The sequence below is a fragment of the Loxodonta africana genome, chromosome 15 (genome assembly GCF_030014295.1).
Source record: "Loxodonta africana isolate mLoxAfr1 chromosome 15, mLoxAfr1.hap2, whole genome shotgun sequence".
In the NCBI taxonomy this organism is placed as follows: domain Eukaryota; kingdom Metazoa; phylum Chordata; class Mammalia; order Proboscidea; family Elephantidae; genus Loxodonta; species Loxodonta africana.
In genome coordinates this window covers 64,167,185-64,239,273 of record NC_087356.1, presented here as the reverse complement: position 1 = coordinate 64,239,273, position 72,089 = coordinate 64,167,185, and the positions used below count along the sequence as shown (strand labels likewise).

General features: G+C 37.4%; 3 protein-coding genes and 1 pseudogene across 3 annotated transcripts; 3 read left to right on the top strand and 1 right to left on the bottom strand.

Moving 5' to 3' along the window:
- The first annotated feature begins 803 nt into the window (after positions 1-803).
- Positions 804-2,019, top strand: LOC100674570 (olfactory receptor 8D1-like). Its single transcript, XM_003422093.3, has one exon. The coding sequence runs from the start codon at positions 862-864 to the stop codon at positions 1,804-1,806; it is 945 nt and encodes a 314-aa protein (XP_003422141.3). The 5' UTR covers positions 804-861; the 3' UTR covers positions 1,807-2,019.
- Positions 2,020-26,450: 24,431 nt separating this feature from the next.
- Positions 26,451-27,556, top strand: LOC100674862 (olfactory receptor 8A1-like). Its single transcript, XM_023541209.2, has one exon. It carries the CDS (start codon positions 26,606-26,608, stop codon positions 27,554-27,556), a length of 951 nt encoding a protein of 316 aa, XP_023396977.2. The 5' UTR covers positions 26,451-26,605.
- A 24,189-nt stretch (positions 27,557-51,745) lies between these two features.
- Positions 51,746-53,834, bottom strand: LOC100663475 (olfactory receptor 8D2-like). The gene has a single exon (XM_003422070.3). The coding sequence runs from the start codon at positions 52,673-52,675 to the stop codon at positions 51,746-51,748; it is 930 nt and encodes a 309-aa protein (XP_003422118.1). The 5' UTR covers positions 52,676-53,834.
- A 1,378-nt stretch (positions 53,835-55,212) lies between these two features.
- Positions 55,213-55,311, top strand: LOC111748603 (U6 spliceosomal RNA; annotated as a pseudogene).
- Positions 55,312-72,089: the final 16,778 nt, after the last annotated feature.

The following is a 72,089-nucleotide window of genomic DNA, read 5'->3' as shown; positions in this document are numbered from 1 at the left end:
ATTTGTATTCTGATAAAACTATTGTTGACAAAAGTATATATGGCTATTGCATAAAGGGAACAAAAAACTAAACTGCAGGATAAAACTTTTTTGTTGCCAGTGGGGTGTGCAGTGGGTGGAGCAATAGGAAAAAGTCTCTTCTTCTTTTCCTTCCTATTTCATTGCTTTCCTAAGATGCAGCCACAATAGCTTCCAAACTCTTCCTAGAAAGAATAAATATAATAGAGTCCTTACTTATTTGCAACAAAGAACTCCAGGATTAATTTGAAGACCTGCTAATTTGGAACAGCATGGTCTCTGCACATCTCTGTAGACTAAGAAGTGTAACCCCAAGATATTCATTCCCTTATCAGTTATTCCTTGAGGAGTGCTTTGTATTCCGGGGTAACAACAACCCAAAATACACAAAAGACCCAACATTAACTCTAAAAGTAATTTCTTAACACTCAATAAAAACTTGATGTCCCCTGCTCTGAGGGTTGCAGATATAGACACAGCTCCATCAATAATTACTGAAAATGAGAAAATGAGCTCCTGTTTATTCTTGTCAACAATTAAACCTCTGAGAGCACATCATTACCAGCAGCTTTGTTCTACTGAGATATCTTTCAATCATTTAAAAGGTCACATTACATTTATTTTTTGTTTCTGTATAGCTTATGCAGGTGTTTGATTAAAAGTAATGCATTCCTAACATGAGTTATATAATTAATGATCTTATTATTGAACACCCTAAAACTATTTTAATTTATGAGTTTTTTTTTCTGTCACAACAATAATAAAATATTACTCACCACAGGCTAATAGCTTTATTACCTCCTGTGATTTTCTTTTCTGTAGTTTCACATTCCCTGTTTCCTGATGGAAATGGCTAAACAAAATGATTCTGCAGTGACTGAATTTGTCCTCGAGGGACTGACAGACAAACCAGAACTTCAGCTGCCTCTTTTCCTCCTGTTCCTAGGGATCTATGGGGTCACTGTCATGGGAAACTTGGGTATGATCCTAATCATCACTCTCAGTCCAAAGCTACAATCTCCCATGTACTTCTTTATTGGTAATTTGTCAGTCATAGATCTCTTTTATTCCTCAACTGTTACGCCCAAAATGCTGGGAAACTTTCTATGGGAGCAAAATGTTATTTCCCTCCCTGGATGTATGACGCAACTTTTTTTCTTTTGTGTTTTTGCTACTGCTGAATTCTATATGCTGACTGTCATGGCATATGATAGATACATAGCTATCTGTAGTCCACTGCTCTATAGTGCCGTCATGTCCCAAAAGGTCTGCAACATGCTGGTGACTGGAGTCTATATTGTGGCAACTTTTGGAGGTATGCCTCACACAATATTCATGATCAGACTTTCCTTCTGTGGAGACAATGTCATCCACCATTACCTCTGTGACATAATTCCTCTCCTAAAGCTCTCATGCTCCAGTACTTACATTAATGAGCTTCTGTTGATACTTGTAGGTGGATTCAATGTGTTAGCAACAACTGTGCCTATCATCATCTCTTATGCCTTTATACTCTCCAACATACTTCAAATACCCTCAGCTGAGGGCAAGTCCAAAGCCTTTGGTACCTGTGGTTCTCACCTTACAGTTGTTGGTTTTTTTTATGGATCTATCATATTCATGTATTTTAAGCCAGCATCTAGCAGCAACATGGTCCAGGAGAAGGTTGCCTCTGTGTTTTACAGCACAGTGATTCCTATGCTGAACCCTTTGATATACAGCTTGAGGAACAAGGGTGTAAGGAATGAGCTCAGCAAAGCCATGGGTATGAGGTATAGACCGCCCTAGGTTAGTAAATGGCATTGATTTGGTGATCTCCTCTTCAATGTTCTTTTTGTTGGTATAGAGGAATTCAACTGATTTTTGTATGTTTATCTTGTATCCCAATACTCTGCTGAACTCTTCTATTAGTTTCAGTAGTTTTCTGGAGGATTCCATAGGGTATTCTGTGTATAAAATCATGTCATCTGCAAATAGAGATACTTTTACTTCTTCCTTGTCAATCAGAATGCCCTTTATTTCTTTATCTAGCCTAATTGCTCTGGCTAGGACTTCCAGCACAATGTTGAAAAAGAGTGGTGATAAGGGGCATCCTTGTCTGGTTCCCAATCTCAGTGGGAATGTTTTCAGGCTCTCTCCATTTAGAATGATGTTGGCTGTTGGCTTTGTATAAATGTCCTTTATTATGTTGAGAAATTTTCCTTCTATTCCTATTTTGCTGAGAGTTTTTATCATGAATGAGTGTTGAACTTTGTCAAATGCCTTTTCTGCATGAGTTGATAAAATCATGTGATTCTTGTCTTTTGTTTTATTTATGGGGTGGATTACATTAATTGTTTTTCTAATGTTGAACCATCCCTGCATACCTGGTATGAATCCCACTTGGCCATGGTGAATTATTTTTTTGATATGTTGTTGAATTCTATTGGCTAGGATTTTGTTGAGGGTTTTTGCATCTACATTCATGAGGGATGTAGATCTATAATTTTCTTGTGGTGTCTTTACCTGGTTTTGGTATCAGGGATATGGTGGCTTCATAGAATGAATTTGGTAGGTCCATCCTTCTCTACGCTCTGAAATACCTTTAGTAGTAGTGGTGTTAACTCTTCTCTAAAACTTTGGTAGAACTCTGCAGTGACGCTGTCTGGGCCAGGGCTTTTTTTTTTTGTTTGGAGTTTTTTGATTATCTTTGCAATCTCTTCTTTCGTTATGGGTCTATTTAGTTGTTCTACCTCTGTTTGTGTTAGTTTAGGCAGGTAGTTTGTTTCTAGGAATTCATCCATTTCTTCTAGGGTTTCAAATTTGAGTATAGTTTTTCATAGTAATCTGATATGATTCTTTTAATTTCAGTTGGGTCTCTTGTAATATCGCCCATCTCATTTCTTGTTCGGGTTATTTGCTTCCTCTCCTGCTTTTGTTTTTCAGTTTGGCCAATGGTTTATCAATTTTGTTGAATTTTTCAAAAAACCAGCTTTTGGCCTTGTTAATTCTTTCAATTGTTTTTCTGTTTTCTATTTCATTTAGTTCAGCTCTAATTTTTATTATTTGTTTTCTTCTGGTGCCTGTGGATTTCTTTTGTTGCTCTCTTTCTATTTGTTCAAGTTGTAGGGATAGTTCTTTGATTTTGGCCCTTTTTTCTTTTTGGATGTGTGCATTTATTGATTTAAATTGGCCTCTGAGCACTGCTTTTGCTGTGTCCCAAAGGTTCTGATAGGAAGTGTTTTCATTCTCATTGGATTCTATGAATTTCTTTATTCCATCCTTAATGTCTTCTATAATCCAGTCTTCTTTGAGCAGGGTATTGTTCAGTTTCCAAGTATTTGATTTCTTTTCCCTACTTTTCCTGTTATTGATTTCCACTTTATGGCCTATGGTCAGAGAAGATGCTTTGTAATATTTCAGTGCTTTGGATTCTGCTAAGGCTTGCTTTATGACCTAATATGTGGTCTATTCTAGAGACTGCTCCATGTGCACTAGACAAGAAAGCATAGTTGGTTGCTGTTGGGTGGAGTGTTCTGTATATGTCTATGAGGTTAAGTTGGTTGATTGTGGCATTTAGATCTTCCATGTCTTTATTGAGCTTCTTTCTGGATGTCCTGTCCTTCACCGAAAGTGGTGTGTTGAATTCTCCTACTATTATTGTGGAGCTCTCTCACTTTTCAATGCTGATATCTTGCAGCCCTGTCATTGGGTGCATAAATATTTAATATCATTATATTTTCTTGGTGTATTGTCCCTTTAATCATTATATAGTGTCCTTCCTTATCCTTTCTGATGGTTTTAACTTTAAAGTCTATTTTGTGAGAAATTAATATTGCCACTCCTGCTCTTTTTTGATTGTTGTTTGCTTGATATATTTTTTTCCCTTCCTTTGAGTTTTGGTTTGTTTATGTCTCTAAGTCTAAGGTGTGTCTCTTGTAGGCAGCATATAAACAGATCTTGTTTTTTAATCCATTCTGCCACTCTCTGTCTCTTTATTGGTGGATTTAGTCCATTTACATTCAGAATAATTATGGATAGGTATGAATTTAGTGCTATCATTTTGATGTCTTTTTTTTGTGTGTTGACAGCTTCTTTTCCCCCCTTGATTTTATGTGCTGAGTAGATTTTCTTTATGTATTGTCCTTTCCTCATATTTGTTGTTGTTGATTTTGTTTCTGCTGAGCCTGTATTTTTCCCTTGTATTTTATTTTGATGAGTAGAATACTTTGTCTCCTTTGTGGTTACCTTATTATTTACCCTCATTTTTGTAAATTTATAACTAACTTTTATTTCTTTGTATCACCGTATCTTCCTCTCCATATAGAAGGTGTATGATTACATTTCTTAGTCCCTCTTTATTATTTTAATGTCTTCTTTTACATGATAACATTGCCATTACCCTGTGTTGGGTTTTTTTTTTTTTAATCCTGCTTTTTTTTTTTTTAATCTTGCCTTGTTGCTTTTTTTGTTGTTGTTGTTGGATTTCCCTGTCTGGGTTGACTTCTGGTTGCTCTGCTCAGTGTTCTAGTCTTGGATCGATACCTGATATTATTGATTTTCTAACCAAAGAACTCCCTTTAGTATTTCTTGTAGTTTTGGTTTGGTTTTTATGAATTCCCTCAACTCGTGTTTATCTGGAAATGACTTAGTTTCACCTTTATATTTAAGAGACAGTTTTGATGGATATATGATTCTTGGCAGGCAATTTTTTTCCTTCAATTTTTTAAATATGTCATCCCATTGCATTCTTGCCTGCATGGTTTCTGCCGAGTAGTCCAAGCTTATTCTTAATGGCTCTCCCGTGTAGATGACTTTTCTTTTATCCCTCGCTGCTCTTATAATTGTCTGCTTATCTTTGGTTTTGGCAAGTTTGATTATGTCTTGGTGACTTTCTTTTAAGATCTATCTTATGTAGAGTTTGATGAGCATCTTGAATAGATATCTTCTCATCTTTCACAATATCAGGGAAGTTTTCTGCCAACAAATCCTCAACAATTTTCTCTGTATTTTCTGTTATCCCTCCCTGTTCTGGTACTCCAATCACTCGTAGGTTATTTCTGTTGATAGAGTCCCTCATGATTCTTAAGTTTTCTTCATTTTTTTTTTAATCCTTTTATCTGATTTTTCTTCAAATATATTAGTACCAAGTGATTTATCTTCGAGTTCAGAAATTCTAGCTTCTACTTGCTCAATTCTGCTCCTCTGACTTTCTATTGAGTTATCTAATTCTGTAATTTTATTGTTAGTCTTCTGAATTTCTGATTGCTGTCTGTCTATGGATTTTTCCAGCTTATTTAACTTCTCATTATGTTCCTGAATAATCTTCCTGATTTCTTCAGTTGCTTTATCTGTGTGTTCCTTGGCTTGTTCTATGTATTGCCTCCTTTCCTTCCTGATGTCCTGAAGAGTTCTGTATATTAAAGTTTTGTATTCTACGTCTGGTAATTCCAGGAATGCACTTTCATCTAGAAGATCCCTGGATTCTCTGTTTTGAGAGCCTGTTGAGGTGATCATGATCTGTTTCTTTATGTGACTTGATACTGACTGTTGTCTCCCAGCCATCTATAAGTTATTGTATTAGTTTATGCTTGCTTACTGTGTTGTAGCTGCTTGCTTTGTTTTGTTTTGGTATACCCCTATGGGTTTCTTGAGTGAGCTAGCTTGATTATTTTCACCTTTGGAGCTCTGATGTCCTGTCCCCAGCTGGCTAGAGCTATTATCAGATATAGCAGTCTAGGAGTCCATTCAGTTTTCTTGTATGAATTCAGCTCAGATTTCCAGGTAGCTGATCATCAAGTGTGTGGTACAGGCTCTGTCCTACAGTCTTAGAGGGGCAGGGGTGATCAGCGTATATACTGGTATCTGATTGCAGCAAGGGGTCACGCTCTGAACAAGGCAGGGGGCTGAGAACCGACCCCCAAGTGTCTCTGAGGAAAACGCGTCTCTGTTCCCTAGAGCATGCTGGTGGGCGGGCTCTGCAGAGGGACCATGGGCACCCATGGATTTTGTTGTAAGGACTGGGAGGTACCAGTTTTCCCTGGGCCTCTGTCACAGGTGGCTGGGCGACCCAAGTGGATCCACCAGTCCTTAGGTCCCTTTTGTGGGTAGGTGAGGACCTTGTTTAATAGACAAAGTAATGTCAAACATCAAACACTCACCTTTCCACCACACAGCTGAAATGGTTGGAATTTGACAACTAGGGCCTGTTCTCCCAAAATAGGCCCACACAGGTCCATGCAGAAGGGAAAGTTGCTCAAGGTCCATGGACGGTTTATGCCTGGACAGGAGCCACTTCTTTCCTGACCTCCCCCAGTTAATGGAGCTAGCAAATTATCTTTTCCTCCCAGTTGGAAATTTTTTTCTTCCCCAAGGCCGGGAGGACGGCTCCAGATGCTCACCAGGGTCTATCTCAGGCCCAGGAATTCAGCCACTGAAGCTGGGTTGGGGGTCGGGGGGGCGTGCTAAAATATACGCAAGTACTTAGCTTTTGCCAAGAGCGCCTTTCTGCTCAGGTTCTGGAGGTGTGAGTGGGCTGTGGGGCTGGCTGCTTCTCCCTGAGGAAACTGTGGCAAAATGCCAGGACTAGCCCCCCGCCACTGCTGCCCCCGCCACAGCCACTCCAAGAATGGTGCCTGAGGGCTCCCCACAATTCAGGCCCGGCAACTCCTCTCTGTTTCTGAACAGTCTCTTCCTTCCCCTGCCCCTCAGTTCATTGTCTAGGCTTGCCTTTGATGCTCAGGGCTCCTAGCTTGTCACAAGTATACTCATTTCACTTGTTTTTTTTTGGGTCTTTGTTGTAAAGAGGGCTCGACGGAAGGGTCTGCCTATTCCGCCATCTTGGCTCTGCCTCCCTTGTTTCTAAGATTTTATTATTAGAAAAAATGTTGGTCAAAAAATCTCTGTGCTATATATATTTAGATGGAGATATGTCTTCTGAGTCATTCTCATAAGTGGGATTTCCATGTCAAAAGGCAAACATATGTGATATTGTCAAATACTGTCAATTTCCCCTCTCTATGGATTGTAACAATTTCCATTCCAACTAGATATAACATGAAGTCAAAAGTGTTTTACATTTTATCCAAGTACATAATGCGTTGTAAGGATGGGAAAGTTTTTGACGTATTCTGTAAATGAGTAAACACAGTACAGTTTCTCTCATTCAAATACATGATGTCAAAACACTATTTCCTCTAATTCAAAACCACTTTGTGTTACAAGCACAGAGAATATTCCCAGTATGTCCTGTGAAAGAGAAAACAATGTACAGTTTATTCGATTCAAGTACATGAAGTCAACAGAATTTTACGTGTTTTCATAGCTTCCTTTGTGTTATAAGAAATAGAAAGTCCCCAATACATTATGTGAATGAGAAACCATTATACAGTTTTTCTCATTCATGTAGATGAAGTCAAGGTAGTCTTACCTGTTATCCAAAGGCACTTTGTGTTCCAAACACGGGAATGTTCCTAATACATTCTATAACAGTATAGAGTATCTCCCCTTCCAGTATATGAAGTCAAAAGTATTTTTACGTACTGTCAAAGTACACTTTGTGTTTCAAGCACGGAAATATTCACAATATATGCTGTGAAAGAGAAAACAAAGTACGGTTTCTCCCATTCAAGTAGATGAAGTCAGTGCTGTTTTACCTGTTATCAAAGGACATGCTGTGTTCCAATCACAAGAATGTTACCAGTACATTCTGTGTGTGAGAAAACAATGCACAGTTTCTCTCATTCAAGTACATGAAGTTAACAGAATTTTATGTTTTCAAAGTACCCTTTGTGTTACAAGAAGGTAATTGTGTGAATGAGAATCCAACATAGAGTATCTGTCATTAAAGTAGAGGAAGTCAAAATAAGTTTTACCTATTATCAAAAAACACTTCATGTTATAAGCACATTAATATTTCCAACACATTCTGTGAATGAGAAAACAATGTACAGTTTCTCCCATTTAAGTACATGGAGTCAGCATAGTTTTACACGTTTTTAAAGTACCGTTTATGCCTACTCCCAAGAAAGGTGATCCAACCAAATGTAGAAATTATGGAACAATACCGTTAATATCACACACAAGCAAAATTTTGCTAAAGATCATTCAAAAGTGGCTGAAGCAGTGTTTCGACAGGTAACTGCCAGAAATTCAGGCTGGATTCAGAAGAGGATGTGGGACCAGGGATATCATTGCTGATGTCAGATGGATCCTGGCTGAAAGCAGAGAATACCAGAAGGATGTTTACCTGTGTTTATTGACTATGCAAAGGCATTCAACTGTGTGGATAGTAACAAATTATGGATAACATTGTGAAGAATGGGAATTCCAGAACACTTAATTGTGCTCATGGAGAACCTGTACATAGATCAAGAGGTAGTTGTTCAGACAGAACAAGGGGATATAAGTTGTTTAATATCAGGAAAGGTGTGGTCAGGGTTGTATCCTTTCACCATACCTATTCAATCTGTATGCTGAGCTAATAATATGAGAAGCTGGACAATATGAAGAAAACGGGGCATTAGGATTGGAGAAAGACTCATTGATAACCTGCGTTATGCAGATGACACAACCTTCCTTGCTGAAAGTGAAGAGGACCTGAAGCACTTACTAATGAAGATCAAAGACCACAGCCTTCAGTATGGATTTCACCTCAACATAAAGAAAACAAAAATCCTCACAACTGGACAAATAAGCAACATCATGATAAATGGAGGAAAGGTTGGAATTGTCAAGGATTTCATTTTACTTGGATCCATAATCAACACCCATGGAAGCAGCAGTCAAGAAATCAAAAGACGCATTGCATTGGGCAAAGATGTCACTTTGAAGACTAAGGTCTGCCTGACCCAAGCCATGGTATTTTCAATTGCATCATATGCATGTGAAAGTTGGACAATGAATAAGGAAGACCGAAGAAGAATTGACACCTTTGAATTGTGGTGGTGGCAAAGAATACTGAAGATACCATGGACTTCCAAAAGGATGAACAAATCTTTCTTGGAAGACGTACAACCAGAATGCTCCTTAGAAGCAAGGATGGCGAGACTGCATCTTACATACCTTGGACATGTTGTCAGGAGGGATCAGTCCCTGGAGAAGGATATCATGCTTGGTAAAGTACAGGGTCAGCAGAAAAGAGGAAGACCCTCATCAAGGTGGATTGACACAGTGGCTGCAACAATGGGCTCAAGCACAATTGTAAGGATGGTGCAGGACCGGGTAGAGTTTTGTTCCATTGTACATAAGGTCACTATGAGTCGGAATGGACTCGATGGCACCTAAAAACAACAACTTTATGTTAAGAGAACGTAAAAGTTTCTAATACATTGTGTGCATGAGAAAACAATATATAGTTTCTCTCATTCAAGATGATGAAGTCAAAATAGTTTTTTCTGTTATCAAACATCATTTTGTGTTACAAGAACAGAAATGTTTCCTATACATCCTGTGATTAAGAAAATAATGTACAGTTTCTCCCACTTCAATAAATGAAAACACCAGAGTTTTCACTGTTTTCAAAGCACACTTTCTGTTACATAGGCAGGAAAGTTCCCAAAAGATTTCATGATGGAGAAAATAATTCAGTTTCTCCCATTCAAGTACATAATGTCAAAAGTGTTTTATGATTTCAAAGTACACCTTGGGTTGTAAGAAGGTGAAAGTTCCCAATATATTGTGTCAATGAGAAACCAATATATATAGTTACTCTCATTCAAGTAGATGAAGGCAAAAGAGATATACCTGTTTGGAAAGAACACTTTGTGTTACAAATACAGGAATGCTCCCAATACGTTCTGTGAATGAGAAAAAAAATGTAGAGTTTCTCCCTTTTGAGAACATGAAGTCAACAGAGATTTACATGTTTTCAAAGTACATTTTGTGTTGCAAAAATGAGAAAATTTCCAATGTACAGTTTTTTCCAGTTCAAGTAGATGAAGTCAAAAGTTTTATGTTATCCAAAAACACTTTGTGTTACGAGCACAAGAAATTTCCCAATACATTCTTCAAATGGAAAACTCTACAGTTTCTATTATTCAAATAGATGAAGTCAAAACACTTTTACCAGTTACAACAAAACACTTTGTGTTTCGAGAACAAAAATGTTCCCAACTATATATAACAACGTACAGTTTCATTCAAGTAGACGAAGTGAAAAGAATTTGACTTGTTTACAAAAAAACACTTCTTATTTCAAGTACGGGAATGTTCTTAATACTTTCTGTTAAAGAGAAAACTATGTACAATTTCTCCCATTCAAGTACATGAAGTCAGAATTATTTTGCATATTCTCAAAATACTCTTTGTGTTACAAGAGCGGGAAAGTCCTCAATACATTGTGTGAAAGAGAAACCAATAAACTGTTACTCTCATTCAAGTAGAGGAAGTCAAAAGAGCTTTACTGTTTGCTAAAAAAAACACTATTTCAAGCATGAAAATGTTCTCAACACATTCTGCAAATGAGAAAACAATGTACAATTTCTCCCATTCAAGTAGAGAAAGTCAAAACAGTTTTACCTGTTATCTAAAAACTGTTTGTGTTACAGGCATGAGAACATTTCCAATACATTCTGCAAAAGAGTAAACTGTACAATTTCTCCCATTTAATAAATGAAGAGAAAAGAGTTTTACCTGTCATCAAAAAACATTGTGTGCAACAAGCATGTGAATATTCCCAGTACCTTCTGTTATTGAGAAAACAGTACAGTTTTTCTCATTCAAGTACACAAAATCAAGAGAGTTTTACATGTTTTCAAAGTTTACCCTGTGTTACAAGAATGAGAAAGTTACCGATATATTGTGGGAATGAGCAATAACATACAGTTTCTCTCAATTAAGTAGATACAGTCAAAAGGGTTTTACCAATTAGCAAAAATACATATTATATAAGAATGGAAAGGTGCTCAATATATTGTGTGAATGAGAAAACAATGTACAGTTTCTCCATTCAAATGCATGAAGTCTAAAGTGTTTTGACCCTATAGTGACCCTAAAGAACAGAGTAGAATTGCCCCTATACAGTTTCCAAGGAGCACCTGGTGTATTCAAATGGCAGACTTTTCAGTTAGCAGCTGTAGCTTTTAACCATAGCACCATCAGGGTTTCCATTTTATCATAAGAGTACATTTTTCATTGCAAGTATGGGAAAGGTGCCAATACATTGTGTCAATCAGTTTATAGTTTCTCTCATTCAAGTAGAAAAAGTCGAAGGAATTTTACCCGTTATCACAAAACACTTTGTGTTTCAAGCATGAGAATGCTCCCAATACAGGCTGTGAATAAGAAAACAATGTACATTTTCTTCCATTCAAGTAGATGAAGTCAAACATTTTTACCCATTACCCAAAAACACTTTGTGTTATAAGTACAAGAATGTTCCCTAGACATTGTGTGAATGAGGTAACAATTTAAAGTTTTTCTCAATCAAGTAGATGAAGTCAAAAGAGTTTTACCTGTTATCAAAAATCACTTTGTGTTACAAGCATGAGAATGTTTCCAACACATTTTGTGAATGATAAAACAATGTACATTTTTTCTTTTCATACACATAAAGTCAACGGGTTTTTACATGTCTTGGAAGTACTCTTTGTATTACCAGCGTACAGTTTTTCTCATTCAAATAGATGAAGTCAAACAGTTTTACCTGTTATCCAAAAATACACTGTGTTACAAGCATGAGACTGTTCCCATTGCATTCTGTGAATGAGAAACAAATATATGGTCTCTCATTCAAGTAGATTGTCAAGAGTTTTACTTTTTATCAAAAAACACTTTCTGTTACACGTACAGGAATGTTTCCAATATGTTCTGTGAATGGGAAAACAGTGTACAGTTTCCCCCATTCACGTACATGAAGTCAACAGAATTTAACATGTTTTCAAACTACACTTTGTTTTGCAAGAGCCAGAAACTTCCCAATACATTGTATGACTAAGAAACCAATACACAGATTCTCTCATTCAAGTAAATGAAGTCAAAATAGTTTTTACCTGTTATCAAAAAACACTTTGTAACCAGGCATTTCATGGGTTGACACCTACAATTAAGAACAATCAAGGAAGGGGCAGTGAGTGTCGAGTTTCCCCACCCCTTCTTTCTCTCATTCTTCTTGGACTTCTTAACTTTAGATTTGGGAGCGTCTCAGGGCAATGAAGCCCCTCGGCCTTGAGGATGGAAATCTATCTTAACCAGTCACTCTAATTCATTAATGCAACTTCTTTAAAAATACCTATTTGTAGAAACTGACATTTTTACAAATGACATAGCAAACTAGCCGATGTGACTCACTTATAGGCAAGAAAAATCTTTTTGATTTACAGTATTTTAGAATAGAGTTAACCCTAAATCTCTTTATTAACTAAAATATGATTAAGATAGTAAATGTTCTCATAGAAAAAAAATACAGTTTGTGATACTTGCCCAAGTATGATCCCCATACATTCTGTGAATAAGAAGACAATGTACAGTTCTTCTGAAGTATGTGAAGTCAAGAGAGTTTTACTTTTTTTCAAAGTATATTTTGTGTTACAAGGATAAGAAAATTCCCAATATACTGTAGGAATTAGAAACCAATATACAGTATTTCTAGGAAACCCTGGTGGCATAGCGGTTAAGTACTATGGCTGCTAACCAAGAGGTCAGCAGTTCAAATCTGCCAGGTGCTCCTTGGAAACTCTATGAGGGCAGTTCTACTCTGTCCTATAGGGTTTCTATGAGTCAGAATCGACTCAATGGCAGTGGGTTTTTTGTTTGTTTGTTTTATACAGTATCTCTCATTTGAATAGATAACATCAAAAGAGATTTACCTGTTTTCAAAAAACACTTTGTGTTATGAGGACGGGAATGTTTCCATTACATTCTTTGAATGTGAAAACAATGTACAGTTTTCCCCTTTCAAGTACATGAAGTAAACATAGTTTTACATGTTTTTAAGCTACATTTTGTTTTGCAAGAATGGGAAACTTTCTAACATATTATGTGAATTAGAGACCAATATACATTTTCTCTCATTAAAGTAGATGAAGTCAAAAGTGTTTTACCTATTTGGGTTACTGGCATTGGTATGGTCCCAATACATTCTGTGAATGAGAAAACAATGTCAGTTTCTCCCTTTTAAGTACATTAAGTCAAATGGGTTTTACATGTTTTCAATGTAAACTCTGTACTGCAAGGATGTGAAAGTTCCCGATACATTCTGTGAATGAGAGAACAATGTATACTTTTTCCCTTTTCACAGTAGTCTGTATTACAAGGAAGCAAAAGTTCCCAGCATGTACTGTGATTGAGAAAACAATGTACAATTTCTCCCATTCAAGTACATGAAGTCAACAGAGTTTTGTATGTTTTCAAAATATACTCTGAATTGCAAGAATGCAAAAGTTCCCAATATATTCTGTGAATGGGAAACAATATATACTTTCTCTCATTCAAGTAAATGAAGTCAAGAAGTTTTATCTGTTTAAAAAAAAAACTTTTTATTTCAAGCATGGAAGTGTTCTCAGTACATTCTCTGAACAAGAAAACAATGTACCCTTTCTCCCATTCAAAAACATGAAGTCAAAAGTGTTTTACATTTTATTGTAAGAGTACATTTTGCCTTGCAAGAATGAGGAAAGTCTCAATACATTGGGTGAATGAGAAGCTAATATACAGTTTTTCTCTTATTCAAGTAAATGAAGTCAAAAAAGTTTTACCTGTTATCAAAAAAAAAAAAAATTGTGTTTCAAGCAGTTTCTCTCTTCAAGTAGATGACATCAAAACAGTTTTACCTGTTATTCAAAAATACTTTGTGTTACAAGTATAAAAATGTTCCCATACGTTTTTCGAATGAGAAAACTATAGAATTTCTTCCATTCAAGTAGATGAAGTAAAAACAGTTTTACCTGTTATTAAAAAAACATTTTGTGTTACATGCACAGGAATGTTACCAATACATCCTGTGATGGAGAAAACAATGTTCAGTTTCTCCCATTCAAGTACATGAATTCAACGGCATTTTACATGTTTCCAAACTATACTTTGTTTTACGAGAACAGTTAAGTTCCAAATACATTGTGTGACTGAGAAACCAATGCGCAGTTTCTCTCATTCAAGTAGATGAACTCAAAATACTTTTAACCGTTATCAAAAAAAAACACTTTGTTTTTCAAGCACAGGCATGTTCCCAATACATGTTGTGAATGAGAAAACAATATACAATTTCTCCCTTTCAAGAACATGAAGTGAGCACAGTTTTATATGTTCTAAAAGTACACTTTGAGTTACAAGAATGGGAAGTTCCCATACATGTTGTCAATGAGAAAAAATATATGTAGTTTTTTCAGAGAAGAAAATATTCTTTCATGGTTACTACAGTGGGGAAGGAGGAAGGGAGAGGAGTATTCACTAGTTAGATAATAGACAAGAACTATTTTAGGTGAAGAGAAAGATAACACACAATGCAGAAGAGGTCAGCACAACAGTAATAAACTAAAAGCAACAAAGTTTCCTGAATAAACCCAAAACTTTGAAGGCCAGGGTATCAGGGGAAGGGGTTTGGGGAACATGGTTTCAGGGGACATCTAGGTCAATTGACATAATAAAATCTATTAAGAAAACATTCTGCATCCCACTTTGGAGAGTGGCATCTAGGGTCTTAAATTCTAGCAAGCAGCCATCTAAGATGCGCCAATTGGTTTCAACATACCTGGAGCAAAGAAGAATAAAGAACTCCAAAGACACAAGGTAATTATGAGTCCAAGAGTCAGAAAGGGCCACATAAATCAGAGACTAAATCAGCCTGAGACCAGAAGAACTAGATGATGCCTGGCTACAATCAATGACTGCCCAGAAGGATCAGAGAACCCCTGAAAGAGCAGGAAAGCAGTGGAATGCAGACCTCAAATTCTCATAAGAAGACCAGACTTAATGGTCTGAGACTAGAAGGACCCTGGAGATCATGGTTCCCAGATCTTCTGTTAGCCGAAGACAGGAACCATTCCCAAAGCCAACTCTTCAGACAGGGATTGGACTGGACTGTTAGATAGAAAATTATACTGGTGAGGAGGGAGATTCTTGGATCAAGTAGACACATGAGACTACGTGAGCAGCTCCTGTCTGGAGGGGAGAGGAGAAGGCAGAGTAGGACAGAAGCTGGCTGAATGGACATAGAAATAGAGGGTGGAAGAGAAGGAGTGTGCTGTCTCATTAGGGGGAGAGCAACTAGGAGTATATAGCAAGGTGTATGTAAATTTTTGTATGAGAGACTGACTTGATTTGCAAACTTTCATTTAAAGCACAATAAAATTTAAAAAGAAAAAGTGAAAAAAAAACAAATATGCAGTTTTTCTCATTCTATCATTCTACTAGAGGTTTCAAAATAATTTCACCTGTTATCAAAAAAAGTACTTTCTGTTTCAAGCACAAGAATGTTCCCAGTACATGCTGTGAATGACAAAACAATGTACAGTTTCTCCCATTCAGGTATATATAAGTGCCTTTTTACCCACAATTTGTTAACCTACTAGTAGTCATGGTTGGTTCTCTCCCCACCCCAATCAAATATTTGAAGAATGACATCTCAAAAAATTAAATTTACATTTTCCTTATTTTTTTGTGCAGATGAAAATTCTTCCATATGTTCTCAGACTATTTTTTAAATCTTTTTTTTTGTGTGTGTTCTAATTATGTGTCTATGCCTTTTGCCAGTTCTTACTGTTGTGTTGTTTTGTATTTCCCTCCACAGTTTAAACCAATTTAAGTATACTATAATTTGCACATATAAACTTCACCTATTTTAAGTTAAGAAATTATTGAGTTGTAATAAATGCATATACCTACCTATGTAAATACTACAGTAAAGATGCGAAACATTTCCATGAATCCCCAAAATTTTCTCATGCCTGTTTGGAGTCTATCTCCACACCCAATTCTAGCCCCAGGACACCACTGAACAACTTTTTGTCAATACATTTTAATTTTTTATAACTTTATATAAATAAAATATATCATTTTATCATAGTTCTCCATAGAAAAGGAGACTTTCTCTTCCCCATAAAATGGACTTTGACTCTTTGTCAAACATCAGCTGTCCATAGGTGGATGGATTTACATCTGGGTTCTCAATTCTGTTCAGTTGGTCTACCTGGCTGTCATTGTACCAGTGCCAAGCTGTTTTGACTACCATAGCTGTACAGTAGTAGGTTGTTTAACCAGGTCTCTTTCGTTTCCATATAAAGTTAGTGATTAGTCTTTCCATCTCATTAAAGAAGGCTGTTGGAATTTGGATCAGGATTTCATTATATCTGTAGATTGCTTTGGGTAGTACTGGCATTTTCACAATGTTAAATCTTCCTATCCATGATATGGAGCCCTGGTGGCACAGTAGTTAAGATCTTGCCTGCTAACCAAAAGATTGGCCATTCTAATCTACTAGTCACTCCTTGAGTCGGAATTGACTCGAGGGCACTGAGGTTTTGGGTAGTCACTCTTGGAAACCCTATGGGGCAATTCTACTCTATCCTATAGGGTCACTATATGTTTCTTTTTTATGATTTTTTTTTTTTTAAATCCGTGAGTATGGTGTGTCTTTCCATTTATGTAGGTCTCTTTTTGTTTCTTGCAATAGTGTTTTATAGTTTTCTTTGTATGCCTTTTAAGTCTCCAGTTAGATTCCTAAGTATTTTATCTTTCTGAGGGATATTATAAATGGTATTGTTTTATTGATTTCCTTTTCAAAGTTCCCTTTTTTGGTGTAGAGGAATCCAACTGATTTTTGTATGTTGATCTTGTACCCTGCCACTTTGCTGAATTCTTCTATTAGTTCTGGTAGCTATCTTGTAGAGTTTCTGGGACTTTCTATGTTTATGATCACCTTATCTGTGAATAGGGATAGTTTCACTTCTCCCTTACCAATCTGTATACTGTTTATTTCCCTTTCTTGCCTTATTGATCTAGCTAGGACTTCCAGTACAATATTGAATGAAAGTGGTGATAAGGGTGTCCTTGTCTGGTTCCCATTCTCAGGGGGAATGATTTCAGTCTCCCTCCATTGAGAATAATGTTGGTCTATTGTTCTGTATATAAAAAAAGAAGAAAATACGTGGCCTTAATTACTTTGAGGAATTTCCCTTCTATTCCTATTTTGCAGAGAGTTTTTATCAAGAATTGGTGTTGGTCTTTATCAAAAGTCTTCTGCATTTACTGAGATGATCCTGTGATTTTTGCTCTTTGTTTTATTTATGTGGTGGATTATGTTGATTGATTTTCTAATATTGAGCCATCCTTGCATAACTGGTATGAATTCAACTTAGTCATGATGTATAATTTTTTGATATGCTGTTGAATTCTATTGGCTAGAATCTTATTGAGAATTTTTGCATCTGTATTCATGAGGGATATTGGTGTGTAATTTTATTTTTTAGTGATGTCTTTTCCTGGTTTTGTTATCAGAGTTATGCTGGCTTGATAGAATGAATTCAGGAGTATTGTTTCTTTTTCTATGTTCTGGAATAGTTTAAATAGTGTGGATGTCAACTCTTCTCTGAATGTTTGGTAGAATTTTCCAGTGAAGCTGTCTGGGCCAGGGCATTTTCTGTTGGGAGAATTTTTTTATGACCTCTTCAACTTCTTCTTTTATTATTAGTCTGTTGAGATTTTCTACTTCAGTTTGTGCTAGTTTGGATAGGTAGAGTGTTCCTAGAAATTTATCCATTTCTTATAGGTTTTCAAATTTGTTGGTGTATAATTTCTCATAATATTCTGTTGTGATACTTTTTAGTTTAGTTGATTCTGTTGTAATGTCACCTATCTCATTTCCTATTTGGGTTATTTGCAACTTCTCCTTTTCTTTTATCAATTTGGCCAGTGGTTTGTCCATTTTACTGATCTTTTCAAAGAATCAATTTCTGGTTTTAATGATTATTTCAATTCTTTTTGTTTTTCTAACTCATTTATTTCTGTTCTAATCTGTATTATTTCCTTTCTTCTGGTGTCTGTGGGCTTCTTTTGCTGCTCTTTTTCCATTTGTTTGAGAAGTAGGGCTGAGGCATTGATTTTGTCCCTTATTTTTTGATGTGTATGTTTTCCTTTAATTGTTTTTTCATGCTTTCCTTTAAGTCTTTGAGGATGCTTGATACTGCTTTTTTAAAGTCCTTGTTGAGTGTTTCTGTTATCTCTCCTTTCTTGGGGTCAGTTACTGTCCCTTTATTTTTTACTTTTGCATGGTCCATCCTTTGCTACCTTTTCATATGGTTTGTGATTTTCTGTTGTTTGGGACAGTAAGCTATTTTACATTGGTAACTCTGTATATTAAATTCTTTCCCTTCTCTGACAGAGACTGGAGAAACCCTGAGAGTATGGCTCCCGGACGCCTTTTCAGCTCAGCAATGCGGTCACTCTTGAGGTTCACCCTTCAGCCAAAAATTGAACAGGCCCATGGAACAAAACAAGACTTAAGGGGTGCACCAGCCCTGAAGCAGGGACTGGAAGGCAGGAGGGAACAGGAAAGCTGGTAATAGGGAACCCAGGGTTGAGAAGGCAGAGTGTTGACATGTAGTGGGGTTGTTATCCAATGTCATACAACGTTTGTACTGTTTGATGGGAAACTAGTTTGTTCGGTAAACCTTCAGCTAAAGTTCAAGTAAAAATAATAATAGAATAAAAATTATTTCCCTTCTCTAGGGTTTGTTCTCCTTCCTTATTATTATTATTATTCTTTTAAAATATTGAATGTTGTACTTCTCTGCTTCAAACTCTAGGCTCATTTAGGTTCATCTGCAGTTGTCCCTTGCCTATTGGTCTCCCTGCCTGGGGTTGCCAGCCATCACTGTTTCACCTCTAGGTTCCCTGAGTGGAAGTTTTGGCCATGTCACTTCAGCATCAAACTCTGTGAGTTGTAGAATTTGATGTTGTTGCCTTCCCATCATATATTGGAGACACTGGCCGTATTATTATGAGTCCAGACCCCCTACATGCCTCTAGCATCTGTCCCCCATTAGGGATTAATAGTAGTCTCTGACTCCTTCCCACAAATAGCCCTCCCTCTGAGGACCAACCATACAATTCTGACACTAGGCCCCCTGCCCAAGAGCTACAGCTGTCACAGATGTGCCACAAGAATCCTCTCCCAGGAGTGTTGGCTGTACTACACCAGACTAAGAGTTCTACCTTGGAAATAGCTGTTGTTGCCATTTAACCACAAGTCGCAATAGTTAATAACCTCCCGTACATACTGTGCTTACCTCATTGCTTCTTCCAGGGACTCATAAGAACTCCAATTCTCACTATGCTTGCAAAGTTGCCCTGCCCCTGGTCTGACAGATCAGTTGTTTCAGCCCATATTCAGTTACTCTCTCTGTCCTGGATGTGAGTGCTCTAGGACTCAGGTCTGCACTCTGTTCACTGTGAAGCTCTTTCCTGGGATTCCCTGGTACTCCAATACATGCTATGCTCACCAAGCTGCACTCTCCCAGGTCTGGCTGCTCAAGTGTTTCAGCCCACACTGCATCCATCATGGCTTTCTGCCCTTGACCTGAATGGTAATGTACTGTAAAATGCACTGCACTCACTGTGTTGTTTACTCTTTCCCAGAACTTACAGGCACACATCTGTCTTGGAAGAAGTACAACAAGAATTCTCCTTGGAAGCAAGGATGGCAAACCTACATATCACATATGTTGAACAAATTGTTAGGAGGGATCAGTCCCCAGAGAAGATCATCATGCTTGGTAAAGTAGAGGGTCAGCAAAAAAGAGGAAGGGATTCAACAAGATGGATTGACCAGTGGCTGCAACAAGAGGCTCAAGCATAGCAATAATTGTGAGGATGTCACAGAACTGGGCAGTGTTTCATTCTGTTGTGCACAGAGTTATTAACAACAACAATAGCATGGGCACTCCAATCTGTGCTGTGCTCATTCTGCCCCAGGTATAATGTACCTTGAGCTCTGAGTGCTGCTCCAAACCTGAGATCTCTGCTCAAGGGCCACAGCAACAGTAACCCCAAGATAACTGTGCTGGGCAGGACAGGCAGGGTGGGGTGAGGTTGCACAGCAAGCCTCTATTCACCCATTGTCTGTATGATATCTTTCTTCTTGATTCATTGTTCTCTTTGACTCTCCAACCCTTTAATTGATATCCAGGGTTATGAGATTATAGATTTCATAAGTTTTTGCTAGTTTTCTCCTGGATTTGTTTTAGGGGAACTGGGGCATGTGACTGCTTACACCACTGTCTTGCTCTGCCTTCCCCAGGGACAATATTTTGAATGACAATAGATTTTTTTTATCAGAAACCATGGAGGTCAGAAGAAAGTGACACTATATTTTTCAATTGCTGGGGGGGGAAAAATAATTGTCAACCTAAAATTCTATACCCTGTAAAAATCACTTTTAGAAATGAGGGGCAGATCAAGAGATTTTCAGATGACAGTGTACTAAAGGAATTTGTCTCCATCAGACCTACTCTAAATGAATAGCTAAAGGAAGGTCTTAAAATAGAAAGGAGGTAATAAAAGATGAAAACTTGAACCATCAGGAATGAAAAAAGAGCAAGACAAAAAGTAAAACAATGGAAAAATATAATAGACTCTCTTCCTCTTTGGTTTTTTAAATTATGTTGGTCACCAAAAGTAAAACTTACAATATTGTCTGATCCAGTAATTATTGTGTGTAGATGAAATATTTAAGATGAATATATATAAAGGGTGGAAGATAAAAGCACCTAAATGGAGAAAAAGTTTCTACATTTAACTCAAAGAGGTGAAATATCAACCCCAAAACTCCAGTGGCTCAAGATGAAATATGTATATATATAGTGCAATGTCTAGAGTAGCCACTAAAAAAGACAAAAAGAAAAAAAAAAAAGTTACACTCAAAAACACTATAGATAAATTGAAATAGAACACTAAAAAATGTTCAGGTGACCTATAGGAAGTCAGGGAAGGAAAACTTAGAGTTGAAAAGTAGAGGGGATAAGCAGAAAACAAATAATAAAATGGCAGAACTTATCACTAACATATTAGTAAATTTTTGTTGTTAGTTCTCCTCTAGTTGGCGCCTACTCACGGGGCATTATTTATAACAGAGCACAAGATTGCTCAGTCTTGTGCCATCATTATGATCATTGGTATGTTTGATTCCATCGTTGTGTCTATTGTTTCAGTCCATCTCACTGAAGATGCCCCTCATTCTTGTTGACCTACTTTACCAACAATGATGTCCTTTCCAGTGTTTGTTCTTTCCTAAGTATGTGTCCAAAGTAAGCAGGCTGAAGTATTGCCATTCTCACTTCTAAGGCGTATTCTGGTTATATTTTGTCTAATGCTGATTTGATCATTCTTCGAGTGGTTCATAGTATATTCCATATAGCACAATATCACAATTTGAATGCATCAATTCTTCTGTCTTCCTTTTTTATTGTCCAACTTTCCCACATATATGAGGCAAGCTAAATTGTATTTAGATACATACACCATAAAACAAAATTAATTTTTAGAAAAGCACAAAGAAATACAATGAGGGAACTATAGATTTTTTTTAAAAAAAGCGGTGATAGAGTAATTTCACTAGGGAATACACGGAGCAAAAAAAAAAAAGAGCCTAAAACAAACTATGGTACATCCATACTATGGATACTACTTGGCAATAAAAAGCCATGATCTGTTGATATACCCAACTACTGAAATAGATATCAAAGGCATTATGTTAGTGGAAAAAGAAAAAAACTCAAAAGATTACTAACTGGATGATTTCCATTTATGTAACACTCTTGAAAAGGAAAAATTATAGAGATAGAGAAAATATTAGTGAAGAGAATAAATGGGAGAAGAACACAGACAGGAAGCAGTAAACAAGGAAATAAACAAAAATGATAGACTTTCTTGACTGAAAACTTGAATCTTAAATTGGAAGGGGTTATCAAGTGCAAAGAAAAAATAATTAAACAAGTAATTACATATTAGTTATAAACTCCAGGATTTATATACTTAGTTATAAACTTCAAGAACATTTTCTAAGCCCCCAGAGAGAAATAACATTATATCTGTAAAAGAATGAGAATTAGACTGACATCAGACTTCTCACAGCAACACCATGATCTGTTAGTCAGTATGGCAAAAGCTACAGGGTTCTGAATGAAATGTATGCTAAATCCAGGATTTCTTATCCAGTCCAACTATTATTTATGTGTGAAAGCAAATTAAAGTATTTGTATGCTTACAATGTCACAAATTCTACAGTTTTTAAAAAAATGTTAGTCAAGGATACACGAATATAATTCAGAAAAATAATGCATGACAGGCAGAAGCTGTTAGATACAGGAAAAGTATTGATTAAATACAATAAAGAGTAAAATCACCAGCCACGTTATCTAAACATATTACAATGAAATATTTAATTAGTTAGAGAATATTTGAAAAAAAGCAGCCTTCTAAACAATTCTTCAGATTAAGGGGAAAGCAAAATCAAAGTTAAAAAACAATCAATCAAGAAGTGAGTGAAAAAGGAAACATTATTTTTTATTATAATCTAGGTAAGAAGGCCAGAACTGCCCCATGGGGTTTCCAAGGAGTGGCTACTGGATTCAAACTCAACCTTTTGATTAGCAGCCAAGCTTTTAACCACTGTGCCAAGAAGTTCCAAGATCAAGTCACAGTCTTAAGCCTTTTTATTACACTATGCAAAGACTGAATATAAATTAAGCATTCAACTTCAGAAGGGAGGAAATTAATTTCCTTCACGAACATAGATAAAAATACTAAATGAAATATTATGCAAAGGAGTTTTAAAATTGAAAAAATCTATCCAAATAATTTACTACTCTAATAGACATCAATATGAAATGTGGTAAAAATTTAAAATCTAGATGGTAATATCAAAAATTCACAATGAACACCATCATAGTGACCTGCACATGGAAGAGTTGAACACTTTTCTAATGCAAGTGAATGCTAAAGTTGTCCTGAGATGATATTTGACCTGAAATTCATATTTTGAGTTTTACTGAATTCAAGGCTAAAACATTTGTATAAATAGGCCAAGGAAATCACTGAAATTATTTTTAGGATATTGGGTCTTATGTGCTGGAAACGTTACTTAAAAAGAAATATTGTTTTAGAGTTTAAAACCCTTTCAAGACCTGTGGGACAGAACGTATCCCACCCAGTTTTTATGCCTCTGAGTTCTTCAGAAAAGAGGTAGCCCAATTTTAATGCATTTAGGCTCAAGGTGGGAGACTTTTGAAATGTGTGAAACACAAGAGCACAGTTTTGGAGACTCATTTTTGTGTATTTTGAGCATTGTCTTAGGTGATGCCTCCAGATGTGTTAATTTTCTAAATTTTTAACAAGTTTGCCTTTATTTCTGTGAGATTAGCCCCCTGACTATGTTTCCAAATTACTATGTTTTCCTGAGAATGTACTTACGGTGATAATAAGCTATTGGTGGTTTTCATTCAGTCATAATGGCCATTTTTCCCTTGACACCATTAATTGTTTCCAGGTGTTACTGGCTCTCTGCTTTTCTAGCTTCCGAATAGTAAATAATGCCTTTGTAATAAAGAATAAGCATTGCAGTGATACTGTTTTTTAAGAGATTGGAACTCCTATGAATTATTCTTATCCTGCGTTCAATCTTAGGGCCCAATCATTGCATCTACCAAAAAATCAAACCAAACCCAGTGCCGTCGAGTTGATTCTGACTCATGGTGACCCTATAGGACAGAGTAGAACTGCCCCATAGAGTTTCCAAGGAGTGCCTGGTGGATTTGAATTGCCGACCCTTTGGTTAGCAGCCGTAGCACTTAATCACTATGCCACCAGGGTTTCCAATCATTGCATCTACATGTAAGGAAATGGTGACTCTTAATATCCCCCCTTGAGACTCATTTATTCATTCCTCTGAATTTTTTAAATTTCTTTTTTTTGTAAACATACGTTAATAGCTTATTGAAGAGTGATTATATTCTATATGCTCTATGGTTTATGAGAAACATTAGATGAGCAGAAGTAGAACAAGATTGTTAAATAAAAAAAACACAATAATTACTATTTTTCAGTTTAAATACTTCCTTACTAACTAATAACTACCATGAGCAGTTCCTAGTATTCCAGGGCAGCTGTTTCTGCTTCTTAGTCTTTAGGACTGCCAGAAGAAATACAACAAGAATGCTCCTTAGAAGCAAGGATGATGAGACTGCGTCCACATACATTGGACATGTTATCAGGAGGGATCAGTCCCTGGAGAAGGACATCATGTTTGATAGAGGGTCAGTAAAAAAGGGGACGCTTTATTTTCTTGGAGAGGATTGTTGTTGTTGTCAGGTGCTGTCGAGTCAGTTCTGACTCATAGCAAATCTATGTGCAACAGAATGAAATGCTGCCTAGTCTTGTGCCATCTTCACAACTGTTATGCTTGAGCCTGTTGCAGCCACTGTGTTAACTCATCTCATTGATAATCTTCCCAGGGTTTCCTGATGACAGCACCAAAAAAAAAAATCTCGTCGAGTCGATTCTGACTCCTAGTGACCCTATAGGACAGAATAGAAGTGACCCATAGGGTTTCCAGTACAATGAGTTAAAAAACTAAAATGAGAGTTACTATGCTCTCCTTTAGGAGTACTCGCAGAGATGAAGGCTGGAACCTCTGCTCTTTCGAGTGAGAATACCTCACCAAAATGCTACCCTTCTGTTTATGATAATTCTACAATCATCTGAGATGGAAGCCCTTCCTCACTGCTGAATGAAGTTTTCTCCTTCCAAGATATAAGAGTAAATCTTTAATTGTAAACATTGAAAATGGCAATATTCTGGGAGTACCATTATTCTGGGTGCAAATATAACTCACTAATTGCTTTATTTCTTCTCAGGGGAATTTCACTTCTGAGAAGCTCCCTTGGACTTGTGGTCCTGGGAGAATACTGTACTCTTGCATCTCCTTGGAGTTCAAAGACCTGCAAACAACAAATCAAGTGTTCCCTTGCTTATAAAAGACTTCTGAGGAACTGAGATGGAAGAGAATCTTATTATTGCCCACTTGAAGTAGAATCAGAAAGTTGTTAAATCTTAGAGCTGTAACAGAAATTAGAGATCTGCCTTCCAACACCATCATTTTATAGAAGATGAAAGGTGAATGGCTTCCAAAATGTCACACAATGAATTAGTGGCACTGCTGGAGCAGGAACACAGCTTTAGAAGTTATAAGAGAGGCTGTATTTGCTCTTCATTGTCAGTAGTTGCGGTTTGATTTCTTGAGGTTAGGTGTTAACAACATCACACCCTAACCACAGTCAGCAAGATTATGGACAGATAATGTTTTCCCATGAAACTATGTGAATTTATCTCACACTACAGGAGAGAACACTTGAATTTAGTAGGGGCAACAACTCTTCTACTCCTGGCAGCATTCAAGTAAGTACACAAATTCTGAATATACATTTACAAAACCATTTATAGTGAAATGGAAAAACTTAAAAGAATAACAAACCAGTATTTTAATAAAGTATTCTAGGGCCAAGTAATAGCCAATTAATGTAGCTATTTCTTAAGCCATCACAACTGAAGCTGCAGGAAAAGAGTTTTTTGGTGCCTGAAGAATGTGCAGTGGGTGGAGATATAGGAAGTTATGTCTTCTTCTCTTCATATTTTAGTGCTTTCCTAAAATGCACTTACGATAGCCTCCAAAACTCTTCCTAAAAAGAATATATATATATTCAATGATTGTATATATGTATAAAATGGAGCACTAATGCACTTGAATAAAAAAAAAAAGTCTCCAAGATTGAGAAGCATCTTAATTCAGAGCATCATGGCCCATACATTTCCTTTTGAGACTTAAGAATTTTGACTATAAAAATTTCATACCCATGCCAGTTTCTCCTTAAGGAGTGCTCTGTATTTCACAGGCAACAAAAACCCACTGTACACAAAAAGGCCCAACACTAAATCAGAAATTACTTTCTTAAGGCTTAATAAAACCTTGAGTTCCCAGCACCGAGAGCTCCAGCACTGTAAGATATAGTCCCAGTTCAATCCATAATTACTGCATTCCTCTTTCTCAGAGACACACATAAAATCTTCAGAGCATTACACAATTACTGGCATCTTTGTCCTATTGAGAAATTACCCTATACATTTAAAGATCACACTGTGATTATCTTTGTTTCTCTACAGTTTATTAGGGTCTTTAACTAAAAGTAACACAATCCTGACATGAACTATGCAATTTATGATCTTATTATTGACCACCTTTAAACTCTTTCAAGGATTCCTCGTGGTGCAATGGTTAGGCACTCAACTGCTAACTGAAAGATTAGTGGCTTGAAGCCACCCAGTAGCTCTGCAGTAGAAAGAACTGGTGATTTGATCCTGTAAAAATTACAGCCTTGTAAACCCCATGGGGTAGTTTTACTCTGTCCTATATGGTCACTATGAGTCGACATCGACTTGAAGGCACACAACAACTATGACAAACTCTTTGGATTTGATGATCAGATTTTATGTTTTTATTTTTCTTTTTTTAAAGTGTCATAAGACTAATAGAATTATTACTAATCATGGACAAACAACTTTCTTACTTGCTGTGATTCTTCTTTTTCCTAGTTTCACAACCCCTATTTCCTGAGGCCAAGCAAAAATGGAAATGGCCAAGCAAAACCATTCCACAGTGACTGAATTTGTCCTCCAGGGATTGACAGACAAACCAGAACTGCAGCTGCCCCTCTTCCTCCTGTTCCTAGGGACCTATGGGGTCACTGTAGTGGGAAACGTAGGAATGATCCTCCTCATCACTTTCAGTTCCAAGCTCCAATCTCCCATGTACTTTTTTCTCAGTAATTTGTCATCCGTTGATCTTTTTTACTCCTCAGTTGTTACCCCCAAACTCATGGGAAACTTCGTATCAGGACAAAGCATCATTTCTTACCCTGGATGTATGACTCAGCTTTTTTTCTTTTGTGTTTTTGCTATTGCTGAGAGCTACATGCTGACTACCATGGCTTATGATAGATATGTAGCTATATGTAGCCCACTGCTTTACAATGTCACCATGTCCCAAAAGGTTTGCAATGTACTGGTGACTGGGGTCTATATCATAGCATCTTCAGGAGCTATGGCCCACACTATTGTCATGACCAGGCTCTCCTTCTGTGAGGACAATATCATCCGCCATTATTTCTGTGACATAATTCCCCTCCTAAAGCTCTCATGCTCCAGAGCTTACATCAATGAACTTCTGGTGATACTTGTAGGTGGATTCAATGTGTTAGCAACAACTGTGCCCATCATCATCTCTTATGCCTTTATACTCTCCAACATCCTTCGAATACCTTCAGCTGAGGGCAGGTCCAAAGCCTTTGGTACCTGTGGCTCTCATCTTACAGCTGTTGGGGTTTTTTATGGATCTGTGATATTCACGTATTTTAAGCCAGCATCCAACAACATGGCCCAACAGAAGGTGGCCTCTGTGTTCTACACCACAGTAATTCCTATGCTGAATCCTTTGATCTATAGCCTTAGGAATAAGGATGTAAAAAATGTGCTGAGCAAAGTCATGGTTATGAAGTATGGACCACGCCACGTTAAGTAGTCAGAACCACTATTAATCATTATAATAGTATGCTTCTTTCTTTTTCTTAAAATTAGCTTGTATTTCTGTTTTTTTAAATTAACATCCCATTATAAATCCTTTCACTAAAGCTTTCAGATGTTACCATTTTATTGCGGTCTGTTTACATACACAAACAGGGGTACACACACATCTCTAAACCTGAGAAAACTACCCATGATAATATGATTCAGTAGGCCCTTGATGAGGCTCATGCATGCTTATTAAAAAAAAATTCCTCTTAGGTGAATCTGCATGGTACCATATCATTTCCAATTGGGAAAATCTTGGATAGAGTACTTTTTCCTTTGGTTGTGGTAAATTAGCAGTCCTTCCCTTCTTTTTTTTTTTTTTTCCCTTCTGTCTTTCATAATTAGCTAGATAACACTAAGGGTAAATAGGATCAGGTTTGACTGTGACAGAAAATAATAATCTTAAATCTTGATCATGAACTTAATTAAAAAAATAATGTAATGGAAGGGGTGGGGCCAAGAAAGCTGACTAGGTAGATGCCACCTTGGATCCCTCTTGCAACAAAGACTCGGAAAAACAAGTGAAACGATCACATACTTGACAATCTAAGAACCCTGACCAACAAACATAGATTTAAAGAGTTGACCTGAGCGACAGAGACTGAGAACGAACAACCACGGGGAAGCAGTGACTATTTTCGGAGCCTGGAGCCAGCGTCCCAGTCAGGAAACCTTGGCGACAGGCTTTGGACTGGGCGCAGGGGAACTGAGCACGGCATCCTGAGCTGGCACAAACACAGGGCGCAGCCCTAACCCCCTGAACTGACCTCAGGGGAAGCCCAGCCAGTGCATGCAGGCAGAGCAGCAATGTGGCTGACAGGAGGAGAGGTCACCGGGAGGCAGCAAATGGTTTTGGAGCAGGGAGTGCGGCATCCCTGCCAGGGAACCTTGGCGCTGGGCTTTGAACTGGGAGCGGAGGAACTAACCGCAGCTTCTGAGACAGCTCAAGCAGGGGACGAGGGCCTGACCCTCAGGGGCAATCTCTACCCAACCAGTGCACACAGTCGACGACGTGCCCCTCAGGAATCTCAGATAAAATAGTCATCCTAACCAAGATAAGTAACTTTGGCTATATTCCGGGGTGCTACTCTCTCCTATTTATCTGAACCCTCCCCTCCCCTTCCCAGGCAGCTTCATTAACATTGGAATTTCCTGAGCCGGAAAGTAAACTGCTCTGTGGTTTTTCTTTCTTTTGTTTTGTTTTTGTCTTTTCCTAACCCATTCTCCTGGCCTGAGAGAAGCAACTACAAAAAACCCACGGACCAAAAATCCTTCCCTAATTGGACTAAAAGCACAGAACCAGCTCCAGAAAAGCATATGTGATCCACAGTCTTGGGCTTTCATCCCTACAAGGAGCAAGGTGGCTATTATAATGAAAAGGCATTTCTGATAGGGATCTGACTGCAATTGTTTTAGCGGATTTACTGGAAAGACAAGTTTCCCAGGTCTGATATCTCTGCGTATTCAACAGAGCCCTCACTGACCCACAACAGGGAACTGAGGGCTGAAGCTCCCCCCAGACCACCTAGCCTCCTGCCTGAGGGGACTAAGGAGGGTGATACCTACCAATCTGTAGAGGTACTTGCATTGGGGGCCTAAGGTACAGCTGCAGAGCTCACCCACCAAGGTGCTTTAGAAATAGAGACACACCTACCTTACTGACCCTTGGGGAAAGCCTGTCAGCATCTGGCCCCCCCGGAGTGAGAACCCCAGCTGCTACTAGAATCTGATGCACACAACTATCACCACTACTTCTCGAGGTGGATAGGTGACAGTCTGCATCACACACTTGATGACCCCAAATCAGATTCTACTCAAGAATAGTGAATGGACTCAGGCTTATATACCTGGTAACAGCCCAAACCAGCTGGTAATAGGACATAAGTGAGTCAAGGGCTACAACACTCAAGACAGCGCAATCTAGTAGCCCATCCACGTATGTTGAAAGAAAACAAAACAAGATAAGACTCAGTGAGCAAATACAGAATAAATCACTACAATATCTTAGTGATGGCTTGGAGACAGCAGTCGATATCAAAGCACATAAAGAAGCAGGCCATGATTGCTTCTACAACTCCCCAAACTAAAGAATCAAAATCTTTCCCAAATGAAGATACAATCCGGGAATTGCCATACACAGAATATAAAAAACTAATTTACAGAATGCTTCAAGACATCAGGGATGACCTCAAAAATGAAATAAGGCTACCTACAGAAAAAGCCAAGGAACACACTGATAAAGCAGTTGAAGAACTCAAAAAGATTATTCAAGAACATAGTAGAAAAATGAATCAGTTGCAAGAATCCATAGAGAGACAGCATGTAGAAATCCAAAAGGTAAACAATAAAATTACAGAATTAGAAAACGCAATAGGAAGTCAGAAGAGCAGACTCAAGCAATTAGAATGCAGACTGGGAGATCTGGAGGACCACGGAATTAACACCAATATAGCTGAAAAAAAATCAGATAAAGGAATTTAAAAAATGAAGAAACCCTAAGTATCATGTGGGACTCTATCAAGAAGAATAACTTGCGTGTGATTGGAGTCCTAGAACAGGGACAGATAACAGAAAACACAGAGAGAATATTGAAGATCTGTTGGCAGAAAACTTCCCTGACATCATGAAAGACAAAAAGATATCTATCCAAGATGTTCATCAAACCCCATTTAAGATTGATCCGAAAAGAAAATCACCAAGACATATTATCATCAAACTTGCCAAAACCACAGATAAAGAGAAAATTTTAAAAGCAGCCAGGGAGAAAAGAAAGGTCTCTTACAAAGGAGAATCAATAAGAGTAAGTTCAGACTACTCAGCAGAAACCATGCAGGCAAGAAGGCAATTGGATGACATATATAGTGCACTGAAGGAGAAAAACTGCCAACCAAGGATCATATATCCAGCAAAACTCTCTCTCAAATATGAAGGCGAAATTAAGACATTTACAGATAAACACAAGCTTAGAGAATTTGCAAAAACCAAACCAAAACTAGAAGAACTATTAAAGGAAATTGTTTGGTCAGAAAACCAATAATATCAGATACCAGCACAACACAAGGTCACAGAACAGAACATCCTGATATCAACTCAAAGAGGGAAATCACAAAAACAAATTAAGATTAATTAAAAAAAAATGCTCAAAACGGAATCATTGACGTCAATATGTAAAAGATCACAATAATCAAAAAGAGGGACTAAATACAGGTGGCATAGAACTGCCATATGCAGAGGGATACAAGACGATATAGGACAATACAAGTGAGGTTTTTAATTAGAAAAATAGGGGTAAATATTAAGGTAACCACAAAGAGGTATAACAACTCCATAACTCAAAATAAAAACCAAGAAAAAAGTAACGATTCAGCAAACATAAAGTCAAATACTATGAAAATGAGGAAAACACAAGTTACGAAGAAAAACATCTCAGCACAAAAAAGTAAGTGGAAAAATGAAATCTTCAACAACACACATAAAAAGGCATCAAAATGAGAGCACTAAACACATACTTATCTATAAATATGCTGAATGTAAATGGACTAAAAGCAGCAATAAAGAGACAGAGAGTCTCAGACTGGATAAAGAAACACGACCCGCATATATGCTGCCTACAAGAGACACACCTTAGACTTAGAGACACAAACAAACTAAAACTCAAAGGATGGAAAAAAAGGTATCAAGCAAACAATAAGTACAAAAGAGCAGGAGTAGCAATATTAATTTCTGACAAAATAGACTTTAGACTTAAATCCATCACAAAGGATAAAGAAGGACACTACATAACGATAAAAGGGACAATTGATCAGGAAGATATAACCACATTAAATATTTATGCACCCAATGACAGGGCTGCAAGATACATAAAACAAAATTTAACAGCACTGAAAAGTGAGATAGACACCTCCATATTTATAGTAGGAGACTTCAACACACCACTTTCGGAGAAGGACAGGACATCCAGTAAGAAGCTCAATAGAGACACAGAAGACCTAATTACAACAATCAACCAACTTGACCTCATTGACTTATACAGAACTCTCCACCCAACTGCTGGAAAGTATACTTTTTTTTCTAGCGCACATGGAATATTCTCTAGAATAGACCACATATTAGGTCATAAAACAAACCTTTGCAGAGTCCAAAACATCAAAATATTACAAAGCATCTTTTCAGACCACAAGGCAATAAAACTAGAGATCAATAACAGAAAAACTAGGGAAAAGAAATCAAATACTTGGAAACTGAACAATACCCTGCTCAAAAAAGAATGGGTTATAGAAGACATTAAGGAGGGAATAAAGAAATTCATAGAATGCAACGAGAATGAAAACACTTCCTATCAAAACCTCTGGGACACAGCAAAAGCAGTGCTCAGAGGCCAGTTTAAATCAATAAAAGCACACATACAAAAAGAAGAAAGAGCCAAAATCAGAGAACTGTCCCTACAACTTGAACAAATAGAAAGTGAGCAACAAAAGAATCCATCAGGCACCAGGAGAAAACAAATAATAAAAATTAGAGCTGAACTAAATGAATTAGAGAACAGAAAAACAATTGAAAGAATTAACAAAGCCAAAAGCTGGTTCTTTGAAAAATTAACAAAATTGATAAACCATTGGCTAGACTGACTAAAGAAATACAGGAAAGGAAACAAATAACCCAAATAAGAAACGAGAAGGGCCACATCACAACAGACCCAAGTGAAATTAAAAGAATCATATCAGATTATTACGAAAAATTGTACTCTAACACATTTGCAAACCTAGAAGAAATGGATGAATTCCTGAAAAACACTACCTACCTAAACTAACACAATCAGAAGTAGAACAACTAAATAGACCCATAACAAAAAAAGATATTGAAACGGTAATCAAAAAACTCCCAACAACAACAAAAAAAAGCCCTGGCCCGGATGGCTTCACTGCAGAGTACTACCAAAGTTTCAGAGAAGAGTTAACACCACTACTCCTAAAGGTATTTCAAAGCATAGAAAATGATGGAATACTACCTAACTCTTTCTATGAAGCCACCATATCCCTGATACCAAAACCAGGTAAAGACATTACAAAAAAAGAAAATTACAGACCTATATCCCTCATGAACATAGATGCAAAAATCCTCAACAAAATTCTAGCCAATAGTATTCAACAACATATCAAAAAAATAATCCACCACGACCAAGTGAGATTTATACCAGGTATGCAAGGCTGGTTTAATATTAGAAAAACCATTTATGTAATCCACCATATAAATGAAACAAAAGCCAAAAACCACATGATCTTATCAATTGATGCAGAAAAGGCATTTGACAAAGTCCAACACCCATTTATGATAAAAACTCTCAGCAAAATAGGAATTGAAGGAAAATTCCTCAACATAATAAAGGGCATCTATAAAGCCAACAGCCAACATCACTCTAAATGGAGAGAGCCTGAAAGCATTTCCCTTGAGAATGGGAACCACACAAGGATGCCCTATATCACCGCTCTTATTCAACATTGTGCTAGAGGTCCTAGCCAGAGCAATTAGCCTAGATAAAGAAATAAAGGGCATCCGGATTGGCAAGGAGGTAGTAAAATGGTCTCTATTTGCAGATGACATGATCTTATACACAGAAAACCCTAAGGAATCCTCCAGAAAACTTCTGAAAATAACAGAAGAGTTTGGCAGAGTCTCAGGTTATAAGATAAACATACAAAAATCACTTGGATTCCTCTACATCAACAAAAAGAACATCGAAGAGGAAATCACCAAATCAATACCATTCACAGTAGCCCCCAAGAAGATAAAATACTTAGGAATAAATCTTACCAAAGATGTAAAAGACCTATATAAAGAAAACTACAAAGTACCAGTGCAAGAAACTAAAAAGGACCTACTTAAGTGGAAAAACATACCTTGCTCATGGATAGGAAGATTTAACGTAGTAAAAATGTCTATTCTACCAAAAGCCGGATAAGCAAAGCATTACTGAAAAAGAAGAAGAAAGTGGGAGGTCTCACTCTACCTGATGTTAAAACCTATTATACAGCCACAGTAGTCAAAACAGCCTGGTACTGGTACAACAACAGGCACATAGACCAATGGAACGGAATTGAGAACTGACATATAAATCCATCCATATATGAGCAGCTGATATTTGACAAAGGCCCAGTGTCAGTTAATTGGGGAAAATACAATCTTTTTAACAAATGGTGCTGGCATAACTGGATATCCATTTGCAAAAAAAAGAAACAGGACCCATACCTCACACCATGCACAAAAACTAACTCCAAGTGGATCAAAGACCTAAACATAAAGACTAAAATTATAAAGATCATGGAAGAAAAAATAGGGGCAATGTTAGGAGCCCTAATACCAGGCTTAAACAGAATACAAAACATTACCAAAAATGACGAAGAGAAACCACCAACTGGGAGCTCCTAAAAATCAAACACCTATGCTCATCTAAAGACTTCACCAAAAGAGTAAAAAGACCACCTACAGACTGGGAAAGAATTTTCAGCTATGACATCTCCGACCACTGCCTGATCTCTAAAATCTATATGATTCTGTTAAAACTCAACCACAAAAAGACAAACAACCCAATCAAGAAGTGGGCAAAGGATATGAACACACACTTCACTAAAGAAGATATTCAGGCAGCTAACAGATACATGAGAAAATGCTCTCGATCATTAGCCATTAGAGAAATGAAAATTAAAACTACGATGAGATTCCATCTCACTCCAACAAGGCTGGCATTAATCCAAAAAACACAAAATAATAAATGTTGGAGAGGCTGTGGAGAGATTGAAACTCTTATAGACTGTTGGTGGGAATGTCAAATGGTACAACCACTTTGGAAATCTATCTGGCAATATCTTAAACAGTTAGAAATAGAACTACCATACAACCCAGAAATCCCACTCCTCGGAATATACCCTAGAGAAATAAGAGCCTTCACACGAACAGATATATGCACACCCATGTTTACTGCAGCCTGTTTACAATAGCAAAAAGCTGGAAGCAACCAAGATGTCCATCAACGGAAGAATGGTTAAATAAACTGTGGTATATTCACACAATGGAATACTATGCATCGATAAAGAACAGTGACGAATCTGTGAAACATTTCAGAGCATGGAGGAATTTGGAAGGCATTATGCTGAGCGAAATGAGTCAGAGGCAAAAGGACAAATATTGTATAAGACCACTATTATAAGATCTTGAGAAATAGTATAAACTGAGAAGAACACATTCTTTTGTGGTTACGGGAGGTGGGGGAGGGAGGGAGGGTGGGAGAGTGTTATTTACTGATTAGTTAGTAGTTAAGAACTACTTTAGGTGAAGGGAAGGACAATACTCAATACACGGAAGGTCAGCTCAACTGGACTGAACCAAAAGCAAAGAAGTTTCTGGGATAAACTGAATGCTTCGAAGGTCAGCGGAGCAAGGGCAGGGGTTTGGGGACTATGGCTTAAGGGGACTTCTAAGTCAACTGGCAAAATAATTCTATTATGAAAACATTCTGCATCACACTTTGAAATGTGGCGTCTGGGGTCTTAAATGCTAACAAGCGGCCATCTAAGATGCATCAATTGGTCTCAACCCACCTGGATCAAAGCAGAATGAAGAACACCAAGGTTACACGGTAAGTATGAGCCCAAGAGACAGAAAGGGCCACATGAACTAGAGGCTTACATCATCCTGAGACCAGAAGAACTAGATGGTGCCCCACCACAACCGATGACTGCCCTGACAGGGAGCACAACAGAGAACCCCTGAGGGAGCAGGAGATCAGTGGGATGCAGACCCCAAATTCTCATAAAAAGACCAGACTTAATGGTCTCACTGAGACTAGAAGAATCCCAGTGGTCATGGTCCCCAAACCTTCTGTTGGCCCAGGACAGGAACCGTTCCCAAAGATAACTCATCAGACATGGAAGGGACTGGACAATGGGTAGGAGAGAGATGCTGATGAAGAGTGAGCTATTTGTATCATGTGGACACTTGAGACTGTGTTGGCATCTCCTGTCTGGAGGGGAGATGGGAGGGTAGATAATGTTAGAAACTGGCAAAATTGTCACCAATGGAGAGACTGGAAGGGCTGACTCATTAGGGGGAGAGTAAGTGGGAGTATGGAGTAAGATGTATTATAGGCTTGTATGTGACAGACCGACTTGATTTGTAAACGTTCACTTAAAGCTCAATAAAAATTATTAAAAAAAATAATAATGTAATGGTTTCAGAGGACATCTAGGTCAATTGTCATAATAAAATCTATTAAGAAAACATTCTTCATCCCACTTCAGTGGGTGGTCTCTCGGGTCTTAAATGCTAGCAGGTGACCATCTAAGATGCATCAATTGGTCTCAACCCACCTGGAGCAAAGAAGAATGAAGAGCACCAAAGACATGGTAATTATGGACCCAAGAGACAGAAAGGGCCACATAAATCAGAGACTACATCAACGTGAGACCAGAAGAACTAGATAGTGCCTGACTACAACTGATGACTGCCCTGACTGGGAACAAAATACAGAGTCCCTGACAGAGTAGGAGAGTACTGGGATGCAGACCTCAAATTCTCATAAAAAGACGAGACTTAATGGTCTGACTGAGACTAGAAGGACGTCCACACCTTCTGTTAGCCCAAGACTAAAACCATTCCCAAAGCCAACTCTTCAGACAGGGATTGGACTGGACTATAAGCTAGAAAATGACACTGGGGAGGAGTGAGCTTCTTGGCTTAAGTAGACATGAGGCTATGTGGGAAGCTCCCATCTAGAGGGGAGATAAGAAGGCAGAGGAGGTTAGAAGCTGGCTGAGTGTACATGGGAATACAGGGTGGAGAGAAGTAGTGTGCTGTCTCATTGGGGGAGTGCAACTAGGAATGTAGAGCAAGGTGTATATAAATTTTTGTATGAGACACTGACTTGATTTGTAAACTTTCACTTAAAAAAAAGCACAGTAAAAATCAAGAAAAAAAATGCTAACAGCAACTAGGCTAAAAAAAAATCTCGGGAAAGCAAAAGTTTGTAAACTGTTTGGGAATGATAATAATAATGATAATGAAAATAACTGCCAATTTTTGAACACCAGGTGCTGTGCTTCACCTGCATTATCTCATTTAATCTTCAGAACAACCCTGCACGGTAGTTACAATCATCAGTCCTCTTCTAAAAATAAAAAGCTGAGGCTTACGGAGCCAGCATGAAGCCTAGAGTCTGACTTAAGACTTACAGCCTAACTTTGCTTAGATTCACACTGCTAGTAAGTGGGGAATCTTACATCTATTTGGCTCCAGACCCCACTCGTAACCAACACAACTACGAGCCTCTAGCAGTATCAGATTTATCACAAAAACAAAGATCATTCCTAAAGTTTTCCAGGACATTTCTCTCCCATTCTTCCTTCCCCATCCAAAAAATAGCAGTGCCGGCCCACATTTCTTAGTCTCATAAGCATTATTTGACTTCCTAGCTCTTTCACTGGGGACACATAGGTTTCAAATTTACCACTTGAAAAGCCAAATAAAGCCCCCTAAAAGTAATTTAAAAAAGGTCATCTCTCAGTGATTTTTTTTTTAAATAGCAGAATGTGTGTAAAATGCCAGGTGCCTGAGAGGTAGAATAAAGTGTCATGATGCACCACTAACTGCTTCATTCTCATTCCTGGACCCTAAGTGACTGGATTTGTCTTTAAAATCCCAAATATACACACACACATATATATTTATATATAAAAAAATACACACACACATATGTATATACACATACATATACTTAAAATTGAAGTCTGTAGTCATAAAGTCAGACGTTACAATAGTTTTTGTAAAAGGACCAAAAGTATGCCATACACTTCTAATCAAATTTTAGCTCATTCAAAAATTGACTATCGGTCTCTGCCTTGAGCCCCCTACTCTGAACTTCCCCAGCTTCTCCAGCTATATATACACTAATGAACTCCACTTATAGGCCCCAGCCCATCCTGACTCTGTCCTGGAATGGCTCAAAGTACATCAATAATCTCAGCATCAGAAGATGAGGGAGGAGAAGGGAACTGTGAGGTTACTAGCTACACGCTGTAATGTAGGTGCTTCACAGACGTAGTTAAATCTTTACACCAACCATCAATGTAAGTGTCGTTATCCTCATTTTACAGACAGGGAAAACTGAAACCCAGATGGGAAAGACTGAAAGTACTTGACTAGGGTGGCATGGCCTCAAGGTAGGATATCAGTTAAAAAACAAAATAAAAAAACATAGCAGAACCTAGGTGCTGGTCTATTACCAGGCTGAATTGCATACAATATAGTTTTGACTCTTTCCTCCCACATTTTAAAGAATGAATAAAAAATAAAATCAAGGTTAAAAAAAATAATAATGTAAGCCGAACCCTGTCGTGGCTACGACGAGGGTACCAGGCAGTGCTGTTGGGCATGTCACCACAGGCAGGATGATGCCAGTCCCAACAGGGGTATCGCCACACATCGAACTGCCATTGCAGATCTTCAACAGGTGACCGAGGGGGACACAGCTCCCCTGCAGCTGGAGGTGGAGACATGGGGACTCAGTGGGCATCATGTACTAGGTCATGCACACCAACCTGCACATCAGCAATGGCAATGGCTCTGTGCTCCCTGACAGAATGGACAGCAAGGCTCTGGGCCATCCCTTTGGTGCTGGTGGCATACAGGTGGACCATGACATCCAGTGCCAGGTGCTGCCCGTGAGCAGCACTGCCCATCTCTGAAGGTCACAGTGGACAGCAATTGATGGTGGAGCAAGTGTAATGCAGGTTGTGCAGGTTGCCTGTGGTTCTCTTTGGAATCATCAATAGCTCAACATACGGTAAATGTACAGGGCACAAACTCAACAGGCTATGATGGGATTCTTGTTCTCAGAAGGGTTGGAGAGGCCCCACCCAAGTTATAAAAAAAAAAAGGTTAACTACCATTTATTTCCCTGAATGTTTTTTTTAAGAGTCTGATGTCTCAAGGAAGGTATCAGAGAGAGCCCTCTACAAAGCTCTGCCTCTCTTGCTCCCCAGCATGACTTACTGGGGCACATATTCTTAGCATGACATACTTAGATTCAAGACACATCCCTGAGGGGGGTCCAAAGATTGAACTCAAGTGTCTGTGAACTCAACAGGGGAAATCATATTATTTTCATGGGAACAGAGCTGTTTGGGGCTGTCTCAGCCACATGAAGAAAGCCTGTACTGAAGACAATGGCAAGCTCTGTCACCAACCATCAACGAAGGGTATGCTGCAAAAGCCAGAGGCCTCCATACAGACAGTTAAAGAGACTGTCAACTTCTGCAGCCACAGAGCAGACCACGCTAAAAACCAGACTCAAGATCGATGGTTAGGGTAGTCAACTCAAAGACAGTAAATTCATAGTCACTGTGTAGCTCTTATGCCTCATTCAGGCCCCAGAAGGAAAGAGAGGACTCCACAATCTGGGGGATTGAGTGGGTGCACTTGACAATCTTGAGCCTGTCAATAAATAAGAATGTGTGTGCACTGTGTTAAAAATCAAAGCAAAGATATTTATTGAAGTCTCGAGCAGTTCAAATCAAGGACACGTCTGATCGCACAAAGAGATCTCACAAAATGGGAGAGTTACAGAGGCATTTTTATGAGGTAAAATACAACATTCTAACTGGAAGTTGAAAAATTAAAATACAGCCAGCCACCAACTCAACTAATAGGTGACAGGACAAAGTGGACTTGTGGTCCTGAAAGAATTTGAGTAGCGCAAGGAGTGGGCTTCCTACCATGGTGGGCTTGAATACACCATGGACTGCCAGAAGAATGAACAAACCCATCTTAGAAGAAATACAACCAGAACGTACCTTAGAAGAGAGAATGGTGAGCCTTCTACTTGCTTGCTTTGTTCACATCATCAGGAAAGACCCAGTAACTAAAAAAGGACATGATGGTTGGCAGAGTCAGTGAAAAGGACTGACATAATGATGAATTGACACAATAGCCTAACAATGGACTCAAACATAGCAACCATCATGATGATGGCACAGGACTGGGAAAAGTTTCCTTCTGTCATATATAAGGTCCCCAGAATCAGTGCCGATTGGAAGGCAACCAACGAAAACAATTGTAACAAATGAATTACTGTAATGTAAGATGTTAATTTCATAGGGGAAACTGGTTATGATAAGAAATATGGAACTCTATTATCTGTGCAGTTTTTCTGAAAATCTAAAATTTTAAAAAATAAACTTTATTATAAATAAATAAATTCTTGGCTAATTTGAGGCTCCCTTGATGTGTTGCTATGAGTCAGATCAACTTGATACCAACGGGTTTTGGTTTGATAGGTCTTGCTTGGAGTCTTTTCTGGCATATATCTTTCTGTCATCCTCCAAGACCCACCTGTTTTCAGAACAGGTCAAATACATGAATTGAACAAAGATGTGTTGGTAATGAGCACCCCCGTGTCCTTCAATCCCTTACAGTGGCACTAATCTCTGCAATCCTGCCAGGAATGTGGTATTTTTTTTCGGTATACTGTATTCCTAGGTAGAAGCAGTTCTAGTAGAGTCCATCTGGTCTTTCCTACCATAATAATTCTCACTCTCCAGGTCAGGGAACCAGCACTGGAATTATTTCAGTTGCTGAGCATGCATACTCCAATTTAGCATTTTGGAATCAGAAAAACAGCCACAGAATGGGTTCAGGGAACCGCTAAAGCCACCATAAAACGGACTTGAGCTAAAACTCCATTGATCACTTGACCATTACAAGCCTCTCCTCTGACTGATGGACCACAGTGATGTTTTGGGTGTCTCAGAATTGTTGCCAGTTCTGACACAGTGTCCAATAATTCCTAAAAAGTCTAACTGTTTCACTTTCCTCAATATACAGTCACCCTAATACAAGGCAGTAGGTCTCTTTTAGAGGGTTGGGAGAAAAATTATGGTATATATTTTTGGCAATGTAGTAGGGTCCCACCTCAAAGAGATCCAGTCTTCCATTCATTTAAGGGGTTGTTGGCCCTAAAATGGGAATTGATTGAGGGATCATGACTTTCCATTTTAGTGATTCAAATTAGACTTATGTTCACCTGACCTAGAACTCTTCTATTTATACAGGTTAAGTAAGGATTTAGTAGACTTTATCATTTCTAAGGACATCACGATCAACTATCCAACACTACATGTCTCTGGGAGTCACATTATTCTGATTACTGCTTTGACTCTGCTGTTCATTATGGTGACTATGTGCTGACGCTTGGTCCCTGTCCCTTGAAATTCGATTATTTCCACTACATTTAAATTTCTAATTCAGTGGCAACAGTTCCCACTGTAATATCTGACCTACAGGGAAGAGTGACCACAGAGGTCTTCAAGGATGCTGGGACTACCCTTCAAACATTATTTTTTACAGCTCCTGGTAAAGCAGGTCTTATACGGTAAATCCACTCTAACTTTCCGATATTCTTAAGCATTTAAATTGTTTCTTCTAAAATAAAACAAGGCTGTTCTGGAGCTTCAACTTCTTTTAGTGTAGGCCATTTGGTCCATATTTCAGCCAATCAATCAACCAAACAAACTCTTAGAGCCTTTTTCTAATCCCTTGAAGTGAGACATTAAGTCCAGAATCTCTGCTTAAAGGCCCATCTCAATAAAATTGTCCTGATTCAACTTTAAGTTACTTCACCATTATACCGCACCCTTAATGTCCATTCTCACATATATCTCCAGAATTTCTTTACCACTAAATTACAAAAATCATACAGCTGTTTTGGAATGTAGTGCACCTTGATATAGGTCACATTTGTACATCACATTTTGGGGCATGCTTGGACTTGAATCTAGTTTTAGGTCTAGAAGCAAAAAAAAAAAACTGTGGTGGGAGTGGAACCTGAAGAGAACCAACAGTGTCTTGCAAGGAGATAACTCATGGGAGACCATTACAAGTTCCTCAGGTAAAACACAATTACTCTTGCTAAATGAGGATGAAAGGGTTGCTTCTATTAGAAAAGAAGACTAAAAAAAGAGTTAATAATAGATGACTGTTACTTTACCTAGTTTTTTTATTTCATTATTTTTTTTTACTCTTCTGGAGAATTTAAACATATTTTCATATGGTTTTTTAGATATTATTGTTCATCCATGGCTTTTGACCATTTTTCTATCGGGGTGTTTATTACTTTCTTGTCCACTTATAGATATTCCTTGTTTATTATAGAAATTAATTTTCTGTCTCTCTGCATCGCATTCTTAAATTTATTGTTTACAGGTTGATTTTACTTAAGATATCACTGCCATTCAGATTTTTTAAATTTTTAAATGTTGAGTATGTTTAGTTGTTTTGTTAGTTTGTTTTTGTTTTTTGCTTATAGTGTCTAGATTTTTAGTTTTGATTAAGAAGGCCTCTCTAAATGAAAATGTTTCTCCTTCATCCTAGCTTCATTTTCTTTTTATGCATGATGAAAAGATTTTAAGCTTAGAAGATATGACGGGTAGAATTTGGTGATGGCTAACTTTTTAAACATGTAAGCCTCCAGATATGAAAATCTTGAAAAGGGTTGTAAGTAATAAGCCTGGTTTTGGAAGAAGTGGTGTATTGAAGGCCCTTTGTCCCATTTGAGCTGGAAGATCCTTTGGCAAGTGCTTCTGAGGCCAAAATAAAAGAAAACAGAGCTATACAACCTGAGTGGACTCTTGGTTTATCTCAAGGTGGCCAGAGAACATTCTTTCTCTGTACTTGAATCCGGTTGTGCAAGACAGAAAAAAAAAAAAAAAACAGAAATTTATGTTCAATACTCTGTCCAAAAATGAATACTCTTTTCTGGGTTTATATCCTTTACTGCAGCTTTATCTCTTAGACACCTGTGTGCTCAGGCCGATGTATAAGAAGTCACTGAACACCAGTAAATACATAAATCAGAAGCACTTTTGGGGAAATGGCAATTTAAGAGACTTACAGAAACCGCAGTGTCTCTGCACCAGAGAAGATGAACTTAGACTGGCGATCTTTAGCAAGGTATACAGCATGACCCCAGTTGTGAATAAGACACAAGGCAAAGTTAACAGAAGAGAAGAGGAGAGGACATAACCAAACAGGAAAGCAGCAGGAGCAAATGCTCCTGGGTAAAGCCAAAAAGCTTCATGTGATTAGCATTGTTGCTAATATCCATTCTGTTATTCTATTGAATAAGATATAATTTCCGTAAAGTAACCCAGAAACTTACCCTGTTCCTGCACAGAAATTGAAGTTCTTAGTAGTTGCATTCTTTGCTCCTGCCACAGATCTCTGTTATAGTCATTGAAGGACAAAGTCTCTCTTACTGTCTGATACATGTGTCTCCATGTCAAGGGTTGAATTATTCGGTAGGCTAAAACAACAAAATTCATTTGATGTTACAAACTCCTTGGACCTTGATATGTAGCTTCCTCAGTCTTAAAAATAAGAGGTTGATGTTACGTGGAACTTTAATTAGAGGGTTAGCGAGGTTAGGGGCCTCATTAGAAATACACACACACAACTACAATGGGTCCCACAAGACTTACTGATCCCAGAGACTTACTGGAGTGCTTAAGCATTTAATAATCCTTAGCAAAAATGATCATCTCATGCTCTGGGTCCCCGGATTGCTATCTGTCTCAAAAGTAGTGAAGGTGGTGAAAGAAATTTGTTGTTTTGTATTTTCATATTACCAATGAACCAAAACCAAAACCAAACCCAGTGCTGTCAAGTCGATTCCGACTCATAACTACCCTACAGAACAGAGTAGAAATGCCCCATAGAGTTTCCAAGGAGTGCCAGGCAGATTTGAACTGCCGACACTTTGGTTAGCAGCCGTAGCACTCAACCACTACACCACCAGGGTTTCCTATTACCAATGAGGGCTATAAAATTCAGAGAAATTAATGATTCTCAAAAGCCAATCTGCAGGCAGTTTTTGGTTCTTGACTAAAACTTCATCAGTCAATAGAAAAAAGGGGGAAAATAAGGCCAAGGTAATTTTTTCCTAAAGCTAAATTTATTCAATTTAAAGACTCCTTGTTTCAAGGTAGTCATTTTTTTCTCCTTCATTTTGTTTTTCTGCTTCAAAATACCATCTCATTTTATGATATTGCATTGACAGTAGATGATAGTTACACCATTTATTTGCTTCATATTTACTTGCTTGGTGTATTTGAATGCCTTTACTTGTCAGACTAAAAATTTGGCAATATAATGGTAGTCCGTCTCTGAAATTTTACTGTCCCAGTAAATCTAAGCCCTGGAAACTGCAGAGTTACTTTTGGTATGTCCTGTTTTCCTTTGCTGTCCAAAAACTCAAAGGCTTTAACAGATCAAAAATCTCTTGGGACCTGAAATAAGTTTTCCATGAACTCTTTTTTCACTGTGATGGTTAATTTTATGTGTCGACTTGGCTAGCCTATGGTTCTTAGTGGTTTGACCAAACACTAGTCTAGCTGCTCTGTCTTAGAGCAGATTATCTTCCAAATGTAATCAAATTTAATATATTTGTATAACACTTAATGTAATATAATGCAATCCTGTTATATAATGCAATCTGATATAATGTTCAATCAGTCAATTGTGATCATACCACCATAAGATGGATCTTAAACCTAATCATTTCTGAGTTATAAATTAACCAGAATAGCTACAGACACACACACACATAAGGGAAGACAGATGACATATGAGAATCATCTACAAGCAAAGGAATACTAAGGGCTAACAGCAGACACCAGAGCTAGGAAAGAGCCTCATAGAAGGAATCAACATGGCCAAAACTCTGACTTGAACTCTTAGCCTCAATAGCTGTGACGAAACTGTGGTGCAATGATTTGCTTTTGTACAGTCTTTCTAGCCATGGTCTTGTAACTCCCACAAAGTGATTGTCTGGGGCTATGCAAATTGAGTGAACTGTGGTCTACCAAGGGGATTGGTCAGTTTGTGGTTCTAGTAGAAGGACCATGCCTTGAAATTGACAAAGAATTTGCTTATATAAGGGTCAATCACACATGGGTTATAGGGACCACACTGCCATCAAGAAGAGACTGGACTTGTCAGGATACAGGATGAAAAGGCAGGAAGGGAACTGGTTCAATGGACTCAGGGAACCCAGGGTGGAAAGGGGAAGTGTACTGTCACATTGTAGGTATTGCAACTAATGTAAAAAAACTGTACATATATATATATAAATTTTTGTATGAGATGTTAACTTGAGCTGTAAACTTTCACCTAAAGCACAATAAAAAAGATAATAATAACAACATTAAAAAAAAAAAAAAGAAGACTCTGGAGTAGAGCCTGTCCGTTAAAGACAGGGTCCCTGTGCTGAGAACATTTTAGACCCAGAAGAGAGTGCTGTAACACTGAACATGGTGCAAGACCACAAGACACAGTGACAGTGGGCCTGCTGGCCTATGGAAAGAGAGCTGAGTGCCTTCAGGCAAGAAGCTTGCTGGTGGAGCTAAAAGAGCTGAAATCTTTGCTTGTGAAGGGCAAGAGGCCTGAGTGTGCCCCATGTAGGAGCTGCTTGTCTCGCCCCACCACATAGGTGACAGGGGCATCTAGATATTGTGGCCGAAAGAGAGCCCCACAGGCCCGGATAGTGTGACAGGAGCCTGCAGCAGAGGCCACTGAGACCTAGAGGCAGAGCAGGTGCCTCAGAAGCTATGCAGGCACTCCTGAGCAATGTGATGTGATCACAGCATCTGACCTGAACCAGGGTGCACCTGCCCAGGGACATAAGAATGGACACAGGTAATTTGGGAAAGGGTAAGCAGTTCCTCTTAGGGAATCTGTTGTTATTCCTTACTGACTGATTTCTATAAATAATAATGTGCAAATGATGACTTTCACTTTGCAACACCTGACCAAAACACTTGTCATTGTGTTGACAATTGAAGGTTATGTTCTCCTGATGCAGGGCTATTGTCAAAGGGCATGGTAGTGTTTAAGGGCCATTTCATTATTCTTGTGCTGGGCCTGCTACAAATACCAGGTTTTACCTAGTGAACTCGCTTCTTTAATTAAGTTGATTTGTAAAGCATCCAAGAACTTCTAGTAAAGTTTACACATAAATAGAATATTAGTCCAATAAAATCAGAACTAGATTTACTCCATACTGTTTCAGGCCCAAATCTCCCACTAGTAATAAAAATAGCCACTATCAGTCTGTCAGTTTGTCCAACTGTGGTGGCTTGGTTGCTGCTGTGATTATGGAAACTATGAAACCAGTATTTGAAATAGCAGCAAGGTAACACACAATGGGCAGGTTTCAGTCAAGCTTCCAGACTAAGACAGATTAGGAAAAAAGGTCTTCCAAAAAGTAACCAACGAAAAGACTATGGATCACAGAATATCATCTGAGATTTTGACTTGCTTACTTTGGATGCATCATCAGGAGGTACTGATTACTGGAGAAAGACAACATATTTGGCAAAGCGAATGCCAGTGAAGGCAAAGGAAACCCTCAATGAGATGGATTGACACAAGAGTCACAGCAATGGACTCAAACAAACATAACAATGATCACGAAGATGACGCAGGACTGGGCAACAGTTCCTTCTGTTATACACGGGGTTGCCATGAGTTGGAACCAGATGAGTTCTAAATGAATTCAAAAGGGAATGCGATGAGGTGAGGAGAATAGAGAGATGGGGTAGTAGGAGTAAGGAGAAATGACGCTTTTCTGAAAATATACCAGGACCACAGTAACATTTCACATACTCAATAAATACATAAATAAAATCAACCAATATATGGGAATAACTCAAAATGACCTACATACAGGTAACAAATGACTGAACTGTATTACAATGACATGACATAACCACACTGACGGATGCGTGAAACAAAGTGTAGACAAAAATAACTGTGCACAAACATTGTACACTAATTAGCAAATTTGTTTCTCAAAGGATTGTTGGTGTTGTTAGGTGCTGCCCAGTTAGTTCCAACTCATTGCGACAATATGTAAAACAGAGCAAAACACTGCCTGGTCCTGTGCCATCCTCACAGTCATTGCTATGTTTGAGCCCATTGTTGCAGCCGCTGTGTCAGTTCATCTCCTTGAGGGTCTTCCGCTTTTTCACTGACCCTCTACTTTTTTCAAGCATGATGTCTCTCTCTAGGGATTGGTTCCTCCTGATGACATGCTCAAAGTGTGTTAGACGAAGTCTTGCATTTCTTGCCTCTATGGAGTATTCTGTCTGTACTTCTCCAAGACATATTTATTTATTCTTCTTTCAGTTCATGGCATAGTCAATATTCTTCACCAACACCGTAATTCAAAGGCATCAATTATTCTTTGGTCTTCCTTATTCATTGTCCAGCTTTCGCATCCATATGAGATGATTGAAAACATCACGGCTTGTGTTAGGCGCACCTTAGTCCTCCAAGTGACATCTTTGCTTTTTAAAAACTTTAAAGAGGTCTTTCACAGCAGATTTTCCCAATGCAATGAGTCCTTTGGCTTCTTGACTGCTGCTTCGATGGCTGTGGATTGTGGATTCAAGTAAAATGAAACCCCTTGACAACTTCAATCTTTCCTACATTTACCACGATGTTGCTTATTGGTCTAGTTGTGAGGGGTTTTGTTTTCTTTATGTTGAGGTGTAATCCATACTGAAGGCTGTAGTCTCTGATATTCCTCGGTAAATACTTCAAGTCCTCTTTGCTTTCAGCAAGCAAGGTTGTGTCATCTACTTATCGCAGGTTGTTAATGAGTCTTCCTCCAATCCTGAAACCCCATTCTGCTGCATATATATCAGCTTCTGATATTATTTGCTCAGCATACAAATGAAATAAGTCTGTTGAAATGATACAAGCCTGATCCACAGCTTTCTTGCTTTTAAACCATGCAGTACCCCCTTGTTCTCTTCCAACAACTGATTTTGGTCTATGTACAGGTTCCTCATGAGCACAATTAATTGTTCTGGAGTTCCTGTTCTTCACAATATAATCCATAATTTGTTATAATCCACACAGTCCAGTGCCTTTGCATAGTCAAATAATGAGAACTTAGTTTCTCACGTGATAAAAAAAAATTTACAAAGGAAAGGATAAAGGTAGGGGAAACCCAATAGTTGGAATAAAAGGTATTAGTAGTAACTCATGGTTTTCAGTATATACACACAAGATGAAAAGAGCATTGCAGACATCCTAATAACAGTACAAAATGCGAAATAATCTAAAGGCCAAATCCATTATGGATATATAGATACAGAATCCATAATATAATATTAACAGATTTAATGCGTATCTAGATAGATAGATATAGACATATAAAACATTCTGACCAAGCAGGATTTTTCTCAGAAATGAAAAGTTAACATTCTAAAATAAATTATACCTATTCCTCATTTGAAACTAACTAAATGGTTAGTTTCAAAAACTAGGGTGTTTTGTGAGAATTGGCATTATGCAAGAATAGAGGATGAACACATCAGATCACAAAATGGAAGTTGACTACATCGTTACATAACTGCCAAATTTCATCAATACTCAACTGCCAAACCACTGAGAATCATGGCCCAGACAAGTTGACCCATAACTTCAACCATTGCAGCCAGCATTACTCTCACTTCATAACCCAGTGTTTAGTATTGCTAGACGGACGTTGTCTATGTGCAAAATAGTTGCATAGTACAGTTTTTACTATTGTCATAAATGCTAAATATTGGGTAGCAAGATAGTTGATAAGTGGGGAGTAGGTGTATTATAAATCTCCATATTAAAAGATTAAAGGAGAAAAAAAGATGTGATCATTCAATAACCAAAACCAAACCCACTGCCGTTGAGTCGATTCCGACTCATAGTGACCCTATAGGACAGAGCAGAATTGCCCGATAGAGTTTCCAAGGAGTGCTTGGTGAATTCAAACTGCTGACCTTTTGGCTAGCAGCTGCAGCATTAACCACTATGCCACCAGGGTTTCCGATCATTCAATAAATTCTGTAAAAGCATTTGACAAAATTCAATACCCGGTCATGAGGAAAAGGTTAAGCACATTAGGAATTTCACACATAGGGAAATTCTTCAAACTGATAAAGGACATTTATGTAAAACCAGTTAGTAATATCACACTTAATAAGGAATCATTGAGTTGTCTACCCCAGGAGCAGGAATAAAGCATGTACAAGCAACAACATGGATAATTACGCTGAGTTTAAAAATCCATGCATGAAGAGTACGTGCTGTATGAATTCATTTATGTGCAATTTTGGAAAATGCAAACTAAACCTTAATGACACATACAAAAAAATCAGTCATTGCCTAAGGATGGGGCTAGACACAGGGATGGATTACAAAGAGGCACAATGAAATTCGAGGATGGTAGAAATGTTATTGTGAAGGTGCTGATGGCTCATGGATGTATACACATGTCAAACTGAATCAACTGGAAAGTTCAAATATATACGCTTTATTGTATTTCAACTATACCTCCAAACAGTTGTTAAAAATAAAAAGCCAGTGGAAGGCAAAATTTGAGGAAACCCCCCGTGGCTTGGAATCTTTAGGAGTCCCTTGGAAAAAAGGCTTTAGACACTTTCAATGTTAATTCAGGGATCTGTTGAGGGTGAGTCATCGGTTGGGATAAAAATTCTCTAGGGTATTGTTGTTGGGTGCCACCGAGTCAATTTTTGAGTCATAGCAGCCCCATGTGAAAGAGTAAAACTGTCCCCACAGGGCTTCCTAGGCCCTAATCTTTATAGGAGCACATCATCAGGCCTTTTTCCCACAGAGCCATTGGGTGGGTTTGAACGACCAACTTTTCAGTTAGCAGTCTAGCAGCTAAAGATATGCCATCACCAGGTATTTGGTATGGTAGATGAGGTTAGACTGGATTAGAAACTGGGGAAAGAAAATATTAGGGTCTCAAATTTCTTTTGAACTCAAATTTCTACAAGATGAAAAAAAAGTGTCAGTTTTATGTTTTGATTTCTGCCCTGAAATTAACAATGAATGACTATTCATACCCAAATTTAAATTTTTTATTTAAATAAAAACATTTATGTATTATTTGGACCGAACAAACAAATTCAATTATTGTTTATCATGTAGGAGGTTGCACAATTTTACTGGATGTAATCATAAAAGAAAAATAGAATATGAAGTGAATTTTTTTTCTGTAAACAATAGAGTCTTTGAATTAATTAATGTTCCTTCCTTTTGTATTTTAGAAATTCCTAGGTCACCAGGTGAACTGCCCATCTCACTGATTGCAGGAGCATCTAAAAAGCAGTTGCAGATATGTAAGAAATAGTTTCATGAAAAGTAGGACACATCCTTCCCTGTCAGGGAAGACAATTCCCTGGTTAAGCATAATTTTGAGCCCAATGAAGGAGAATGAAAGCATAGGAATGTATACTAAGTAGTGGGTGGAGATGGTAGCTTATCAGCCTTTCTATTTTTTCACATTTTAGTTCATCTGTCTTCCCTCTCTAGCTTCTCTCTAAGAGAGAAGTTGCTCATTGGTCATGGTGTCATGCTTTACAAGTGAGCAGAGTTATTTTCCTTCAAAATCAGCAAATATAAGTGGTGTTTTCCCCTTCTGTGTTTCCCATGTCCTTCAGGTAAAGCAAACTGACATATGCTAATCATAGTAACTGTAGTATGATTTTGGGAGTCTAGACTTTTGTTTAGGATAATAAAATAAATGATAAAAGTACCAAAGCATATACAATTCAAGATGTATAATCATGGGCATCATTTTCTCCTATTTGTGACTTAAAAAAAAGATTATAGAATGCATTCAATGTACACTTTAATAACATTTCAATTCAACTAACTTTTATTCAAAAAACACAGTTATTGATGACCAGCTAAGGGTCTTGAGGGTGAAAAGTGTTTCAGCAATTAGCCTTGACCTAGAGGAGCTTGTAATGTGATGAGAAGTGTAAGGAAAAAAAGAAGAGACCAAAGGAAGGTAGGGAGGCAAAAGAATTGAAAGAAAGACAAGAGAAGGGAAAAAGAAACGGGAAGGTATTGGGACAGAATGGATCAGAAAGTCTCAGTTTTGGAAGTGAACAAATGGATTAATTTGATTATATCCTCAGCCAATATCTGAGACCTCTCAGAAATATCCTAGTCAGGGAGGTGCTCGGTCTCTACTTAAACCCCTATTGCTGAATAGCTCACAACTTCATGAGATTAGTTATTTTTTAGATGTTTCTGATGATTAAAACAGTCTTCTTTAAATTGAGAAAAACTCTGCTTCTCTATAACTTTCTCCCGGTTAAATCTAGGTTTACTCTGTGGCAATAACCACTATAACTTCTGCAACTAACACTCATCCCTTATATTTACTTATCATCCTCCAATATCTGTGGTCATTCTCTATCCCCTTTCTTTATTTTCTGTATAAAACTTCACGTAACTTGAGATTTTATTACATATTTGTTTCCTTGAATATTGTTTTTGTGACTGAAACCTGAATCCAATGAAAGCAAGTGTTTTGTAATTTTTCTTCATCTCTTTATCAGCAGGCTGGGGAATACTGCCAAGCATGTACTGGGTATTCAAAAATATTTTTAATTAAATAACTAAGAGAATAATAGATAAATGAATGTACAAAGGCAAAACCTTTGTCCTTTGTTCTCATACTCCTCTGATCTCTTCTGTGTTTTACTATTTAAATAACACCAGTTTCTCAGAAACACATACACACCAAAATCCACCTACAAGTTATTTTTCATTGTAAGGGCTATGCCTTTCACACCTCCATTTCAATATTCAGAAGGCTTCGGGACTGAAAAGAGCTCCTCCCCTCAAAAAGTTTAAAGACATGCAGGAATTTCAGGCCAATTAACATCATCCCTTCTCAAACACAACCCTTAACTCAATCCCTGGTTCTCTGTGCATGTTCAAAATTAATATACAATATACTCAAACATTCTTTGTTTATTTGTCCTTCCATTTCTGTAAAACCCTATTTCTCTAGTACATAGAATACTTCTAAGATTATATGGACTCTCAGAAGTTCTTATTAATTGATTTTCTCCAATAATATCTGAATAATTCTCAAGTAAATATACATATTTAATAAACAGCTGTGAATTCCTCTGGAAGAGAAAGAAAATCACACAGATCTCATGGGCAACTTTTCTTCTGGTTCATTTTCTCTTGCTCTCTATGAGAATCCCCACTGTGAGGATGACTACCTGCCCCCAACCGCCTTCCTCAGTGTGCTCTTCACATTCTTGTTCCTCAGGCTGTAGATCAAGGGATTCAGCATGGGAATCACTGTGGTATAAAACACTGAGGATACTTTCTCCTGTTCCATAGTATTGCTAGAAGGAGGCTTGAAATACATGAATGTCATAGACCCAAAAAAGATTCCCACAGCCATGAGATGGGAGCTGCAAGTGCCAAAGGCTTTGGACCGGCCCTCAGTGGAGCGAATACGAAGGATACTGGAAAGAATGAAAGCATAAGAGATGAGAACTGCCAGAGTAGGTGCTAAGGCATTAAAGCCTCCAATAACAAATAGCAGAATCTCATTAATGTGGGTACTGGAGCAAGAGAGAGTCAACAGAGGGATAAAAAAAAAAGAGGGATAATGACTGACAATATGAGACCCACAGAAGGACAACATTGACATGTGGGTGGTATGGACTATGGCCCCAAACAAACCCAGTGAATACACCATGCCCATCATTATGGAACAGGTCTTTTGGGACATAAATGTATTGTAAAGCAGTGGGCTACAGATAGCAACATAGTGGTCATATGCCATGGCTGTCAGAAGGTAGCCTTCTGCAATTGCAAAACTAAGGAAAAAATAAAGCTGAGCCATGCACTCCAAAAAGGAGATGAAGTTCTTTTCTGACACAAAGTGCACCAGCGTCTTAGGGGTAATGATAGAGGAGTAACAGAGATCAATGAATGACAGATGACTGAGAAAATAATACATTGGAGAGTGAAGTTGAGAACTGATAGCAATTAAAATGATCATGCCCAGGTTCCCCACCACTGTGACCACATATATTCCAAGGAACAGGAGGAAAAGTGGCAGTTGGAGCTGTGGGAGATTTGTTAACCCTTCAAGAATAAACTCAGTCACTGAGGAATGGTTGGAAGTTGTCATTTCTTGAAAAATATAATCTGTAGGAATAATTAAGAGAAAAAAGGAACATTGGAGTTATATTCTTATTCTCAAAGCAGAATGACACACCTTGTCTCATTTGGTTCCAACTTTGGTAGCCTCATCTGTCCCAGGCCTCTATGCCTTTCACAAAGACCATGAGCATAACTCAGAGGTTAGGTTCCATCCAATACTACTGAATGCTCCTCTTTAGATCAGAGTCTTTTCCTTTTGTTTCTAACCTTCAGCCAATAACCACTTCACTTTGGAAGAAAGCATAAACTTTCCAGAGCTAATTAATTTCCATTGATACCATATAAAAGAAAATTTTTTACCCTATTGTTTTGGGCATATACCAATAGAACCCTCATGTTTGAGTCCATGTTCCCGAAGACCAGGAACTTTCTCTGTTGCAATATCACTTCTAGTCTAAATCTGATGATACAAAAGTAGTCCATTTTATTTTCTCAACTCATCTAGGTGAATCAATATAATTAGCACTTTCTAAAGTGGGCACTTGAAACATAGAAGAAGTCTATAAAGAGATTGTGCGGATCTAAAAAAATTACATAAATGTCCCTAATTAATTCGGATCTTTATTCTATCATTTCTGGTCTCTGGATAGAAAACATCAGTGGGCCAGAATATTATTCTTTTCAGTGTGGATGTGGTTGACAGTAAATGAAGTGCTAAAGGCTATTCTTAGACTACAGTTTAGACCATCTCTGTCCCAGAAACAGGAAAGATGTACAGTTGGCTTTCAGGTGTGATACTAAAACCAGCATTCCCCCTTCTGCCCCTCCCCTCTGCTCATTATTACAAGCCAAAATCTTACTGACCTCTCTCAAAGTTGTTAGATCAGAAGTGGAGAACTTCTCATTCACTAACTAGTTTTTCCTAAAGTACAACAAAAAAATTGGGGGAAAAGTATTTAATCCTTCAAGCTAAAACATTATATATTACCTAAGGAATTAACTTTAACAATTTTTATTGAGTTCTGTTGAATAAAACAAAATGTTTCTTTGATTTATGATACATTTAATAGAGAACATACTCCATATCTGAGTCTTGAACCTCGGCAATCTTTAAACTCTATTTTTTCCAAAATGTTAATGATATAACTGGAGGAAAAATCCCATGCATAGGATGATACATAGAAAAATCCCACACATAGAATGATACATAGCTTTTAATTTTCATTGAACATGTGATCATTTTTTCATGATCACAAACAAAAAGTCATGAAAATTTATTGCAATACTTTCTTTTCTGTGTACCTTACACAATGTCTTAAGGATGCTTACTTCTTGTGTTAAGGACTGAATTAGATAGAATGTTTTCATCTGTAAGAACACATGACAAGAGAACCGTGTTTCTGGATTCATGGAATTAGTTTTCTAAAGAGAAAAGGGGTCAGAGTTTCCAGGATGCAATCCTTAGTACCCCCATTATTAATGGCTGTGTGATTGGGCCACCTCCAGATCTATGTTCTGAACTTTTCCAATGAATTATAGGAATAAGACTGAGATCTGAAATTTTTTGTTACTCATATAGAAGCCTATACTCCTTGAAAGTCATCAGGGAGAAAGCCTGAAGAAAATAAGGGCATTTGGAAAAAGAGACGCAGAAGCGGTACATTCATGGTTGAGATTCAGCTAGTGGATGCCACAGCTTTTTGATAGGCTTACACATAAACTGACTATAATTTTCTTTTTATAATCCAAAATAATCTGAAAGCCATACCACTGGGAAGGGTTGTCTGAAGGTCAGAAACACAGTAGATCTATCTCTCTGTAAATGTAAAGATATTCCTGCTGACTTTGGGGCTAAATAAGGTGATCTTTCAGAGTAAACAAAGCCCATAAGATTATGCTTTGACAGCACCCAAAAGATTGAGAAAAGCAACAAGTATGCAGTTATACTTCTCTTATCTGGAGACATTAATGCAGTAAATTAAGATTTCAGTATTATAACAACCGGAATATAAGTTGAATGTCTTTAAGAAAGTGATATAAATGACTTGATGTCCATTTATTAAAAGTTACTTACTTATCAGTCCACATTGGTCCTCTCTTACAGCCACATCATCTTTTTTAATTAAAAAATAATTTTAAGACACCTTAAATTGATCAGAATAAAAGCTGCAAGTTTAAAAGGGGATGGAAGATATGAGAAAATTGTTAAAGAAAGTTGATATTAAAGAGGAAGAAAAGAGGCCTACAAAAAGCTGAAAAACACAGTTAAAAAGAAAAAAAAAAAAGAAATCCTCGAATAACATAGTTCCCTAAGACTCTGAACGTTTGAACCTGTGAAAGCACACTCACATACTCAAAGTAACTCATGTACATAAAAGTGATTGCCCTGAATCATCAAAAGATCATTTATTTATTTTTAGCATTTTCAAAGCAAAAATGCAGGGGAATATGAAATCCAATTTTTAAATTTCAAGGTAATTCAGTAGATGAAATTAAGCAAGAATTGCAAGATATTTACATATGTGAAATTTAACTGAAAATGAAATGGTATTATACTAAATGAAAGTGAAACAGCACGTGTACTAAAATTGGAACCATGCAGAGAAGATCATCATGGCCCTGAGCAAGGATGACAAGCAAATTTGTGAAGTGTTCCAGTGATTAAGAGTTTGGCTGCTAACCAAAATGTCAGCAGCTCGAATCCACAGCTGCTCCTTGGAAGCTATGGTGCCGTTCCAGTCTGTCCTAAGAGGTCACTTTGAGTCGGCATCATCTTGACGGCAACAGGTTTGGTTTTTGGTTCTCTGTGTGGAGAGAAAAATGCACTGTTTTGTTCACCTCCCAATTTTGCTCTCCTGTGGCTGGTGACCTACAATGCTAGTGCTTTTAAGGCTTTATAATGCAGCCAGAGTAAAAGGCAGAAAAGTGTCAGCTCTGATCCTTGGGAAGAATAAATGGATATATAAGGAAAGTAGCTGGCTGCTTACACCATCAGCTAACGAAAGATATAAGAACACTGCCCATCGGATCCTTCACTGAGATGCCCATGAAGCATCCAGTATTTAAATGGCAAAAAATATAGATGTGTGCCTAATTAAAATAAAAAGTTAATACTCTATAATTTTACTACTTTTATTTAATGGAGATACTCAAATCTAAGACAATTTCTCCTCTTGCAAACTAAATTTTTTTAAGCATAGTGCTATCTGGAACAAGTATGATCTGTTATTTTCTTCCATTGGAAAGATAGCATTTAATAAAATTTACCTAAACTAACCTGTTATAAAAACCTGTTGCTGTCAAGTCGTTTCCAACTGATAGTAACCCTATAGGACAAAGAAGAACTGCCCCATAGGGTTTGCAAGGAGTGCCTGGTAGATTCAAACTTCCCACCTTTTTGGTTAGCAGCTATAGCTCTTAACCACTACACCACCAGGTTTCCCATAATCTATCATAGACTTTACAATATAGAGCTATATTTATTGGGAAATGCTTTTTTTTTTTTTCATTTCTATGATGTAACTTCATTCAGGAGGCAAGAATAAAGTTGGTTGAACGTCAGAATACCAAACACGATTAGGAATAGAGCTATCCCTTTGAACTCTGATAAAGCTGGTGGTTTTGCCAAGAAAACTGAATTCATAAAGTTTGATCTTCTTGTTAGAGAATGAAGTTTAAATTTTCATGGGATTTTAATACTGTGGGAAGGAGTTATTTCTGTGTTTGTTACATTATATAAAGCAAATGTCATAAAATACCTGTATGAATTTTATCAGAACAAAATATTTCCTAATTTCAAGTCTTTCCCCTATGATTATATCATGATATAGATGGAGAGGTATCATGTTCATAGGCAGAAGATGTGGGATAAAAGCACAACTCCACTACTTAGTGTAAAGCCTGTGTGATTACAGGTCATTTACCCTCTCTGAGTCTTTATTTCTTCATCCATAAAAACACCAGTTGTGCAGATTAAAACATCCTTATGAAGCTTTGCAAACTGTAAACCGCAATGCAACTATTAGTTATTATTTTTATTGTGTCTTACATTTATAACGTAGTTTCTGAGTTTACTTTGTCTTGTTTATCCCAAAGCTCCCCCAAAGCAGCAGGCACCAAGGGGCATGACTGAGAAAGCTGATTTGTATCTGCATCACTATCAGGAGAAATACACTGTTTGTTCCGGGATCTTGTAAAATAGAGCATTCTGTGTTAACTGGAAAATGAAAAAGCTTGAAAAGTAATCATTTAAGAAACACAGAAATTGAGATTTCTGGGGTTTGTATGGTCACTTGGGAAAAATTATCAAGAATTTGATGCATATTAGAGACTATAAATACAGGGAATTATGATTTAAATTTAAGAAGGTGATATAGTCTATCAACAGGTACTATATTGGCAACTATACTATGTTCCTGCCCTCTCTGAAACAGCTATTGCTGTGACCTTGTCAGACAAGCATTGGGAGCAACACCTAGAGGAGAAGGTCATTCAATACCAAGCAGGTTGACCTACCCACCTCTAAAATATTCTCAGTGACTTCTTAAACTCTGACAATAATGAAAAGCCCAGTCACAAATTAAGTTTGAAAATGTAGCACTGTACTGGCCAATAGTGACTTTGATTGGATACCATGTAACTAGCAAAAGCCATTTGCAAAAAGGAAAAGAAAATCTCACAGGTAAGCAGATGTAACAGATCAAGTAGGAATTAGATGCTGGGCTCTTCAGAACCTGTTTGGCTTATTGTTGGTTCTGATAAGAAATACTAAAACTGAGATCAAGCTAATAGGAAATTAAATGAGGGAAATTGCCATCCAGTGTATGTACAGACAGAATGCAAGTAAATATGTAAACGTAAAATATTTAGAGTTACCTCTTCCTAGGCAAAGTTTTTTAGAGCAGGTGCCAGTTCTTGAAACATTTCCTTTGGCAGTCATTTAAAAAATAAATAAATACAACCTCAGTATCTTCCTCTAATGAGGAGGTTAGATTTTGCTTTTCTAGCATAGCCTAGTGAAATGAGCTTACTCTCTGGAACAAGCCTGGCTGCTTACTAGTTGTGTAACCTTGAGCAATGTGACCTATGACTCATCTTCATCTTTAAAATATAGCTCATAGGATTTTTAAGCATAAAATGTGTTAATTGTGGTTAAAAACTGGTACATATCAAATGCTGTATAAGTCTTTGGTGTTACTGTTTTAGTATCTTGAAGGGTGAAAGATTAATTAGAGCATTTACATAGAACTAACCCAAACATCACTTAGAGCTTCTACGACTTAGTGAGAAGGTGAGGTCAACTTACCTTAAGACAAAAACTGAGATCATAACTTTATTTTGAAACGCTGAGATGGAGCTTAAATATATACAATGCCTAATTCCCAAAGGACTACAAATTTCTAAAGATTTGGTCCCATGTGTATTACATAATTATGAAAAAGAAATTGGAGTGTACATGATCTCAGAAAGACCTTATCATCTAAAAGATTGGTCCCTGTGAGGAAAAATAAAGTATACTACATCCTTATATAACACTTTAGAATTTACAAACTGTTTTGCCAAACATTATTCTTTTGACTCTTCTAGACCACAGAAAAAGTTCTCTCAAAATAGAGCTAAGGGAGTTTAATACTTCCCTAGGTCACTCAGTCAATAATTGGCAGAACCACAATTTGAAATTATCTGGTTCCAAATCATTTTGAACCTATCAGGAAATTAACTTCTCTTTAATTTTCTGGAACTGATGCATAAATTAGCAGCCTTACTTATTCTTCAAAAAGAGTTTCACTAGAAAATACCATTCAACTAGAAAATGTTCTCTTTGTTCAGTTGTAGAAAACACTTTCATTTATTTTCCACAATAAAGCTTTACTACAGGCTATAATTGAGGCATTAGTAAAAAGTCACTAATTAAAGGAAGCTAATATAACAAAAAAATTTTTTTTTTTTTTATTATAACCATTAGGAATGGTTGTGGTATATAAGGTTGAATAAACTTAGGGTTATCAAATCTCCTGTATCTAAAGCTAATGAAATTATTAGAAAACTAAATTAAAATAGTAAAATTAATAGTACACATATTAGTCTACCACTTTTTTGTCAGTTTGTCATACTTTGGTGGCTTTACTGTTGCTATGAATCAGACGCTATATCACCAGTATTTCAAATATCAGCAGGGTCACCCATGGTGGCCAGGTTTCAGCAGAGCTTCCAGAATAAGACAAACTGGTAAGAAGGACCTGGTAATCTAGTTCTGAAAAATACGGTTCAGTTAAAACAATATGGATAGTAGCAGAGCATTGCCTAATATAGTGCCAGAAGATGAGCCCCTCAAGTTGGAGGGCATTCAAAATGCCATTGGGGAAAGATTGCCTCCTCAAATAGTTGTTGTTATATTTCACCTACTGAGTTCAAAGCGACCCTATTTTTAACAGAAAAAACACTGCCCTGTTCTAAGCCATTCTCAAAATTATTGTTACTTGAGCCCATTGTTGCAGCCACCGTGTGAATCTATCTCATTGAGGGTCTTCCTGTCTTTGCTCACCCTCTATTTCACCAAGCATAATGTCCTTCTCAGGGGCTGGTCCCCCGTGATAACAGCTCCAAAGTACATGAGACAAAGTATTGTCATCCTGAATTCTAAGGAACCTTCTCTCTGTACTTCTTCCAAGACAGATTTGTTTGTTCTTTTGGCAGTGCATGGCATATTCAATATTCTTTGTCAACACTTAATTCAAATGCATCAATTCTTCTTCAGTCTTCCTTATTCATTGTCCAGCTTTCACATGCCTATGAGGCATTGGAAGATACCACAGCTTGGGTCAGGCACACGTTAGTCCTCAAGGTGACATCTTTGTTTCTGAACACTTTAAAGAGGCCTTCTTCTGCTGCAAAAAACTTCAAAATAGTGTTGACCTTAATGATATGGATGGAATAAATCTTCCAGGATCATCATTTGCTGATGTAGCATGACTCAAAATGAGAAGAAAACCTGCAAACATCCATTAATAACTGGAATGTCAACTGTATGATGCATGAATCAAGGAAAACTGGAAGTTGTCAAAAATGAAATGAAACAATTGAAGATCAATATACTAGGCAATGGTGAGCTGAAATGGATTGATATTGACATTTTAAATCAGACAATCATATAGCTTACCATGCCAGGAATGACAAAATGAAGAGGAATGGGGTCACATTCATGGTCAAAAAGAATATTCCATGATATATCCTAAAAATATAATGCTGTCAGTGATAACATAATACCCATATGCCCACAAGGAAGACCAGTTAATATGGCTATTATTCAAATTTATGCACCAAACAACGTCAAAGATAAAGAAATTGAAGATTTTTACCAACTTCCGCAGTCTAAGATTGATCAAACATGCAATCAAGATGCATTGATAATTACTAGTGATTGGAATACAAAAGTTGGAAACAAAGAAGGAGCAGTAGCTGGAAAATAAGGCCTTGGTGATATAAACATTGCTGGAGATCATGATAGAATTTTGTAAGACTAACAGCTTATTTATTGCAAATATGTTTTTTCAACAACATAATCAGTGACTATACATGTGGACTTTACCGAATGGAATATAGAAGAATCAAATCAACTACATCTGTGGAAAGAGTCAATGGAGAAACTCAATACCATTAGCCAGGGTGTGAAACAGACCATCAACTACTCATACGCAAGTTCAAGTCGAAGTTGATAAAATTTTTTAAAAAGTCTACTAGAGCCAAAGTACAACCTTGAATATATCTCACCTGTATTTAGAGACCATATCAAGAATGGAATTAACACATTGAACACAAATGACTGAAGACTAGATGAGCTGTGGGATGACATCAAGGACATCATACATGAAGAAAGCAAAAGGTCATTAAAAAGACATGAAAGAAAGAAAAGTCCAAAATGGATGTCAGAAGAGACTCTGATACTTGTTCTTGAATGTAGGGTAGCTAAGGTAACAAAAGAAATGTTGAATTAAAAGAGCTGAAAAGAAGATTTTAAATGGCCACTTGAGAAGACAAAGTAAAGTATTATAATGAAATGTTCAAAGACCTGGAGTTAGAAAACTGAAGGCAAAAAACAGGCTCAGCATTTCTCATGCTAGAACAAATGAAGAAAAAATTCAAGCCTCCAGTTGCAATATTGAAAGATTCTAAGCACAAAAACACAGGAGGCATGAAAAGAAGATGGAAGGAATACACATTCTCTGTACCAAAAAGAATTGGTCAATGTTCAATCATTTCAGGAGGTAGAATATGATCAAGAACCAATGGCACTGAAGGAAGAAGTCTAAGATGCACTGAAGGCATTGGCAAAAAAAAAAAAAAAAAGGCTCCAGGAATTGACAGAATGCTAACTGACATATTCCAACAAAGGAATGCAACACGGGAAGCCCTCACTTGATTATGCAAGGAAATTTAGAAGACAGATACCTGTCCAAATGACTGGAAGACATCCATATATATGCCTATTCCAAAGAATGGTGATCCAACAGAATGTGGAAATTCACCAACAATATCACTAATATCACACACAAGTAAAATCATGCAGAAGATAATTAAACATAGTTGTAGCAGTACTTAGTGCATTAATTTCAAAATGTCTCCTCAGAAAAAAATAAATTTAAGATCATAATTTCTAACTGCTACTTTAGCTGTGTCATACAAATTTAGATATATTTGTTTTTATTTTCATTCAGTTCTGAATATTTCTTTTATTTTCATTTTGAATTAGTTTTGACCTATGAAATATTTGGAAGTTTTCGTAAAATTTGAAATGTCTAAAGTGATCTTTTTAATTTCTAATTTTACTTTAGTCAGGCAATGTAGTCTCCATGATATACGTTTTTTTCCTTTTGGACTCTATTTTTGTTGTTGAGAAATTTGCTGTTATTAACTATTTTTTTTCCTTTTACGTAGGCAAGAAATTTCTCTCTCTCCATCTGGGATATTAAAATCTCACTACAATATTTTAGGTTTTTGTTTAGGTTTATGTATTCTGTTAGTAAGAATCCTTTTCTTTTTTCAATTCTAAACAATTCTCAGTCATTATATACTACGATAGGGCCTCTCCCCAATTCTATTTTTGATTTCTGGAACTCCTTTGGACCACATTTGACTTTTCTTTTATGCCATTTAGGTTCTCTTTCATATTGTCTGTAATTATCTCTCTGGAGCATGTTATATAATTTTTTTAAGCCAAAGAATCCACCAATTCTGTCTTCAGCTATGTCTAATCTACCACCTTATCTGTCCTTAAAGTTTTAAATTTTTTTGATTACATATTTCATTTCATTTGTTTCTAATTCTATTCTATCTGCTCTATTTTCATAGTGTTTTGGTCACTTTAGGGTTTTATTTGCTCTCATTTTGGGAAACAAAGTATCACCTTTAACACATAAATTTTGTGTTGAAGACACTAACACATCTTTAAAAAGATGTACTTTTTAATACCAAACAAATACCAAAGTCAGGGTTAAATACATACAGATCTAGTCACCAAAATCTTCTCTCCTTACAGGGGCCTACTCATACAGAATATGTGGCATAGAGGAGCACAAAAGTGTATATGATTCTTGAAGACAGATTTGTTCTCTTCAAAGAAAAAAAAAAAAAGGAAGAGAAACATTATTCCCAATCATGTAGGAGATAGAGAGAGACCATGTGTATTGCACTAATGTTTGTCTTTTCACATGGAAGAAAACTTTAAAAGTATGGTGTAAGTATCTCCTGTATACTCCAGAATAGTGTTTTACAGATTAACGTTTTACTAACAGAAAATGTTCAGGTTGTAATGCTCTTATTTGTTGTGTATGTTTCTTCTCACTCATGGTGCATTTTTTTTTTTTCTGTTTAGTAATGGTTCATTTTTTCCTGAGAAAAACTTCTGCAGTCCAAGTTATGATATGTATCCACATACAGCAGCTTTTCATTTTTTCCAGGCACCCCAGGATTATTATCAGGGATGAGGGAACAACAGAATTGCAATGAAGAGTGAAAGCATAAGCAAAGACACAATGGCAAGAGATGCTGGGAATATTAGGGAAACAAAGGTTGTCGGGGACTAGAAGTAAATACCAGGACAAAATGCTATAGAATTTGATAGAGGCCAAATAATGAAAGGTAGTACTCATCATAACATTTTATTTCAATATGTAAGGGGGAAGGGAAGGGGAGAGCTTACACTCAGGAAGAGGAAGAGACAGGGGGTGGTGACATTCCTCAATAAGATGGTCCCTATGTGGTTAAACGTTAAGCCCAGGAAATGGTCCCTATAGGGGTGTCTAACTTGATAAGGTCCCTAACTTGATAGAGTCCCTGACTTGGCTGTTAAATGTTAACAGAGAGAGGTAAGAGAAAGAGGGCATAAAACCCTAAGAAAATGACTATCGGGGCTCTCAGACTCTCCTTCCGAGCAGCCCGCTTGACGCTCTCTGGCCAAGTATACTTTCACTATTAGCCTCTGCTAAGTAATAAAACCCTTCGCTTGCTGGACACTCTTTGTCTCAGTGTTAGAATTCTTTCCTACACCAAAGACAAGAAGCAAGGCTATTCTCTCCGGTAACAGATACACATACATATTAACTACCATTTTAATTTTTTCCTTGTTACCTTAGACTGCCGACTTAACGGAACAGTAAGTCACTTGAATTGCCTTTGAACAAGTGACATAGATTTAGTAAAATCAATACAAATGCCAACATCTTGGATGATGAACCTAGAAGTATTGGGATTTCTGGGACAGGATTTCAAAATAATTTTTTTTTTCTCCTTAATGGAATAGAGCATATCTTTTGAAGCAAGCAGTTTACCTTTACCCAAGAGTGATTTCTCCTAGAAATTGCTACTGGTTTGAAGAGGATAAAACATCATTGTTTTTCTACTGCTCTTTTAATGTCTTTCTGCTTTGTCATTTCTTCTCAGTAAAGTTTCTTGCTCTCTATTTCTCTTCACAATTTCTCTTGGGAGTGAGAAGTGCAATGTGTTTAATATGTGTTAATATTTGAAAATGTACTTTTTATTGCAAACCAAATATATTACATTGCCAAAGCTAAATAGTCAATTGTTTGTGGTCATAAACTAACCAAAACTTTCATATGTTCTATTTGTGCCTTAAGATGTGAAACTACAGCAACTTGAAAATGGTGTCCAATGAGATTATGTTCTGAAGTCACAAAAAAGAAAATATATACTTCATGATTTATGTTAAATTCCTGGAAATTAAAAAAAAAATTCTTGAAAATTAAAAAAAAAAGTAGGTACTTTCATGATACTATATTTCCAAAGAGAAAACAAATAGAATTCACTCCCCAGAAAATGGGAAGTACGTATTACGTGTTTTACACTACAATGTTAAGTGCATCCAGTATTGAATGAATGCAAAGCACAAACCCTGTCAAATCCCAGGAATACAAAGATACAAAGACAGAAACAATGCCCTCCAAGAGTTCATGATCCATTAGCAGACAAATGATTCTTATTTAAGATGGCCTGAGTCAAGTGGTATAATAGATAAAGCAAAACATTCTTAGAAATATAAGGGAAGACTAGAGAAGGAACTGGAGCTCTGCCTGGTCAGTTAAACCCTGGAGGGTAAACTCTGTTAAAAAAACTCTGTTACCAATAAGTAATTACCATCAGTCATTTTCCTCTAAGAGTGGATCTATGGAGATAAAGAGGAAAGCCAAATTAGAGAAAAACTGAGCCACTCTCACTAATGAAATAGCACACAATTTGGCATTCTATAGCCCCTTAGGACTATTATTTTAGACCCCAGGGTGTCCAGCAATGTATTCTGACTTACAAGGAACTCCACAGAGTCAGAGAGTTGCTCTAAGTACCTGAGAAGAGATGGCTGGCACGACTGGAGCCTACAAGTGTGAGGGAGACTTGAAGTAGGTGATAATATGGGAGAACACTTTTAATAGACTGGATATTTTGGTATAGATATCTATCTCATGATGCTAAAATATTAAACTTTCAGCTTTTTTTTAAATCATTTCTTGTATCACGTTACTGAACCTCATCTGATCCCTGGGCTTGCTTTGTACAGAGATAGATGGGTAGAAATAAGAGGTGAGGTGATGCTCAGAATGAATATGGGTCAGCATTATATGAAATGCAGGGGTAAAATGAGGAAAGAAGGAAGGTTCAAGATATTTTGTTGAATATATTTTGCATTTATATTCATTAGGGATATGAGCCTGTAGTTTTCTTGTGGTGGTTCTGTCTAGCTTTTGTATCAGGGTAAGTTACTTCCTCTTCTATTTTTCAGAAAATCTTAAGTAGGGTTGGAGTGACTTCTATAAATGTTTCTTAAAAATTCTCCAGTGAAGCCATCTGCTCCATTCTTTTCTTTGTTGGGAGGATTTTGATAATTGCTTCAATTCCCTCACTTGTTATAGTTCTATCGAGATCCACTATTTCTTCTTGAGTCGATGTAAGGAGTTTTTGTGTTTCATGGAATTTACCCATTTCCTCTAAATTACCTAATTTGTTGGTGTACAATTGTTCATATTACAGGTTGTCCCCACCTTACAATGGAATTTTTTCCAATGACTCCACTGTAAGTCAGTTCTGACATACATAAAAAAAAAAAAAAATTTTGACATACATACATACCATTTTTTAAAAATGTCCTTTATTATTACCTTTGAATTATTGTTTTTTGTTATCAGTATCTGTCATGGATTGAATTGCAGTGCCCCAAAATATCTGTCAACTTGGTTAGGTCATTATTCCCAGTATTGTGTAATTGCCTACCATTTCATCATCTGATGTGATTTTCCTATGTGTTGTAAATCCTATTACTGTGACGTAATGAGACATATTCGTCTCATTACTAATATTACATATTAGTCTCATTATACTGATGAGATCTACAAGATAGATGGTGTCTTAAGCCAATCTCTTTTGAGATATAAAAGAAAGAATCAAGCAGAGAGACATGGGGACCTCATAGTACCAATAAAGCAGTGCCAGGAGCAGAGTGAGTCCTTAGAACCTGAGGTTCCTGTGCTGAGATGCTCCCAGATCAAGGGAAAGCTGATGCATCACAAAGACCTTCTTCCACAGCCAACAAAGAAAGCCTTCCCTTGGAGCCAGAGCCCTGAATTTGAACTTCTAGCCTACTGTACTATGAGAGAATAAACTTCTCTTTGTTAAAGACATCCACTTGTGGTATTTCTTATAGCAGTGCTAGATGACTAAGACAGAATTTTGTACCAAGAGTGGGGTGCTGCTCTAACAGATACCTAAAATATGAAAGCAGTTTTGAAAAACTGAATGGATAGAAGACTCAGAAGGAAGTCGAGGAGAACTGTTAACACTGGGTAAGACACCGATGGTGAGAAACAGCAACAGAGGACTGGCAGCAGCAGAATCAGGAGACCAGTATGACACAACACTGGAGCCGACCCATGGAGTGAAAGAGCTGTGTTCCTCTGGCAAAAGTTTACTGGCAGAGTGGGGTGCCTCCAGGCACTTATTAGTGGAGCAGCAGAGCTTTGGTACATTTGCCCCACCAGGGCAGATGTAGGTTTGAGGCCCGAAGATCGAGAAGCTGAGGAACACAAGAAGCCGAGCTGTCTCAGTCTCAAAAATGTATGGTCAAGAACTCTGGGGTTTTCAAGGGTGGAACCATGGCCTCAGGTGTTTCTGGGGGTGGAGTTCCCACTCGGACAGACTAGGAGAATGGTACGCCTAAAGCTGAGGAAGCAGAATTGTCTTCCCAGTGGGGCTGGAAGGTGATGTTGAAGCCCAGGGCAGAGGGCCTCCACTCAGAATCTGGAGAGTGTAGCCAAAACCTAGCATCTGGAGGACAGGACCATTGTATAAACTCTCTTGAGGGCTAATATAATGTCTTCTGCTGACTTGTTCAGTGTCTGTTATCCCTTCTTTCCCTCCAGTTTCTCCCATTTGTAATGGAAATGTTTGCTTTTGCCTGTTCTGCCACTGTACTTTGGAAGCAGATAACTTGTGTCCTGGATTTCAGATGAAGAGGAATTTTTGGAACTTGGACTTGATTTGGGACTTTTGCTATGATATGATGGGGTGAATAGGTTTTACATGTGTAAGGACATTAATTTTGGGGGGCAAAAGGGTGGAAAGTCATGGATTGAATTGAGTCCCCCCAAAATATCTGTCAGCTTGGCTTCGTCATGATTCCCAGTATTGTGCGGTTGTCTACCATTTTCATCTGATGTGGTGATTTCACTATGTTTTAAATCCTATCACTATGATGTAATGAGATGGGTTAGTGGCAGTTATATGATGAGATCTACAAGATTAGATAGTGTCTTAAGCCAATCTCTTTTGAGATATAAAAGAGAATTGAGCAGAGAGACATGGGGCCCTCCTACTACCAAGAAAACAGTACCAGGAGCAGGATGCTTGTTTGTACCTGAGCTTGCTGTGCTGAGATGCTCTCAAACAAAAGGAAGACTGATGCATCACAAGGACCTTCTTCCAGAGCCAACAGAGAGAGAAAGCCTTCTCCTGGAGCTAGTGCCCTGAATCTGGATTTCTAGCCTACTAGACAGTGAGAGAATGAACTTCTCTTTGTTAAAGCTATCCACTTGTGATATTTTTGTTATAATAGCACTAGATGACTAAGACAGTATTTTTATAAATCTTATCTTTATTTTACTTTGAGGGTTGGTAACATTACAGATAAACTTATAGCATAAACATCTGCATCTCCTACTTCTCCAGGTATATACACATTATGTAAGCCAAACAAAACAAAACAAAAACATATGGTCCATAAGTGTGGTTCATCATAACTTGAATATGTCATAAGTCAGGGACTATCTGTAGTCTCTTTCAATCCTTTTTTATTTCTATAGTGTCATTTGTAATGTCCTCAATTTCTAATTTTAGATATATTCATTTTCTCTCTTTTTCTTTGTCACTCGTGCCATTTGCTTCTGGTTTTGTTTTTGTTTTTGTTTTTCTTGTCCCAGCACTTTCAACATGTCATCTCATTGATTTCCTCCCTGTATGGATTCTGAGAAAAAGTTGGCACTTATTCTCATAAGTGTTACTTCTCTCATGCTACAAAATTTTCTCTTTGTTCTTGATTTTCAAGAGTTTGATTATGCCTTGAAGTGACTCTTTTTGGATTTATCCTACTTGGAATTCACTAAGCTTCTTGGTTTTGTAAGTTCATATATTTCATCATTTTCGGAAGTTTTAGGCCATTATTTCTTCAAAAACATTGTTGTCCCTTTAATTCTCTCTTCAACATCTGGCAATCCCATAATCTATGTATTGTTCCACTTTCTGGTGTCCCACAGATCCAATATTCCTTCACTCTTTTTTCTTTTCTTTTTTTTTTTTGTCTTTTTGCTCCTCAGACAGAACAATATCAATTGACCTATTTTTGAGTTTGCTGATTCTTTCTTCTGACAATTAAAATCTGATGCTGAGCCCTTCCAGTGAATTGTGCATTTTTGTTATTGTACTTTCACCTCCAGTATTCCTATATAAATTTTTTATCTCTGTATTGATCTCATTAATTGTTTTTCCATATTTTCCCTTAACTCTTTGAGCATGATTAATACTTTTCCTCTTTAAAGGTACTTTTACCTTTTGAGTGCTTCTGTTATCTATCCTTCCCTGGGGACAGTTTCTGTCCATTTATTTTGGACTTTTCCAGGAGCCATCCTTTCCTACCTCTTTATATGCTTTGTTATTGTATGTTGTTTTGGGACATTATGCTATTTTACAGTGGCAACTCTGGGCTGGGTAACTCTATATATTAAATTCTTCCCCTTCTCTAGGGTTTGGTCTTCTTCCTCCTTATTATTGTTATTATTTATGTTGTACTTCTCTGCTTCAAACTTCAGACTCATTTACGTTCACCCACTGTTGTCCTTTGCCTATTGTTCTCCTGCCTGAGGTTGTCATCCATCACTGTTTCACCTCCACATTCCCTAAGTGGAAGTGCTTGCCATGCCACTTCAGCACCAAATGCTATGGGTTGTAGCATTTGGTGTGGTTGCCTCCCCATCATATGCTGGAGACCCTGACCATATTACTTTGGAACCAGATTCTCAACATACCTCCAGTACCTGCCCCCCATTACAGGTTACTGGCTGTCTCTGATTTCTCACCACAGATATCCCTCCCTGTAAGGACCAGCCATACAACTCTGACACTAAGCCCCATGCCCTAGAGTTGCAGCTGTCACAGACTTACCACAAGAATCCTCTCCCAGGAGTGTTGGCTGTACTACACCAGGTTTGGAGTCCCACTTTGGAAATGGCAGCTGTTGCCAATTCACCACTTGTCCCAACAGCTCATAATCTCCCATTCGCAGTGTGCTCACCCCATTGCTTCTTTCAAGGACTCATAGAATCTCCAATTTTCACTATGCTTGCCAAGTTGCTCTGTCCCCAGTCTGATGGCTCAGGTGTTTCAGCCCATACTGTGCTTACTCTCTCTGTGCTGGGTGTGAGTGCTTAGGAACTCAGGTCTGCACTGTGTTCACTGTGCAGCTCTTTCCTGGGATTCCCTGGTACTACAACACATGATGCTCACCAAGCTAAACTCTCCTAGGTCTGACTGCTCAAGTGTTTCAGCCTGCACTGCATTCACCATGGCTGTCTGTTCTTGGCCTGATTGATCAAGTATTGTAGCTTGCACTGCACTCATTGTGTTGTTTGCTCTTTCCCCAGACTTTTGGACACTCCAGTCTGTGCTGTGCTCACTGGACATTCTGCCCCAGGTATGATTCACCATGAACTCTGAGTGCTGTTCCAGCCCTGGGATCCCTTCTCAAGGGCCATGGCCACTGATGCCCCAAGATAGTGCTGAACAGAAGTGGCGGGTGGGATAAGGTTGTGCAGCAAACCTCTGTTCACTGGCTATCGGTATGATAACCTTTTTCTTTATTCAGTGTTCACTTTGGCTCTCCAACCCTTTGACTGATCTCCAGAGTTACAAGATTATAAATTTCATAAGTTTTTGCTTATTTTCTCCTGGATTTGTTTTCGGAGAACTGGAACATGTTGCTGCTTACACCACCATCTTACTCTGCTTTCCCCAGCAACATTTTGAATGAAAACAGATTTCTCATCAGAAATCAAGGAGGTCAGAAGAAAGTGTGCTACATTTTTCAATTGCTGGGAAAAAAAAATGTCTACTTAAAATTCTATACCCTGTAAAAATCACTTTTAGAAATCAAGGGAAAATCAAGAGATTGTCAGATGACAGTGTACTAAAAGACTTTGTCTCCAGCAGACCTACTCTAAATGAATGGCCAAAGGAAGTTCTGAAAAAAGAAAGGAGGTGATAAAAGAAGAAAACTTGAAACATCAGGAATGAAAAAAGAAGAGAAAATTAAACTAATGAATAAACATATAGACTCTCTTCCTCTTGAGTATTCTAAATTAGGTTTGTCAACAAAAGTAAAAATTATGATATTGTCTGATACAGTAATTATTGTGTGTAGATGAAATATTTAAGACAAATATAAAGGATGGAGGATAAAAGTACCTAAATGGAAACAAAGTTTCTACATTTAACTCAAAGAGTTAAAATGTCAACACCAAAACACCAGTGAATCATGAGGATATATGTATGTATAATGCAATATCAACAGCAGCCACAAAAAAAGCAAAAAAAAAAAAAAAAAACACAGTTACAATCAAAAACACTATAGATAAATTGAAATAGAAATCTAAAAATTTTTCAAGTAACCTACAGGAAGTCAGGGAACGAAAATTTAGGGTTGAAAAGCAGAGAGAATAAGCTGAAAACAAATAATAAAATGGCAGAACTTATCACTAATATATTAATAAAATTTTTGTTGTTATGTCTTGTCTAATTGGCTCTGAGTCATGGGGCATTATTTATAACAGAACAAAACATTGCTCAGTCCTATGCCATCATCACGCTCATTGGTATATCTGAGTCCATTGTTGTGGCTATTGTTTCAATCCATCTCACTGAAGGTGCTTCTCATTTTTGCTGACCTTCTCTTTTACCAACAATTACGTCCTTTCAAGCAATTGTTCTGTCCTGAAGATGTGTCCAAAGTAAGCCAACTGAAGTATTGCCATTCTCACTTCTAAGGAACATACTGGTTGTATTTTTTCTAATACTGATTTGATCTATCTTCTAGTGGTTCATAGTATATTAAATATTATTCACCAATGTCACAGTTTAAATGCATCGATTCTTTTTCTTCTCCCTTTTTTATTGCCCAAATGTCACATGTATATGAGGCAATCTAAATTGTATTTAGGTACACCATAAAGCAAAACTGATTTTGACAAAAGCACAAATCAATACAACAAAGAAAGAATAGGTTTTTAAACAAAAGGTGATAGAGCAATTTCACTAGGGAATCCATAGCTAAAAAAAGAAAGAAAGGAAGAAATTAAGGAAGGAAGGAAGGGAGGGAGGGAGGAAGGGAGAGAGAGAGAGGAAAGAAAAGAAAGAAAGAAGGAAGGAAGGAGGGAGGGAGGGAGGGAGGGGGGAGGGAGGGAGGGAGGGAGGGAGGGAAGGAAGGAAGGAAGGAAGGAAGGAAGGAAGGAAGGAAGGAAGGAAGGAAGGAAGGAAGGAAGGAAAGAGAAAGAACGAGAGAACCAGAGAACGAGAGAAAGAGAGAGACAAAAGAGAGAAAGAAACGAAGAAAGAAACAAAGAAAAGAAAGAAAGAAACCTAAAACAAAGTATGGTGTAGCCATACTATAGATACTAGTTGGCAATAAAAAGGCATGATCTGTTGATATACCCCAAAACTTAAATAGATATCAAAGGCACTATGCTTAGTGGTAAAAGAAAAAAAAAAAAAAGCAAATCTCAAAAGACTATAAACTGTATGATTCCCATTTATATAACATTCTTGGGAAAAATTAGAGAGATGGGGAAAATATTAGTGGAGAAAATAAATGGGAGAGGAACATAGATGGGAAGCAGTAAACAATAAAATAGACAAAAATGATAGAAGCAAGCTTTCTCAACTGAAAACTTGAATCTTAAATTGGAAGGAATTATCAAGTGCAGCGCAGAAGTAATTAAAGAAATAAATTACTTTTTAGCTATGAACTCTAAGATTTATATACTTAATTATGAACTCCAAGAACATTTTCCAAGCTCCCAAAAAGAAAGAACATGCTATCTACAAAGGAATGGGAATTAGACTGACATCAAATTTCTCTTAACAACACCATGTTGCAAAGGCTACAGGGTTCTGAATGAAATGTATGTTAAATCTAGAATTTCTTATTCAGTTCAACTATTTTTTATGTGTGAAAGAAAAATCTAGGTATTTTTATGCCTGGAAGGACACAAATTACACACATTCTTTTTAAAAGTGTTGGTAAGGGACACAAGAATATAATTCAGAAAAATAATGTATGACAGCAGAAGCTATTAGATATAAGAATAGTACCAATTAAAAATAATAAAAAGTAAAAT

Excerpts from the sequence above, each read along its gene's own strand:
- LOC100674570 (XM_003422093.3), top strand. The coding sequence starts at position 862 with ATGGAAATGGCTAAACAAAATGATTCTGCAGTGACTGAATTTGTCCTC.
- LOC100674862 (XM_023541209.2), top strand. The coding sequence starts at position 26,606 with ATGGAAATGGCCAAGCAAAACCATTCCACAGTGACTGAATTTGTCCTC.
- LOC100663475 (XM_003422070.3), bottom strand. The coding sequence starts at position 52,675 with ATGACAACTTCCAACCATTCCTCAGTGACTGAGTTTATTCTTGAAGGG.